At 38.0% G+C, this 70,370-nt stretch overlaps 8 protein-coding genes across 8 annotated transcripts; 6 read left to right on the top strand and 2 right to left on the bottom strand.

Moving 5' to 3' along the window:
• Positions 1-1,789: 1,789 nt before the first annotated feature.
• On the top strand, positions 1,790-4,060 carry LOC141629064 (protein FAR1-RELATED SEQUENCE 5-like). The gene is made up of 4 exons (XM_074442131.1): positions 1,790-1,823; positions 2,208-2,343; positions 2,437-2,692; positions 3,287-4,060. Exons 1-4 carry the CDS (start codon positions 1,790-1,792, stop codon positions 4,058-4,060), a joined length of 1,200 nt encoding a protein of 399 aa, XP_074298232.1.
• A 2-nt stretch (positions 4,061-4,062) lies between these two features.
• On the top strand, positions 4,063-5,365 carry LOC141629062 (protein FAR-RED IMPAIRED RESPONSE 1-like). Its single transcript, XM_074442130.1, has 2 exons — positions 4,063-4,435; positions 4,725-5,365. Exons 1-2 carry the CDS (start codon positions 4,063-4,065, stop codon positions 5,363-5,365), a joined length of 1,014 nt encoding a protein of 337 aa, XP_074298231.1.
• A 21,629-nt stretch (positions 5,366-26,994) lies between these two features.
• Positions 26,995-31,804, top strand: LOC141634169 (E3 ubiquitin-protein ligase WAV3-like). The gene is made up of 2 exons (XM_074446439.1): positions 26,995-27,274; positions 29,777-31,804. The coding sequence occupies exon 2, from the start codon at positions 29,954-29,956 to the stop codon at positions 31,658-31,660; it is 1,707 nt and encodes a 568-aa protein (XP_074302540.1). The 5' UTR covers positions 26,995-27,274; positions 29,777-29,953; the 3' UTR covers positions 31,661-31,804.
• Positions 31,805-36,617: 4,813 nt separating this feature from the next.
• LOC141627056 (cystinosin homolog) lies at positions 36,618-40,816 on the top strand. The gene is made up of 8 exons (XM_074440555.1): positions 36,618-36,928; positions 37,334-37,466; positions 38,308-38,397; positions 38,520-38,644; positions 39,574-39,616; positions 39,989-40,106; positions 40,193-40,242; positions 40,340-40,816. The coding sequence occupies exons 1-8, from the start codon at positions 36,807-36,809 to the stop codon at positions 40,490-40,492; spliced, it is 834 nt and encodes a 277-aa protein (XP_074296656.1). The 5' UTR covers positions 36,618-36,806; the 3' UTR covers positions 40,493-40,816.
• A 1,418-nt stretch (positions 40,817-42,234) lies between these two features.
• LOC141634078 (peptidyl serine alpha-galactosyltransferase-like) lies at positions 42,235-48,642 on the bottom strand. The gene is made up of 8 exons (XM_074446382.1): positions 48,006-48,642; positions 46,899-47,069; positions 46,004-46,247; positions 45,721-45,921; positions 44,969-45,441; positions 44,323-44,487; positions 43,747-43,990; positions 42,235-42,930 (listed from the first exon to the last, which is right to left on the bottom strand). Exons 1-8 carry the CDS (start codon positions 48,320-48,322, stop codon positions 42,343-42,345), a joined length of 2,403 nt encoding a protein of 800 aa, XP_074302483.1. The 5' UTR covers positions 48,323-48,642; the 3' UTR covers positions 42,235-42,342.
• Positions 48,643-50,003: 1,361 nt separating this feature from the next.
• LOC141626477 (uncharacterized) lies at positions 50,004-55,208 on the top strand. Its single transcript, XM_074440264.1, has 6 exons — positions 50,004-50,449; positions 50,546-50,591; positions 52,168-52,245; positions 53,008-53,109; positions 54,512-54,591; positions 54,883-55,208. The coding sequence occupies exons 1-6, from the start codon at positions 50,064-50,066 to the stop codon at positions 54,986-54,988; spliced, it is 798 nt and encodes a 265-aa protein (XP_074296365.1). The 5' UTR covers positions 50,004-50,063; the 3' UTR covers positions 54,989-55,208.
• Positions 55,209-56,236: 1,028 nt separating this feature from the next.
• LOC141633164 (uncharacterized) lies at positions 56,237-58,526 on the top strand. The gene is made up of 7 exons (XM_074445619.1): positions 56,237-56,539; positions 56,639-56,730; positions 57,182-57,259; positions 57,400-57,557; positions 57,660-57,709; positions 57,790-57,864; positions 57,955-58,526. Exons 1-7 carry the CDS (start codon positions 56,379-56,381, stop codon positions 58,346-58,348), a joined length of 1,008 nt encoding a protein of 335 aa, XP_074301720.1. The 5' UTR covers positions 56,237-56,378; the 3' UTR covers positions 58,349-58,526.
• Positions 58,527-58,542: 16 nt separating this feature from the next.
• Positions 58,543-65,099, bottom strand: LOC141633163 (uridine/cytidine kinase UKL1, chloroplastic). Its single transcript, XM_074445618.1, has 14 exons — positions 64,726-65,099; positions 64,539-64,630; positions 63,945-64,014; positions 63,740-63,858; positions 62,938-63,034; positions 62,728-62,807; positions 62,308-62,502; positions 61,487-61,570; positions 61,358-61,418; positions 60,543-60,603; positions 59,473-59,566; positions 59,310-59,382; positions 59,122-59,204; positions 58,543-58,998 (listed from the first exon to the last, which is right to left on the bottom strand). The coding sequence occupies exons 1-14, from the start codon at positions 64,913-64,915 to the stop codon at positions 58,849-58,851; spliced, it is 1,449 nt and encodes a 482-aa protein (XP_074301719.1). The 5' UTR covers positions 64,916-65,099; the 3' UTR covers positions 58,543-58,848.
• Positions 65,100-70,370: the final 5,271 nt, after the last annotated feature.

Here is a 70,370-nt window from a genome sequence, read left to right as displayed (position 1 = left end):
TATAATTGGGTGTGAAAATCATCTATAAGTTAAGACGGTGTTAAATAAGAATGGTGTTAAAAACGTGATCTTATTTAACGAAACGAATATGTTATTGTCAATAATGCACTTTCTGACTATTTTTTTTTATTGTAGCCTTATTTTTCTAATTACTTTACTTTTAGAAATAAAAGTAAAAACGCTAATTGGAAGAAATAGAGCGAACATTTGTTCACAAAAAACAAAATAATATAATTAAAGTAATATGACTTAAATCGAAAAATTGACTCGATTCATTTTATATTTATAGTATTTCAAATTTTAAATATTACGCCTCCTCATACATTAAAGGTCTCATATTTTTTTATGACTATAAAAAAATATGACGCGATTATCGTAAGGGCCTCCACCTAGTATTTGGAACAGGGCCTCCAAATCCAACGGGCCGCCCCTGCATTTCACATGTATATATAAAACAAGACAAATATGTTGCTTACTAGTTGTTCCTATGCATTCTACTTTTTTGTTTTACTCTAACTACTTGACCCGTCCTAAACTTAAGACGGATATACCCATCTTAAATGAGAATTTATGTTTCCTAGAAGGGTTTGATCGGATCTGGTCTTTAATCAATAAAATCGAATTTAGACCATTATTTTTAATAGTTTTAGATTCACATTGAAATAAAATATCACTAATTATGGATAATGGATTAGATTTGTAGGGTTTGTATAAATTTGATACTAAATTTTAAAATTGGTAAATCGAGGTTGTTTTGGGAGCCCTGAAGGGTGATGGCCTGATGGGTGCAAGGTTATTTTAATTTATAAATAGGCAATTCTCCAAAATGGTTTTTTTGGCATTAACAAATGAGAACTCTCTCAACCAGTGATCCGAAAATAACCCGATTCGAGATGATCCAAAGCCCAAAATGAACCGGCCCATGCGTACATGACCTGAATGTAAACCATGCAAACCAATTAACTGAGTTGGGTGAGGGCAAGTAAGTTTAGGTCGTGTCATTTTTAGTTTAGATTATTTACAGGTCTGTTATTATCGAATTATTAAGGAATATTGTGCAACAATAAATATTCGGGTCGTCATATTTGATCGGGTCATTGAAACCAAGAAAACTTTATTAAGTCTACATGTATATTTGATATACACAATATGACGACTCGAGTTAATTCAAGTGACCCAATTACCGTGGTCTACTTTTACATATGAGACTTGGAGTTTGCTTGGAATGGAGATAATTATTACTCCCTCCGTCCTAGTAGATAGTTTACCATTGTTTTATACATGATTATTAAGGTAAGGATAGACAAATCAATACTATACTATATATATATATATATATATATATATATATATATATATATATATATATATATATATATATATATATATATATATATATATAGCCAAGTTCAAATGAGTCCACTCAAATATATGAGTCCCTAAGTCCTTTTTTTGGCCCTTGGATTAGGTGAAACAAAGGGCTGAGATTTGTTACTGCTTTACGTTAAAAAAAAAAAAAAAAGTCAAGTAATAATCATAATGAATACACTTTTTATTCTCCCAACACTGATTACCTCGTATTCATTAGCACAACTGTAATATCCCTTTCACGTTCAACTGTATCCTTCTCTCTAACCCTTTCTTCTTCCTCATATTACTCCCTAAAAAAATATTCTTCATACTGGTTTAATAACATCCTTTCATCCTTTAGTTAGTTCTTTAATATTTCCTTAAATTTTCGACCATATTCATCCTCTATTTTGTTCATCACTTATATTTCTTGGCTGATATGGAGATTGTGGCTTATGAGGCTGTTGAGAACGGTAAGATGAGTACTTGTAATTTAATTGTTCTATAGAGATATTTTAGTACATATCATTGTTTAACGTTGTATAGTTAAACGGCTTATGAGGTTACAGATATTTTTTTTTTAGACGATGGAGGGGAGACGAGTAGTCGTTTGCTTTAGTTTTTGGTTTAGGGTTATTAAAGTTTCAGTTGTTGTACATTAGGGTTTTTTTAGCAGTTTTTTGGTAATAATATGTTTTTACGTTGGTTTAGTTTACTTTGACTAATGTTTTTTTTTTGTACTGAAATTTTTTTTTACCTTTTAAAATTCAAGAAATAAGTTACCTTTTAAAATTTACGTTTAAAGTTTCACAATGTATTTACTCGCTTTTTTTTTATTTGATTATTTTTGTCGTCAGTTATAGATGATGTTCTTGATGAAACAATTCCACCGGTGTCAGAGGAAGACTTTTGTAAGCAGTTGGAGGATGTATTTACACCATACATTGGGATGGAGTTTGGGGATATTGAGGAAGCTATAACATTTTATAAGGTGTACGCACTTGGGGTTGGGTTCGATGTGAGAAAATACACGACTAAAAAGTAGCGTGACGGTACTATAAAATCAAAACTATTGGTTTGTAATAGGGAGGGGTTTACAAAATCAAGTAACGAAAGTCCGGGTAAGGAAGAAGATGGAAGTAAGCAAGAGAGAAGAAATAAGCTTAAGAGGATTGGTTGTAAAGCTCGGATGAGGTTATTTTTGAAGAATGGTGTGCTTTTAGTGGACCGGTTTCATGAAGAACATAATCACGAGCTTGTTGCTGTCAAAGATAGGGAGTTTCAAAAATTATCCAAAAACATTTCCAAGTATCACATGGGACTAATTGTCTCAAATTCAAGGGTTAGTAGCTTAAAGTTTTAAAATTTACGTTTAAAGTTTCACAATGTACTTTTAAAGTTTCAATAGCGAGTGTGTGTTATGGTGTCATAGTTTTTATGTTGTAAGTTGTTGATGTTTTAATTTTTGTATATTACAATTTCGTAGTTCACGCATAAAGTTCCATTACTGAAATATGTAGTTGAATTTCCGGAAATAGATTTAATGTTTCATAAATTGTGAATTAGACTTTCAAAATTGCCTTTAAAAGTTTCAGTGCTCAGTTTGCAGACATGAACTGTGTTGAAGTTGCAAAATTTGTCGTTAAAATTTTAAAGTTAACCTCTAAAGTTTTAGTGCTCAGCTTGGGTGTTAAAAGTCAGGAAAGATAATGTTGTTATTTGTTTTTTCCATGACCTCAGTTAAAGTTTCAGAAAAGAGTGTTGAATTTTTGAATGGAACGGTTAAAGTTTCATTGACAGTTACATTTGTGAGAGTGAATTTTACTTAACAGGGTTAAAGTTTGTACAACTGATAGGTAGAAATTATTAGTAGACGTTTGAATGTTCGAGTGTGAATTTAATTTACTGTTAAGGTTGGTTTGTTAATTCATTGCAGCTGAATATTGGAGCAACAAGGACTTACAGAATGTGTAAGGAGGTTGTTAACGGGTACCAAAATATAGGGGCTAGTTTGAACGACTTCAAAAATTTTCAAAGAGACATAAAGTGTTTTATTCATGAAAGAGACGGACAACTTTTCATTGATCACTTCAAGAACATGGCAGAGACTCGGCCAGACTTCTACTTTGACTATGATGTTGACGTAGATGGTAGCCTACGACGCGCAATTTGGGCGGATGGCATTGCTAGGAGAAACTACTCTGTCTTTGGAGATGCGGTTTCATACGACCCTACTTACTCCACTAACAAGTACAAGATGGTTTTCACTCCCTTCACAGGGATTGACAACCATAAACGATCAATAGCTTTCTGTTGTGCGCTTATAGCAAAGGAAACTACGGAATCGTTTAATTGGGTGTTCGAGAGGTTTTTGATTGCTATGCGGGGAAAGGAACCACAGTACATAATAACAGATCAAGATCCTGGAATAATTGTGTCAGTACCCGAAAAATTCAAGACAGCACGGCACCGGTTCTGCATGTGGCACATTATGAATAAGGTTCCCTGTAAGTATGGTAGCAAAAGGAAAGATTACCAGGTATTTCTAAAAAAGTTAAATGCTATTGTATGGGACGAGGAACTTGAAGCGAGGAGTTCGACAATAGATGGTCAAGCAATAATGGAGGAACACGTACCCGCCGACATTGAATGGTTTACGGATCGCTATGATATAAGGAGGCGAGGGTTATGGCGCACCGTAAGGACTTGAGAATGGGTGGTATTATGAGGACGACACAGCGGTCGGAAAGTGAAAACAGTTTTTTCAAGAGGTTTGAGGCGAGAAATGGTACTCTTGTTGAGTTTTGGATGCGCTTTGAAAGTGCTTTGGACCAACAAAGACACAACCAGAAGAGGCTTGATAACGAAAACCGTCATTCAAACCCAAAGTTATGCAGTAAGTTGGCAATAGAGGCTGATGGTGCGAAGATTTACACACATGATATTTTCGAGGAGTTTCAAGAGGAGTTAAAGAATGCAATTGGTGGATTTAGTTGCAAGGGTTTCTTGGAGTCGAACAACTTAGAGGTTACTACCTTGAAGGATTCATTAGGAGGCCGTAATTTTGATGTTCAGTATAACCCAGGTATGAGTAATTTAGTGCGTAGCAGATTAATTACTTGTTAAGAAGCTTTTTACATAGTTGAAGTATTAGAATTTCATGAAATTGTCTTAAATTTTCAAAGTTTAAATTTCATAAAACTATGTTTAAAGTTTTACATAGTTGAAGTATTAGTACGTTGATTTATTACTTGTTAAGAATTGATTTAGATAGTTGAAGTATTAGAATTTCATGAAATTGTCTTAAAGTTTCAAAGTGTAAGTAATAAAGTTTCTTTTAGTCATGAAAGTTTCAATTTCATTTGCTAACTCAGGGACTTTTGAGGCGAGCTGTTCCTGTAAACTTTTTGAGAGGAAGGGAGTACTCTGCAGGCACATAATTTGGATTTATTCCGGTAATGGGGTAAATGAAATTCCGGAATCTGCGATTGCTAGGAGATGGACAAAGGATGCATTGCGGAGTGGTGACTATAGTACCGGGGAGTGTACAGATGACATGGATATTGTAGACAGTAAGCAACTTCAGATGACAAAATTGTGGTCGGAAATTCACGAAACAATTGGAGTGCTTGTTGATAAGGAAAAGGAAGACGTTGAAGGTCTTACTAATTTAATAAGGGAATTTAGAGAGAAGCTGACACCGGTAGGTGAGAAGTTGAATAAACAACAGGAAATGGAGAAATTACTTGGTTGTAAAGCAAGTAAGGAGATTTCTATACTGCCACCTAAATATTCCAAAAACAAAGGGAGTGGGAAAAGGATTTTGTCTAGTAAGGCGAAGGCCATTGCAATTGCCAGTAAGCCAAAACGCATGTGCAATAATTGCAAGCAAATGGCACACCACGACAAGAGGAACTGTCCTAACCCTTTTGCTGAGCATCCACCGCAATTGTCGGAATCATCTGAAGAAGAGGAGGAGGAAGAGGAAGAAGTAGAAGACTTGTCGGAGGAGTAGGAATTTTTTATATATTAAAATGTATTCGTGAAGTTAATGTCCTAGTTTTTTTGGTAAAACTTTGAAGTTAATCTGTTGTATGCAAGGGAAGTAGATGTTTGTGTAGTGAGGGTCTATGTTCGATTTTTTTTATATTAAAATTCTGAAGTTTATGGTGAAATTTAAGGTAGCCAATTTTTGGATTGAAAAATCTCATGCAATGTTGAAGTTTCACAGTTATTCTTTTACAATTTCCAGGTTCAGGCATGAATTTTTAAAAATATTGCATAAGTGAGTTGAAGTTTCACTTTTGGTGCATAAAGTTTCAAATATGAACAGTTCTCATGAAATTGAAATATTATTGTCTGATTGTTTGAAATTTGTGAGGTGAAATTTCAAAATACTTCTTAAAAGTTTGAAGAGTTAATAGTTGAATTTAAAAATATCTACATAGTTGAAGATTTAACATGAGGCAGTTGAAATTTCAAAGGTGAGGACTAAAGTTTCAGATTGTCGACAATTGAAATGGAATTTAAATATTATTGGATGACGTTTCAAAGTTTGTGAGTTAAAATTTCGAAAAGTGTTGTCAAAGTTTCAGAAGATGTCTTTGGGATTTTATTATTGTATCTTTGATTGAAGTTTCAACTTGAGTAAATTGAAATTTCGAAGTTGATGTTTAAAGTTTCAGAATCTGGAGGAGTCACTTGAAATGTGAATAGCTTAGGTTAAAGTTTCAACAGTTATGAGTTAAAATTTCAGAAAGTGTCCTCAAAGTTTCAAAAAGTTACTTTGGATTTTTTTTTCATACGTTTTGTTGAAGTTTCAACTTCAGTGAGTTGAAATTTCAATGTTGACGGTCAAAGTTTCACAATGTGGAGAATTCACTTGGAAGTGAAATATTTTAGGTTGAAATTACAAAAGTTGTGAATTAAAATTTCAAAATGTGCAGTCAAAGTTTCAGTATTTGAAATTGGAATTTAAATATTTTAAATTTAAATATTGTTGGCTGAAATTTGAAAATTTCTGATTTAAAGTTTTAAAATTTCTGATTTAAAGTGAAATATCTTTGATTGAAGTTTCAACTTGAGTAAATTGAAATTTCGAAGTTGATGTTTAAAGTTCCAGAATCTGGAGGAGTAACTTGAAATGTGAATAGCTTAGGTTAAAGTTTCAACAGATTATGAGTTAAAATTTGAAAAGTGTCCTCAAAGTTTCAAAAAGTGACTTTGGATTTTTTATTTCCATCCGTTTGGTTGAAGTTTCAACCTCAGTGAGTTGAAATTTCAATTTTGACGGTTAAAGTTTCACAATGTGGAGAATTCACTTGGAAGTGAAATATTTTAGGTTGAAATTACAAAAGTTGTGAATTAAAATTTCAAAATGTCTTTGTCAAAGTTTCAGTATTTAAAATTGGAATTTAAATATTATAAATTTGAAAATTTCTGATTTAAAGTTTTAAAATCCTTCGTCAAAGTTTCGGAAGTTTAGTTTGGAATTTTATTATTACATGCTTAGTTGAAGTTTCAACATGACTCGATTGACATTTCAAAGTTGAGGCTTAAAATTTGATGGAAAATTTAATAAAGTTACAAAATTTTTAAACTAACATTTCAAACGATGGCCAAAAAGTTTCAACTGAAAACTTGCAGACTTTTTTCATTGAATGTTGATCCTGCTAGAAAAGTATAGCTAGTACAAATTTAAGTACATTCAAAACAAAGACACATGCTAAAACAAAGAGTAGGCTACATGAAATATTAATAAAACATTGTTATTTTTATTCAAGATCTTTGAAACTTTACGCCTAGCATATACGACTTGCCATAAGCTTTCCTTTTCAGCAATAAATTTCTTCACATTGTCCATGGTTTCTGCTCGAACTTTGTTCATATCGGATAATACAAGGGTCGCGACCGATTGGATACACAGATAGCGCCGGCCAATCTTCTTCGGAAGGTCTTCGTGCTCGAATGGGGCACCCTCGTAACATAACATGTGCATCATTGTAAATAATCCGACTCGACTTCGTTAGGTTTTGGACTCGCCAACTTAATTTGATCGGCGGTGCCTAAACTTTGCGACCTCTTCTCGCTCCCGGATACGCCTCTTGATTCGAGGTAGTCACTCATTGACCGGGATCGCACATAAGTAAGGTAGTCATAAGTTAAGTTACATATTAGTTGCGTCGATATTCATCGTAGATATAGTAAGAAACTTACAATGATTTGAGACACCTTGAAGACTTTGGAATTCTTAAACTGCAGTATAGGCGATGGTCAAGGACATCGATAGTACTTGCAATGAAATTGATACATATGCAAGCAAAATGATCGTCAATATTAATTGGTACGAAGATGAGCTCTGCATTCAAGTTGAAGGTATGACCACGATTAGCGATGTACAAGTCCCAAATATGGAACAACGTATCGTAATACGCACTAGTCTGCGTCTCCTGTGTACCGTCTTCTTGGTTTTCCAACCATCGCATAACCACGTCCTGCGAAATATTTGTTCTTATAACTAACTGGTTACAGAATGTTTCCATTTGAATTATATAAATTTCATCCGCTAAATGTCATATGAATTTAAAAGTAGATGCGTACCGTGTGGCGTATGCCTAGGAAAGCCATTCTTGGTACTTCGTTTGCATCTGACTCTATCTGATTCAAGAACTTGGACCAACATTCAATAACAGTTGAGGACATTTTGCTATCAGGTAGCATTGACATAATCCCATCCCTACAAAGTACGGCATTGACTCCGTAATCTGCCAATTGTTCCCTGCAGCGTGAAATAAATGCGTCGTAAAAGTTGACTGGGATATTAATATTATCTGCTTGGTTGATGCTTAAAGTTTCAGAATGTGGAGTCCTCACTTGAAATGTGAATAGTTTAGATTAAAATTTCAAACGTTGTGAGTTAGAATTTCAGAATCTGTATTCAAAGTTTCAAAAAGTGAATTTGGTTTTTATTTTCAACAGTTTGGTTGAAGTTTCAACTTGAAATAAAAATAATAAACCAATGCAACTTATATGGTGAGTGTGTACTCACATTATAAATATACTTCAATTGGCTATATGAACCAATACAGGTTAGACACCAAACTTACCTCGGGTCCAAATCGTGATGTCGTCGAAGGAAGCGATGTCTACTCGTGCTTCCTTAGTGTGGTCATATCCTTCAATAGCAATTGGTTGCACCTTAGAGTCTTAGATATGACAAGGGTAGTCAAATCAGCAACACCGCAATCGAGAGAGCAACCAAGACCATCACCGCTCCCCCTAGGACGACTTTTAACAGCTGATAACTCAGTTGTCGGAGAATGAGCTAATGGGGTGGTTGGCTGAGGGGTAGTTGGATCAAGTACACTTAAACGGGGACGCTTGGATCCTTCAACTAGTGGTTGACTACTTCTTTTAGGGCCGATAGATTTAGAAGCTGATTTTGTGGACGTAAGTTTAGCTTCTTTGAAGGATTTAGCCGCAGAAATAACCTCTTCCCTCGACTTGTTAATATCACTAAGTACAAGCGTCGCAGCAATTTCAGCCCTGTACAAGTTCATTGCGTCCATGGTGCCTAGCCCGCAGTCAAAGGGTTTGCCATTATAAAGGAGCATGTGAATCATCATATAGGTACCACAGTCATTGGCTGAGTATCCTAGACCTTGCCATGCAAAGTTAATGTTAACAAGTTTAAACTCGGATACTGACTTGCCTTTGTCTAACCCTTTGGAAACCAAATACTTGCCCATTTCGATTGCACTATGTATTTGAAAATGGAAATGAATATAGATAATAAGCAAACATGTGAGCATTATATGTAGAAGGCAGATATATGAAATTCCTCAACGGCTTAAAGTTTAAAAAAAACCAATTAAACTTTCATGAATAACAGTTAAAGTTTCTTTGAATTTGAGTTAAAATTGCAGAGCTCAGGTTTCAGGTTTTGTAGATTAGAAGTTGTGTGAACTAGTTTAAAGTTTCAGAAATTATAGTTAAGATTCAAATTTTGGGGGTCAAGTTTAGTTTCTGTAGATTAGAATTTCTGGGAACAAGTTAAAGTTTCAAATATCATACTTAAAGTTTCAAATTTCACGTTTAAAGTTTCAGTTTCAAGATTGGGTGTTAAAATTATTGGTAATTGTTAAAGTTTCATATTGTTGAATATAACATTTCAAAGTTGGCGGTTAAAGTTTTTGAGTTAAGTTTTGTGAGTGAAGTTTCAAACTAGTGGTTTAAAGTTTGAAAAATGTCGATTAAAATTGGAAGTTTCAGAAAATGCCAGTTAAAATTTTGAAGATGACGTTTGAAGTTTCAGTAAATGTGAGTTAAAAGTGCAAAGTTCAGGTTTTAATTTTTTGTAGACTAGAATGTATGTCAACTGGTTTAAAGTTTCAGAAAATGTAGTTAAAATTTCAAATTCCACGTTTAGAGTTTCACTATTAAGATTATGTTAAAATCCATGTAGACTCTTGAAGTTTCATTTATTGGGGTATATAATTTCAAAGTTCGCAGTTAAAGTTTCTAAACTAAATGTTGATTAAAGTTAGCAAGCAATGGTTAAAGTTTCAGACAATGTGTGTTAAAATTTGGAGTTGGACGTTTAAAGTTTTAATATCGTGTTTTTGCTAAATTTTCAAAAGTTGATGAATGACTTAAAGTTTTAATACTGCTGTAGGAGTAGAATTAAAAGTACAAAGCTTGGGTGGAATGACTTACAGTTATAAATGCAATATTTGAGATAGGTAAAGTATCGAAATCTTCGCTATATGAACGGTTGTCAAGGTATTCAACCTGCTTTGCGGGGAAATTTATACATACACAACTATAGTGAGGCGAACCACCTGATAACCCAGGAATGAAGACCTGAGGAAATTCAACATAAACCTATTAATAAAACTTACAATTAAGAATATTAAAATTATAAATCGAGATAATAATGGGTTTAAAAAGGTTACACATACCAAATCAGAATCTAGCTGAAATTGAGATACACAATCACTGACCCAAATGTCCCATGTTGTGAATATATCTTTAGTTAGGTCTAGCACTTCCCCCTTTTCTTTGGCTTCCCAAATTTGGAGTACAAGACTCTGTCATAAGATAGGGAACAAGTAAAAATTTGACACTTTGTTGTGAAAAGTAACTAACTGTGAAAAATGCGCACATACAGTGTGGCTAAGCCCAAAGAAACAGCGGGAAGTTGGGACTGGGGCAGTTGTATCAGTCATGATCGTGTTGAGTAACATAGACCAGCAATCGATAACATTGTTCGTGATCTCAAGACCGGATTCTAACGACCGAATGTCCTCCCTCGGAATGAAGTACAGTCTTGTGTAGGATACGATTGTTTCCCTACAAAAAATGTGCAACTAGGAAGTCAATACAACAAAAGAAAGGGTATACAGTTCTTATAGGTAAAACAATATCAACTAATATAAAGTTCTTATAGGTGACTTACAATTTACTATAGTTCTCCGATTTATTGAAGATGTAATCCATTACATCCTTCCTCCTGCTAAAAACGGATGTGAATAGTCTGTTGTTGCGGCGTAAAACATCAGACACAAAAACCTGGCTCGGATCGGGTCCACCACAATCAAAAGAGCAACCGAGGTTCTCAGGGACAATGGACATGCAAGAAAGTTTGGTTTTTGAATGAAATAGGAATGGATGGTGAACACCATCAGTTTGAGGGACATATATTGCAGGAGCCTCTTTATTTGCCTCATCCAAACCTTGCACCATATCACCTGAACGCTGTTCAGGTACGTCTGCTGCAACCACATCCCCCGAAGAAAGCAACTCAATCGGAATCTCTTCTTCTCGCACCTCCTGGAGAATGGCATTTACTTCAACAGTAGTATAAACCGGCGCAGAACCAATTAGTTGTGTAATAGACAAATCCGGTACTTTTTGTTGAATTCCTTGGACATCCCCAACAGCTTGTACATCCATCAAATCGATAGCATTATCCTTGTTTTGAATGGGTGTAGAAATTTCTATGTTGTTCAAGTGTTGGTCTGATGAGTTTTCAAGGAACTCACCATCAGCTTCACCTTCCATCGTATCAACCCCTTCCTCTACACTTGCAGAATGGTGTATGTCTTTATCTCCCGAAGTAGTATAATAGTCATTGGTGATCATATGAAGGGGCGATAATTCTTTTTCAGCAGTAACAGACACTTCATCATTTTTGTCAGCAGAAAGTACAACAGCGAGGTCACATAAAACGCCACTAATCTGCTCCATTGATTTAGAAGCCTCATCTTGTCGATTTGGATTGGCCACAGGATCTTGCTTAAACACAGGTGCGTTGTCAAATACATCTTTCATTCGAACGGATATATCAGCTACCTCATCAACATGAAATTGAAGCTCATCAGATTGAAAGAAAGCTTGTGTGGACTGTGAAGGAACAAGCTTGGTTGGATCAATCTCTGGAGTTGTTAGACGCTTAATCTTGAAATCGCATCCGAGTACCATGCATGGAAGACGATTGAGTTACGCCGCATCTGTAGGTAAAGCTCATGTACACTGCTGATGCAATGCAACAATACAATCCAAATGTATTATTAGAATTGCAAAGTTAAGGTTTCAAATTCTGTATACTAGAATTTATGCCAAAGTGGTTTAAAGTTTCAGATAATGTTGTTAAAATTTCAAAGTACACGGTTAAACTTTCAGATAATATTGTTAAAATTTCAAGTACACATTTAAACTTGATGGGAAGTTTGGGTGTTAAAATCAATGAAAATTGTTGAAGTTTCATATTGTGGTTATAACATTTCAAAGTTGATGCTAAAGTTTCTAATGAATGCCCAAAGTTATCTCGACTTTAAACCACCTGGCATAAATGAATGCACATAGTTTTAATGAATGCTCATCAGATTTACTCGGTTCTAATTAAACAGAATGATAGATTGACAATGTTGACTTACATCCACGGCTCTAGCATGCAACTCCTGGTCATCCTCAACACCTGAAGGTAGTTCGATCTGAATGAACTTCTTCTCGTTATCAGGATGAGGTGTGGAAGCCAACAACAACGGACGGGTGGCATTACTTGAGATGAGATTATTATTATAGGTAGGGTCAAGGCAGGCGAGGATAGACAACTGGTGAAAATGTCACCACCCAAAGACCCACCAACCAGCTCACCATCTAATCTAGAATTAATACTACTTTGATCCCAATATTTTATCAGTGGGAGCTCATGAGGTGAACTTTTGCCGCGGAAGACAAACCTCCTGAAATAAGTAATCATAAGAAAAGGAAGACAACCACGTAAGCGTGTCTTATTATTCCTAGACTCGAGACCGGCAAAGTGACAATTCCATCTAGCACATATGAACACCATCATATTGATTAATAAGACTAACATCTTCAACAAATGAGAAAGCTTCCGGTCGACACCGTTTGAGGTAGGGGCTAGGAATTCGACATACTTGAACAATACAAACAGTCTAATAAAGTCGTCCCCCCCGTCCTTGTCTGCCCTCATATCATCCTATAGCTTACCTAAAGGGATGTATTGAGATGCAGTTGTCACATTATATCTTTTCCTCCATCGTTCCTTCAATTGCTTATTTAAAATCTCAGACGACTCCTTCTTACGACCAGTCACTACTAAATCAAGTTCCCTAAGACCTAATGGTAATAGGAAGCAGTCGTGTACATCATGCTTCGACACAACAAACTCTTTAGATTCAGAAGCCCTAAACACATGTGAGCCGTCATTAAAAGCTTCTACAAACAGGTGCACATGATCAAGAGGGTACTTGTCAAGACGTAACTCGAGCAACCCACCAAACCCGACTCTCTTTACCGCTTCTCTTTGTGCATTAGTAAGCTTAGATATCAATTTCACAAGCCTCTTACCTCGACATTTTACGATTGTGGAGGGGGTAGGTTTAACAGCGGCTTCTACGACCTCACAATCACCTTCACCATCCATCTGAATACAAATTAAAAAAAATGGGTTAAAGTTAAATTTCTTTACAAATTGGCTTGGTGTATTGAAGTTAGGCAATTGATGCTGATTGAAATCAAAAAATTCTAAAACTTTAAGCCTCAAATTTAAAATTTCAACACACTCAAGTTGAAACTTCAACTAAACAGATGGTATATTCAATTATGAAACTTTGAAACTTTAAACCTCAATTTTGAAACTTTAATCCTTTAACTTTGAAATTTCAACTCACACACGTTCAAACTTCAACTAAGCAGATAATATTTAAATTCTAATTCAAACCCTTGAAACTTCAACTAACAAATTTAGAAACTTCAAACAATAATAAATCTATTTCAATACTTGATTAATAAATTCACAATAACAAAATCAATAAGGCATGAAAACTACGAATGCAGGTGAAGACAAAGATGGGCATGCGAGTTGAACCAAATGATGAAGAAGACAATAGAACTATGAAGGAGTTATGAAGATGAAACCTTTCAAGTTTTTGGCATGCAAAAATCGACTTTTGAAGATGAAGATGAAGACAAAAACAGAAAAAAACAACTACGATAACAACAACAACAACAACAACAACAACAACAACAACAAAAACAACAACAACAACAACAAAACAAAGACGATAAAATAATAATACAAGGATGAGGATTAATATAGAGTTAATGCAATTAAAAATAGAAGAAATTGAAGAATGATTAAGTATACCTGAAATAGGATGATAATGAATTTGCAGAAGCCGAGTTGATTGGGAGTTCACAGGATTAAACAGACGGAATTTTTTCAAATTAATCAGACGGTTTTTTGAAATGCAGAGGATGAAGAAGTTGAAACGTTGAAGAAAGTAAGAAAAAAAAGAAAGAAAGAAAGAAGAAGAGTAAAAATTAATCAACGGTTTTGGTAAAATTAAAATTTAGTAAAGTGTGAGGTAATGTTTATGGGGAAGAGGGTTATTTTGTTTTTCATCATTACTGCTGTGCATAGAAAATTGAGTTGGGTAATTATTTTGTTTTTCATCTCAACCATTGATTTATTATGATCCAAGGGTGGGAAATAGGACTTAGGGACTCATCTAAGGTAAGTGGACTTAGATGAACCTAATTCTATATATATATATATATATATATATATATATATATATATATATATATATATATATATATATATATATTAGAAATCTTGGAAATTCAATGTAATTAAATAAATCTATACAACTTAATTATACTATATAGTTTTTAAACGATAGCACTATGTGATGGACCCGACCAAGGGACTTCAATGTAAATATTATATAGTTTTGGTTGAAGTATAAATTTAGAGAATAACAAAATATGGTGATTTTCCTTAAAATAAACATGCCCCACTTACGTTATTAATTAGTATCATCATATAATTTTCTATTTACTAAATGAATAGGTGAAACTAGGAATTTTCCCGCTCAAATCACCCTCAACTACAAATTGGGCCTTAATAGTAAATAGGTTTGGTTGTTCTCAAATATTGGGCTTAAATTTTTTTTTATTCTATACAAATATTGGCCTACTTTATAATTCTTATTTCTCAATATTTGTGGAGAAATATATTACACTTAAATACTTTAGACTACCATATATATGTCAGTTTGCAAGATTACTATATATTTTACTCATATAATTATTATCACATTTTAACCATAAATATATTTAAATTATTATATTAAAGAATTTTCTCCATTACAAATATCTTCGATCTCTTATTTGAAAAAATACATCGCCGAAATACTAAATAGTGTGATTTTATAAAATACGAAAATCTCCCTAAAATACAACACCAAATATACAATATTTATTAAAATTAGTAAATGTAATGATATTTTGATTTTTCTATGTAAAATTGTCCTCAAGTTTTCCCTTTTCTATCTTAATAATTAATAGAACAGATCAATATTATAGACCTTAACAGTAAATTTAAAGTGTAATTATTAATAATGCTCATTTCTCTATATATTACAATCTAAAATACCGTGCATTTGCACGGGATCTAAACTAGTTATAATATAATTATACAATTATTTAAAATACACAAATATAATATAAGTAGGTTATATTTTGAAAACTATTAAAAGCTAAAAAAATCAAGCTAGATTTCCAAAAGATATAATATTCTATAATTATTTCGATTTGATTTAATGCATATATTTATATAAATATATAACCCCTTAAAATTGTATGGCTAAATAGTAAAAGTAATTATGTTAATAGTGAAAATAATTGTATTAACATCTCACTACTAACATTGGATATAATAATATGTTAGTAATCACTCATTTGAATAGTCAAAGTAACTATATTAGCGGGGGGGTAGTGAAAGTAATAGAAGCAACAATGAGAGTAGTGAAATTAACAGTATTAATGCAACAGTAGTGAAAGTAACAATAATTACAAATGAGTAGTGGAAGTAATGAAAGAGTAATAACGAATGTAATAAAAGTAACAATACTAACAACAAAAGAAAGTATATATGAACAATTAGCTAACCAATTGATTTAAATAAAATATTAATAGCGAGAGTAGTGAATTTGTCTCATAATTTATTTCATCGTAATTTTAAGATATGTCATAGAAAAATATATTAATGATAAATTATGAGTTATGCAACTTTAAAGTAGTTTTATTTAATTGAAAATAAATTTTAATGCTAAATAGAGGTAGCCTGGGCAAAGCCGGGCACCAATACTAGTGAGTTTATAATTATTAAAACGTTAAAAGCAACTTGAAATTAGGAGGAAATATAAAGGTCCCCACCCACATGATTTGGTTTATTTACTAGAAAGAAAAAGTGTAAATTAATGACTGAAACACTAAAAAAAGAAAAAGTGCAAACTATTGACCATGACAAAGAAAGTACTTTGGTAATAGTGTTTAAATAAACTAAAAAATGGAGGAAAGTGATGGAAATATGGTGGAAGATAGTGTAATAATCCTCTCTCATCTCTATATGGAGGTGTAATTCCTGTTTCACCTCCTCTTCCCATCCTCCAAAATCACCATTAACCGCCAATCTTATCTACTTCTTTTTTTAAGCCTATATTAATTCGATAATAATTACTCCATCCTAAGTTACCCTTAGCGTGATAAAGGGAAAACAAAAAGAAAGATAAAGGATTGTCAAAACTAAAAAAAAAATAATAATAATAATTAACCTCGTTTGAATGCCTGATTAATCATGAGAAATTTAAAATTCCATGAATTATAAAAAAGGGAGGGTGTTTGTTTGCTACTTTTTTGGTAAAATATAAGCATTCAATATTTCTAGGAGTTTTGAATGCCTATATAATGGGCTAAAACTCCCCCATAGGTGGTTACCAACTTTTGTGAAATTTAACTCCTACATCCGCAACCATACGAGTTTTCCTGAATTCGTGTGAATTTGTATATAACAACCCATGATTTGGATTTTCCAGTGTCAATCCACTTTCTTGATGAACCAAACGATTACTATGGACAATGATGGGGCATATTCTGCACCGCTGACCAAGTCAACATATTCAGAAAGGTCAAAGATATCCACAGCAAGTCAACGACTTAGACGACCTAGCCGATGCGGCCCATCGGCTGCCAACTGGTCCCGCATGACAACCTCGCCAAATTTAACACATACCCGCGTACTCATATCCAAGACCCCTCGGCGGTGAGTCAACAGGGCCCGCCGGCCTGCCATAGGTCCCTCGGCCGAGGGGTAGATCAGTCTTTCCACCTGCTAGCCACTTGGCCACTACGTGACAAAAGGTGAAGTCTATAAATATTCCTCAACCTTCATTGAGGAAAGGATCCAATCCAGAAATACACAACTTAACCTAAATACACTATTCATCTGGTATAATCTTCCTTATCTCTCTACAATATATTCCTAGCCAATTAGCATACAACTTATACATCTAAGTTTACTGACTTGGGCGTCGGAGTGGGTACGCTTGGCTCAAAGCCAAGCCCTCGCCTGTTCATTGTTGCAGGAGAGGCCGAGTGGAACGATTAAGGCCAAGGGAAAATCCAACTCAAGACATTATTCAACAAGCCACGGTGGTAACTATACTTGCTCCGGAATTACACCCGAACAATTGGCGCCGTCTCGGGAAAGCGCATACTAAAAGCTAATAAAATCCCTTAAAAACACAAAACAAAAACCCACCCAAAAAGCCAAGAAGATGTCGAAACAACAAGAGGTGTTCGTAACCGACGAGCCCCTCCACCCGGATGATACCTTCAACAATTCCGAGTCATGCGGCCCTCCACCCACGCGAGTAATCCAACCGGAGTTCGGGATGCCAATAACACCGATGCGCTTGCCGCTCGCAACCAAGTCACCCTCATGGGACATGTGGTTGACGTGGCATTATTGAAGCAACTGACCTCATTGGTAGTACATCGGCTCACACCGTCACACCGACAAGAGCGGCGGAACCCGCACAGAGACCAGGGGCCTGAATGTGACTCCAAGAGACTTGAATGGAGCACTAGAAGAAGTTGGCCCTGTCAAAACGCCGGAGGAGCCCAGAATGCAAGTGATGGACATAAGTCCCGACCGCACTCGCGGAGGACAACGTCACCGCAGCAGCCACGAGGCCTGCCCGGAGGAATGAAAGAAGTCCGACTCACCGAGCCGGAGAAGAAGAAGCCCGACTCGCGAGTCGGGAAGAAGCCCTTCTCGCCACGGGGAGAAGAGCCAAACTAGGGACGTGAGGAGCCGATCGCCGTGCGTGCCGTTCGACACGTGGTCGACAGCCCTCGGCGACTACGTCCCTAGAAATCCCGGTGCCAACTAAGCTAAAGTTGCCACCCATATCGTACTCAGGAGAAGGCGACCCATCCGACCACGCGGAGGCTTTCGAGTCCCACATGTCGGTATGGGAACAGCCTGATGAGGTCTGGTGCCGTGTCTTCCCAACGACCTTGCAGGGGATGGCACAAAGCTGGTACAAAGGACTCCCCGACGGATCGATATACGGGTATGGCGACCGAGAGAAAGATTTTTGGCCCGGTATTCCCGCATAAGAGGAGGGCCGTCGAAACATCGACCTCCCGACTATCAAGCGGGAGGGCGGCGAGACTCTCCGAAGCTATGTGAAGAGGTTCGACGCCAAGGTTCAGCAAGTTCGGGACCTGAACAGCGAGCTGGCCGCCTTCGCGCTGATGAAAGGTCTCCCAAGAGGGGACTTAAAAAATGAGCTCATCAAGTGCGGCGGCCAAAGATTAGACTCCGCCAGGAAGATGGCCGACCAAGCCATTAAGGTGGAGGACTACCACAAGACTGGTAGGCCCAGCGAGGCCGAGCACTCGAAAAGAAGAAGCGCCGCCGGGAGGACAACCCGGATGAAAGACGCCGTGACAACAATGGGTCACGGTCCGATGAACGACGCCGTGACAATAATAGGTCACGGTCCGATAAATCTGCCAGAAATGGACTCGGCGGGCGCCGGGTGGAGTTCGGGAACGTACCACCGTAGGCGGTATGATAATAAGACCCCTCTCGTTGTGTCAGCCGCTGAAGTCTTCGCCCGAGCAAAAACGAGGGCCGAAGTGGGAGAGACCCCAAGCCGAAGAGTGACGGTGACACGAGCCAAGATCTTTGTGAGTACCACGCCACACCGGCCATTTAACCAACGATCGCCGACATCCGAAGAATGCCATTGAAGAGCTGATCCGGAAGGGGAGCCTCGGCAAGTACGTCGCCAAAGGCCAAAAGACCGATGCCGCCAGCTTCAGATAGGAAATCCGTCTTCGAACGGATATGAGTGATCCACGTTGTCATCGGGGGTAATGAGAACGGAGGGTCCGCTCATGGGTACAAGCGGCACTTGAACGAACTATACCAGGCCATCAACTTTGTGCCCAGCACAGCGACCCCCGCTTCCAACATCCCCGATATGACTATTGGAAGGAAGGACTACGAGGGAGTCGTCTCTCCTCATAGCGACCCGCTTGTAGTCAATTTGGACATATCCAACCACCTGGTCAAGAGATGCCTGATTGACACGGGTGCCTACACGAACATCATGTTCGGGAGTGCTTCCTCGGCCTCGGCCGAAGGTCAAAGACTTAAGCCCCTCGCACCACCCACCGTCACAAATCCGGGCCGGCCTAGTTCCGCTCGGGTCAATCAGCCGCTGATGATGTTCGGCCGAGGGAATGCGGCCAAAAATCTCCTAGCCGAGTTCGTGGTCATTGACGGCTCGTCCGCCTACAACGCCCTCATAGGCCGAGTCACCCCGAGCGAGGCCGACGCAGATGATGTCCATCCGGCCCGACACGATGTATGTCTCGGACCGGGGGGAAGCGCATAAGCTCGTCTCCAAAGACGAGAATGACGAGGTGGTCAACGTCCAGATAGCTGCCAGAGGATGCAACATGCAATCCCTCAAAGTGGCAAAGAAATCAGAGAAGGGGAAAAGCCCATCCTTACAACAGGAGGGCGACCTCATGGATGCAACTAGCGGCTGACTGGGAAGGTGAGCCCTTGATGAGCCATTAAAACGCTGGGAATCTCGGATGTAATTTTTGTAGCGGCGGAGGTGTCCGAAACAGCTGTGGGCACCCCGACGCATGTTTTCATCTGAATAAAAATTGCCCAAGTCTTTCGTCGAAGAATTCGCTTTCCCCGCGGTCGCTAGAGAACAAACAGACGCCGACTCACACTGTCATATCGACAAGAGCGGCAGTCTCCATCAAGAAGCAGACGCCGACTCACACTTATTATATCGACAAGAGCGGCAGCTCCGTCAAGAAATGTGCACCGTCGCAGATCCTCCAAGTAGTAGACGCCACGGCCGTCACCCAAAGAGGTGCGACGCCGTCGCAGTCACTCCAAGTAGTAGACGCCACGGGAGTCTCCATCAAGAAGCAGGCACCGTCGCAGTCACTCCAAGTAGTAGACGCCACGGCAGTCACCCAAAGAGGTGTGACGCCGTCGCAGTCACTCCAAGTAGTAGACGCCACGGGAGTCTCCATCAAGAAGCAGGCACCGTCGCAGTCACTCCAAGTAGTAGACGCCACGGCAGTCACCCCAGGAGGCGTGGCGCCGTCGCAGTCACTCCAAGTAGTAGACGCCACGGCAGACGTCGGCTCACACTGTCATACCGACAAGAGCGGCAGTCACCATCAAGAAATAGGCGCCGTCGCAGTCACTCCAAGTAGTAGACGCCACGGCAGTCTCCATCAAGAAGCATACGTCGGCTCACACCGTCATACCGACAAGAGCGGCGCCTCCATCAAAAAGCGTACGCCACGGCTCACACGGTCATACCGACAAGAGCGGCATGCACCCTAAGGAAGCAGACACTGCGACGGTTATAACCAGCGCGGTTGATACTCGCTGAAACGATCAAAATGCCTTGGAAGCGTTAACACAATTGAGACACGCACTCTAGACTGCCTCGGCCAAGCCGAGGCGGGAACAAAAGAGATACTCAATTAATAACGGAAGGAGACAACCTGCAAAAGACGGAGACGCTAAAAGGACAAATCGAAGCTCAAATACTAGCGCAAGGAAAAGAAGTGAAGTAAAAACGAACTCTTATTAAATATATTCAACGAATTACAAGAAATTACAAGCATAAGCCAAAAGACAAAAGGTCACAGATATTATCTCCCTATGTCCGTTGTTGCTCGCCATCGCAGCGAAATGGGCATGGCGGCACTTTCTTCGATGGGTAACCCAAAGCTCCCTTAGCGACCTCGGCCTTTCGAAACCTCGGCTTTAGCCTCGGCGGCCTCGGCCGCCTTTGCCCGCTTGGCTTCCTCCTGGGCCTCTTTAGCCTTTTCACCCGAGTCGCCTTCTCGGCGACGCCTCCTTCTCTCGCCGCCCTCACCGCCTCTTTAGCCTTCTCCGCCACGGCCTTCTCCTTGGCTTCGAGCTTGTCATCAAGCGACTTGTCATATCTGTCCCACTAAGGAACCATCAAGAGGGAAGAGCTCCTCAATCACTTCCCTAGCGCTCCTTCGGCTAAATCCGGAATTCAAGACACATGTTAGGGAGCATGACGGTTTGGAGCATCTCAATGTCCTTCTCCTTTTGCCTAATGACGGCATCTCCGATCCGAACCACCTCCGCCCGGGCCTTAAACAGTCCCCGGATTCATTCCTCTCGCTGGAGGTAGAGGTCGGCGTGCCTCCGAACAAGTGTACACTTCCCCGGCTTAGCGGCTTCGCTGCCGCAGCCTCGGCCTTGGCTCTCTCGAAGGACCTCCTTTTCAACGTCCCGCCTAAGTTTTCTTTCGGCCAAGAGCGCCCTCTCGGATCCCCCTAAGCCTCTTTCATTGAGAAGATCCTGCTTTGCCTTCGCGACCACCTTCTTAGTGGCATTAAGCTCAAAAGCGGATTGAGCCAAGGCCTTCTCCCGCTCTACGATACGAGCACCGTAAGACTGTTCCACCTCGCCACTCCTTGATAAGCTCCGTGCCTTCATCTATGAGCCGGGAGAAGGAAACCTTCGGGATGAGGAAACAAGTGGTGACATTTTGATCACCGGCCAGTAGGGCGGGAGAGGGAAACCTTCTGGGATGAAGGGACAGTGGTGACATTCTGATCATCGGCCTGAAGCTGGGAGAGGAAAACCTTCTGGGATGGAGAGTTCACGGTGACGTGTTGATCACCAGCCCGCACGTAACTCCTCCACTTGCCGCCCAACAGAGCGGCGGACGATCGCGCCGATCTACAAAATTTAAAGTAAGCATAAGTATCGACATACGCAGACATGCCGAAGAGCCTGTCACAGGCAGCGCCTAAGGAACCGGCTAAATCTGAAGCCACAGAAAGAACAATACCGTGCTTGGCCTTCTTGGCCGAAGCGCGCGTCTCCTCGTCAGCAGCAGAATCAACGGTCGCGGTAAAGGCCGTCTGCTTTCTTTTACGGACAAGGGGCGACCCCTCCTCCTCGTCGGAGTCATCCCCGTTGGAGATACAAACAATCTCCACCGTCTTCTTCTGAACAGGGGGGATGGAAGGCGGAGCCGATGTCGACGCCACCACCGCCGAGGACTTCGTTTTTCGCGTGTGGCGCGGCACGTTACTAACAACCTTCGCCTGGGTCTCCACCGCACTCAAGCTTTTTAGCCGTTGCTCTATGAGATCAGTCGGCGACCTCCTGCGGTCATTGGGGAGAGCTTTGGGATGTAAGTTAGCAACGGTCTTATCTTTGTTCAGTCCCATTCTCCGGAGGATATCCTCGAGCAGTCCGGTCCAAAATGGTCTGCGAAGGAAACGAAGCAAGAGTTAAGTAGAAGAAATAAATCAAAGTTCAAAGACACAATGAGAACGGTGATGGGCCTCACACCGACCCCACTCACCCCGCGCTAGGGCCGGTATGAGGCCGACATGGCAAAGCGGCTCATCCCGAAGAATGATCTCGCGTTGAGGAATCCATCTTTTCGGCAGCCCACCCTTGTCTACCTCAAAAGCCGCATTGCCGCCTCTCGTCCTCCGAGAGAAGAACCTGCCAAGATCCATTTTGAGTTTCTTCCGGAGACCCATCCGTCATGCTCCGCCTTAGTCTCACACCGCAAGTTAACCTGATCTTTGAAAGGAGCAGGGGCACGGATAGTCGTCCCAAGACCTTAACGTACACCCACCGACCCCCGCCGGCCCTGCAAGAGGAAAGTTTGTCGCCAGAGACATAACCCTTCTCCGTGTGCACATCGTGCCAACGGCGCCGCCGGAGAATGACGGCTGGAGGTAATGAAGTCGGCGAAATAAGTTCACCGTTGGGGCCTCCCCCTTGAAGAGACAAAGCCAGACAAACCCGATTATGGTCCTCATAGCCAACGGGTGCAATTGGGCAACGTCAACGTTCATGGCCTTAAGGATGGCCACAACATACCCATTCAGCGGAAACCGGAGCCCGTACTCCAAATGTCGCATATATACGCCAGTGTGGCCCGGTGGAAGGCAACAGACGGCCTGGCCCTCCTCAGGGATAACAATCTTGTATCCCCTGCCGAAGAAGAAGTGGCCCTCGAAAAATTTCTCACCGGAAGAACTGGCCAACTTATGGGTCCAAACTCGGTCAACGCGTGCTTTACAAAGCGGCCGTGATCCATAACGTACCGCCTCACGGTATTAGGACGAGCCTCCTCGATCATCACCAAAATCGTCCGCGTCATCATCGACATCGAATCATCCTCCCATTCCTCCGTAATCCGAGGATCGACTTCGGGAGAAGGAGACCTAGGGCCCGGCTTACTAGGCCCGGCGTCGGCAGAAGACATGTTTACAATGAACTTACAAAATTAAAAATTGGAAAGTTTGTTTGTTTACCTTGAAGAAAACGCTCGCGAGTAACAACTCGGAAATTAGAAGACAAAGAAACCCTTGGAAGTTTAGAGAGAAGGAAATTTTGGAGAATGAAATTGGTGGCCAATTTTTCGAGCAATTACCCTATTTATAGGAAAAGCCCATGAAGCAGGGCCAATCAGCGAACAGCCCATGAAGCGTCAACCAATCAGCGTGCAGACACGTGTCGAACATGCAACCACGGGATGTCAATCGTTGCAACAGTTGAGTGTCAATCAATGCAACAGTGACCAAGCGTCTTCCACACGCCTATTCATATCTCATTGCCTATTCACCTTCCTCAACAAATTCCCAAGCATCTTTCTCCGCCGCCACATGATCAACCAAGCTAGACAAAACGCCGGCCAGGGCAATCAAAAACTACCGGCACTCTCAAACCCGGTCTCGACCAGCGTCCCTTTCTTTTTCCACATCGGATGCCCAATACACATCCATGTGGAGGGGGGATATGGTACGGCCTAAGAAAGACCAGCAGAGGCAAAAGAAGCCGCCGCAGAAGAAGCCGATGCGAAAAATTTTCTACAAACTACTTGCGCGAGAATATACGCTCGTACGTACATCGAAGCCCATACCACGGCATAGACTACGCCGGGGCAAATTGATGGGGCATATTCTCCGCACCGCCGACCAAGTCAACATATTCGAAAGGTCAAAGATATCCACAAAGAAGTCAACGACTTAGACGACCTAGCCGATGCGGCCCATCGGCTCGCACACTGGTCCCGCATGACAACCTCGCCAAATGAACACATACCCGCGTACTCATATCCAAGACCCCTCGGCGGTGAGTCAACAGGCCCGCCGGCTCTGCCATAGGTCCCTCGGCCGAGGGGTAGATCGATCTTTCCACCTGCTAGCCACTTGGCCACTTGGCCACTACGTGACAAAAGGTGAAGTCTATAAATACTCCTCAACCTTCATTGAGGAAAGGATCCAATCCAGAAATACATAACTTAACCTAAATACACTATTCATCTGGTATAATCTTCCTTATCTCTCTACAATATATTCCTAGCCAATTAGCATACAACTTATACATCTAAGTTTACTGACTTGGGCGTCGGAGTGGGTACGCTTGGCTCAAAGCCAAGCCCTCAGTTCGTTCATTGTTGCAGGAGAGGCCGAGTGGAACGATTAAGGCCAAGGGAAAATCCAACTCAAGACATTATTCAACAAGCCACGGGTGGTAACTATACTTGCTCTGGAATTACACCCGGAACAGACAAGAAAAGAAAAACAGTAGAGGACACGCGTGGAAGATGAGGAGTGAAGGAAGGTAAAAGCCAAATAGCAAAACAAACGAGCGAATAAACATTGAGAGAAGTTCAGCCCCTTGGCCTTAATTACGGAGTTATTTCTTAATTTGTTTAGTTTTTTTTGAGGGTTTTGCTTATCTGTTTTTTGTTTTATTTTAAAAATACGTTTATAAGTAAGTTCGATCATCCATATCATTTTTATGTACGTATCTCCTATCTACTAGGGGTTGTTTGGTTGATCAAGGAACTTAATTTTCCTAGGAAAATGCAATTTATGGGAATTAAGTTCCCTCATCCAATTCAGGTGAATTTCGGAAAAGTGTTTGGTTGCTCATGTAGGAATTAAATTCCACAGAAACTTGCAATGACCAAGGGGGAAGTTCTAATTCCTACATTTTGTAAAATTTATGGCAACCAAACAACCCATGTTTTTCAAAATCATGGGATTTTCCAATGCCTATGTTTTCTAAGTGGCAACCAAACGACCCCAAGGATTCTCAACAAATTTTCCCTCTAAATGCTTTAACTTAAATATGGAAACAAGTTAGATTTTCTTTAATTAAACTAATCCTTCATTTAAAAAATAATCTTTCATCATTAAACTTTAAAATATAATCTTTTAACTAAAATAAATTAAAATTGGTATAAAACTATAAATTATACATAATCATAAATTGTTATTATTAATTTTGTGTCGAAAAAAATTTATATTCTCTTGATTAACTTTATATTAACAATGAGTGAAACATTAAAATTAAGGAAATATTAATCTAAAATCTAGATAAGTAATACTGTAAAAAGTAAAAAATTTGTATATATCGCGCATTCATTGTGCGGGATTTAGACTAGTATTTTAATAATAGTTACAAATGGTTATCTTTCTTACCCAGGTATTTATGTCAAAAATAAATAAATAACTGAAACAAAAAGAGCATTTTTTTCCCTCAAATAATTTGTTAATCCTCGATTAAAATACCCTACACATAAAAAAAAAAAAAAAAAAAAAAAAAAAAAAATGAAGAAATACTCCGTAATTCGCAATTAGAGCGTAAGGAGTTGACCTGGCAAAGCTAACTCACCCTAAATGATCTGACACAATAAAGCTGGCCTAAGGCCCGAAAGTGACTTGAAATTAATACACCCGACTATGACCCGAAATCCGAATTTACCCGACCCGACCCAAACCTTGATCGACCGACCCAATTCGAGGTGAGTCAACCCGAAACGACTCCACTCGAAATTGATCCGATAATAAATGATTTCAAATGACTCCATAATATCCGAAAGTACTACTATTAAGTCATATACTCATATTAATATTGTTATTATATATATCAAAATAAAGGATTTATTGGTTTAAATGATTCATAATAAAAAAAATTAACTTTGTGAACCGCGCGCTTTTGTTAATTAAATTGGAATTGATTAAAGAGTTTTGACTATTGGCCGCCCAAAACTAGCGGTGAGCATCGGTCTACGACCAGACTGAACAAATCGAAGACCGAATATAAAAGTTTTGATCTTGGACCGGACCAAACCCGATATATTAGGTCCGCTTCGGTCTTACACCTAATTGGACCGAAAACCGTGATTTGTCAGTTGCCACTAATAATTATGCACTAATTAAATTAAATTTTTCCAAATCAAACTATCATTTGATTTAAATAAACGTTAATATTGAGTTTGTAATGTTTTTTTGAAGGTAAATTAGTAAAACTATTTCATAAAAATTATAAAAAATAACTTTAAACCTAAAAAAATGTGGACCGAGGACCGAATGTAAAAGAATTCGGCCCGGTTTGAATTCAGACCAAATGGCTCGATCCGGACCTAAAGTTGCCCAGACCTACCCGAAACTGGCCCAACCCAAGCTAGGCCCAACACGAAACAACCTGACACTTTAACATCCGAAATTGATCTATAACCCGACCCGAGCCTAAACAAAATGTGTAGCAACCGACAAGGCAAAAATAACCCAACTTAAATAGATCCCTGAAAAACCCAATCGGGTGACCCGTTTACCACCTCCAATATTAATCTAGTACTCCGTACTAAAGACGGAAGGAGTATAATATGTTGCTCATTTCATTTCACAACTGACATTCACAATTTCACACCCACCTACACTCTCTCTAGTTTCTCTCCTTGCCCTTGTATTGGAAATTGGAAATTGGAGTAAATGAATAGAACTAGCACCATTATCAGAAGAACCCTTCAATGAAGATGAAATTAAAAAGCTTTCAAAGAAGAGTTATGCATTGAAGAATTGGGTTAAGAATTTATTCTTTCATAAAAAATCTGATCTTAAGCTTCTCTTAAGTGTTCTTGCCTGCCCTCTTTTTCCCACTTCTCTCCTTCCTCCTCACTCTCTCCTCCAGGTTTCTTCCTTCTCTTTATTTTATTTTATTATTTAAGTCACAGTAGGGAGTATGTTTTGGGTTTGTTTCAAACTTTCAATGAATTGTTGGGTCTTGGGCTCTTGGGTACGAGATCATACAAGTCGTACTCATATTTATTCTCTCCGTCCCGGTGAAAATGATTGTGACGGAGGTAGTATGTGTATCATCATCCTTGGTATCACTCATTGTTTTGCAAGGAAAAATGAGTATTTTCAAAATATCTTGGGAAATATGCAATGGTTGGAAAAATGAGTTTTATTCTCGATTCTAAAACTAGATTTAATAATGATATTTTAATTCTCGCCTCGTCCCAATCAATTGTTTACTTTTTTTTTTTTTTTTTTTTTAATTCCGTGTGAGTAGTATTTTAATCAAACGTAAACAAATCAAGACAAATGAAGTAGTAATTAATTTGATTAAAATTTATATTCTAAATACATAAAATGTTGTAGAACTGTAGTCCTATTGTCGCGGGAATCGGGATACACGTTAGAAAAACCGATTTATTAATGGAAGAGTTGTAGTGATTGTAGAACTGTAGCTTTATTGTGGCGGGATACACGTTAGAAAAACCGATTTATTAATGATTGAGTTGTAGTGCATGTGGAGTATGAAATAAGGTCTTATAAAATTGGGAACACCTCAATAATTTTGTTAACTTCTAGTGTTTTCCTGTATCTGTACTTATCTTAATAATTGAAATTAACAGTGAGACAGCCTTACTTGAACACGATTTGTTACCTTGGTGAAATTAACCGTGAGACGACCTTACTTGAACACGATCTGTTACCTTGGTGAAATTAACAGTGTGAGCTTTTTCCTGGTGATATAATCAGGCTAGTACACCAATGAACTAGAGTAATTTTAATGTGGTTGTCGATTTTTGATTAGATAATTCGCAATTCTTTAGATTTGGAGTGTTTTGGAGTATGTCAAAATATTAAATGACTCGGTAAATAATTCCGCGAGTCTTTTATTGTGAAGTAAAAACGGTGGTTGGTAAAATTTTCACTACAAGTTGTCGAAAATTCAACATGAACTTTCTATTTAGTCGGGGTTTTACTAGCATGTGATATGCTCTTGATCTAGGAGTTATGTGTGGACTCGGTAAATAATTCCGCCAGTCTTATATTGTAGAGTAAAAACGGTGGTTGGTAAAATTTTCACTACAGGTTGTCGAAAATTCAACATGAACTTTCTATTTAGTCGGGGTTTACTAGCATGTGATATGTTCTTGATCTAGGAGTTATGTGTGGACATTTTTACGCCTTCTTTTGTTTCGGTGTTTTTGTCAAATTCGTTATTCCGAACATGTAGTTCAGATTTCAGAACATGATCGACTGTTTCGTCTTTGAGATCAAATCTGAAATGTCTTGTTGCAAGTGGATTATTTGTCAAACTTTATTGACATTTTCTATTTTAAAGATGTGATGGAGCTGGTACAGGTCCTTTTCTAATAATTCCATATTGTCTAAAAAGCTTTTCTTAACGAGGGCATTGTATATGCAATAATGTTTTTAGTACTTGGCATGAGTTTCGGGTAGGTGTTAGCTTTATTTGCTTGGTCATCTATTGAGATATTTCCCTCTAACTACTACATCAAAAAGATTGAAAACGAACGGGATTAGAGAATCGATGATTATGTGTGCGAGCTTACTTCACTTCTTTTTTTACTTTGTCGACTTTTGTTTGATCTCAACCATTACACAAATAGGATTATACATCCAGTTATACCATAAGCATTGTAGAACCAAGGTATAAGAATCCGAGCTTATATGTATTTTTTCTGAGCTAATTCAAAGTTCATGTTTTTAATGTGTAAATGGATGAGTTCAATACTTTTTAATAAATCTCATATTATTTAACATAAAGCTGGAATACTTTATCACAAACCTAGATTCTACACCTTACAACATACTCGTTGTATAATCCATGAATTGCAACCATTGGACAGAATGGAAAAACCGTTGGACAATCTTATCTTGTTTATTAACTTGAATGATGTGATTTATGAGATGATGCGGACTAGTATGAATTTGTCAATTTCCAGTTAATTGTTTATGAAACCTTGAGTTGACAAATTGCTCTCTCACAAAGGTGTGATGAATTTTCTCCCTTTGAAATCTCACTACATACTTATCATCTCGTTATCTCGAGCAAATCATTGACAGGTCCATATTTGGCTAATCAATATCTAGAAAAGAATACATATAGTTTCATATCTGCGTTCTTTGTTACTATTGAATTTTGAATATCCGACTGACTCTTACTCAAGTTCGAAGTGAGATTATTCTATGATTGGGGAAATAATGTTGATTAATTAGCATATTCAATTAATGGTCCAATATATAGTGCATTGCATCCAGAAGTTCTGTCAGAGACGAAGTGTGACGCTTAGATATTTCTTTGCAGTAAAACTTCGTTTGAGTATATGTAGCAATTATTGTACGCCTGTCTGAGATTTTGATTGTTATATTGCAGCAAGTTTGCTCGATATGCTTGACTACCGTGAAGCCTGGAGATGGTCATGCTATATTTACTGCTGAGTGCTCGCATTCATTTCATTTCCAGTGCATCACTTCAAATGTGAATCATGGTAACCATGTATGCCCTGTTTGCCGAGCGAGTTGGAAGGAAATTCCTCTGAAAAGCCCAAATATGGATTCTGTACCTGGAAAGTCGAGAATTGGCCCAAGTGGTTGGCCGGCCCATAGCAGTAATATGATGACTGTACTTCGCAGACTGCCGTCCTCTCCCCGAAATTCAAGCCGACATGTAACGCCCCTATTTCAGGAAACTGAGCCTGCTATCTTTGACGATGACGAGGCTGTTGGTCAAACTGAAATTTCATCAAAAGCTGCTTTAGGTCAAACAGACAATAACCCCGCGAGAATGATTGATATCAGAAGCTATCCAGAATTCTCCTCAGTTTCAAAGTCCACGTCATGCAACGACTTTACTGTTTTGATTAATCTTAAAGCAGCAATGTCCAGTTCAGCACCTCGTGCTCCTATTGACCTTGTCACGGTTCTTGACATTAGTGGCAGTATGGCGGGTACCAAACTTGCACTTCTTAAACGAGCAATGGGGTTTGTTATACAGAATATGACCTCCAATGACCGGCTTTCGGTTATTGCTTTCTCTTCCACAGCACGGCGTCTCTTCCCTCTCAGTCGAATGTCGGAATCTGGGAGACAAAAGGCATTATTGGCTGTCAACTCCTTGGTTGCAAATGGCGGGACCAATATTGCTGAAGGTCTTCGGAAAGGAGCGAAACTGATGGAAGAGCGTAGAGAAAAGAACCCAGTCGCGAGTATTATTTTATTGTCAGATGGGCAGGATACATACACTGTACATGGCTCTGGTGTGTTGAAAACTCAACCAAACTACCAATTACTTCTCCCTCTATCAATTCAGGGGAGTAGTGGGTCAGGTTTCAGAGTCCCCGTTCACACATTCGGGTTTGGCTCAGATCATGACGCGTCCCTCATGCACTCGATTTCCGAGATTTCCGGGGGTACATTCTCCTTTATCGAGACTGAGGCTACCATCCAAGATGCATTTGCTCAATGCATAGGTGGCCTTCTTAGTGTCGTCGCCCAAGAACTACTATTGGAGATCGAATGTGCTCATTCTGGTGTTCTGCTTCAGTCGGTTAAAGCTGGCAGTTACTCGAGCCATATTACAGACGATAGGCGTTCAGGAAAGGTCGACGTTGGGGATTTGTATGCCGATGAAGAGAGAAATTTCCTTTTCGTTTTAAATCTTTCACCAGAATCTTCAGGCAACGAAACAACCGTGCTAAAAGTTAAATGTTTGGTGAAAGATCCCTTTACCAAGGAATCATTGACCTTAAAAGGAGAGGAAGTCACCATTCAAAGACCTGTAAGACTAACCGGGGAAGAGGCGCGGTCCATCGATGTTGACCGACAGCAGAATCGGCTCCAAGCCTCTGAGGCAATGTCTCAGGCAAGAGCCGAAGCCGAGCAAGGAAACCTAAGTGATGCTATATCTATTCTTGAGAATTGTCGAAACACGTTGTCTGAGACTGTATCAGCCAAACAGAAAGACCGTCTTTGTATTTCTCTGGATATGGAATTAAAAGAAATGCAAGAGAGAATGAAGAGCAGACATGTTTACGAGGCATCAGGAAGGGCATATGTGTTATCGGGTCTAAGCTCACATTCTTGGCAGCGAGCTACCACACGAGGCGGGTCCGCTGATAGTTCGAGCCAAATTCAGGCCTACCAAACACCCTCGATGATCGACATGCTCACACGGTCTCAAACCACAGTTGTGAGTAGTCCCGATGTTCGAAGGCTCCTTCGGCCTAATTTACCCTTTAGCCCTCCAAAGCCAAGGTAATTTATACTCTCGTACATGTTAATGTTGCAAAAATATTTTTAAGTTGCAAGGGATGCAAGCCTTTTTTTGTTTCTGTACATATCTGTAATTGTGAAGATCATGGTGTTAAGTGGTAACTGGTAACTGTTAAATATTGTTCCGATTCATGATTGTGTTACCGGTTGTCTTGCCCTTAACTCGGCCACCACTGTATACCATCTCAAAAAATAATCGTACTCTGTCGTGATTTCAAAGCCTGTACAGAACGGCTGTGGTTTCGGTGTGATGCTGAGGATCACACAGTTCGAGCACCCATCGAATTGCACATTGTTCACTGTTTTTACTCGTGTTACCCAACGTTTCGCTACTGGTATAAAATATTGTTACCGTAATCTCAATCGTTGTGATGTGAATTTTGTATGGTTCTCGTATTACACAAATTATTTGAGTTCTTTTGAAAATCGTCACTTTTCTAAAGCTGTCATGATTCGAGGTCATGGAGGGATTATCGAGTTGACTTTTTTGAAAAATACAAAGTAATGGCCTTTTTTTTTTTGACAACAAATAACCCGAACGCATTCCTGGAAAATCCCGTAGCACGGATAATTTTTCATCAAAAACCCGAGTGTATATTTGATTTATCTTCGTGCCAAAGACAAACGTAAAGAATTGATGAAAACAGAAATAGGTCTATAACAAATGTTCCCGTTTCAATTTTAAAAGACGGACCCGATTCTTTATGATTTAATTTTAGCTCATTTTAGTTCAGCCAAACTCCATTTAGTTCAGTTTAGGTCCAACTTAGCTTCATTCAATTTAGCTTATCTCCATTAAGTTCAATTCAATTCAATTCAACTTATTTTAGCCGAAAAGACCACGGCCTTAAACCGAAGTCCTTCCATTATTTTAAAAACAACTCTTTTGACCTTAACGATGCCTTTTAATCTTTTGTGCAAAGTGATGAGTGCCTTTATAACGCACACATGCACATGAAGTTCCCTTTTTTTCAACACAAATTCTCATTGAAGACATGACATATCCGTCATGCTCGCGACATTGATACCACTTTACCTCACAACGTACACCACTTTTTTCTCTCGCAACACTATTCATGTGGTCCCCTTTCTCCACTAACCCATTTTGTTACCATTTTATCTCACAAAATATCCGCCACAAATGGTAACCCGTCACAAGGGAGACCAATTGTTTTTTCAAAGGAGAGTTGAATTTGGGTGAGCATAAGATACCCTTTGTATTGTATCATAATATTCGCTTTCATAATTTTATAGTTTGATTTTTAGGAAAAAGGCTGAATAAAGTTGTTTTTAGTCAGAGCCACTTTCCAATGATGCCAGAGTATAAAGCTTTCCCACTTTCATCACGTTATATCCTCTTTTCCTCTGTTTGTTTTTTCAAGGGGTATATTCGTAATATCCAGTATTTTTTTGACAAATTGATTATGCATGTTTTTGTAGCAAATAAATATGATAAAATTTAAGCGAATTTAAATATTTACACACTATGGATAGAAGATATTAAGTTAAAGTGTAAGAATATATATTTATTCGTAAGTTTATAGTATTAGAAGCTAAAACTCTCTGTGAGTATCTTACATAAATAATGTCGATTAAAATTACGTAAAACATTTAACGGAGAATATACGAATTTTAATATTTATAAAATTTAGATTAATAAATACTATATTATTACAAAACGACCTATACGAAATGCTATTAATTACGGAGTAGAGATTTGTTGTACTGCGATTATGTTTCATAGGTAGACTATGATATAATAATAAGATCATATAAATCAGATGTAATTAAGACCCAACTTGTGCATAATAATGACAATTAATAGAGACCTAATTTCCTCCTAATAAAGTTGAGCTATAAAATTCGATTGTAATAACCTTCAAAATCTTGATAACTCGATCATGCCTCAAATGGCGGCCGATATTAAACCATAGTTTAAAAGAAATTGAGTTCCATCATTATTCATAATCCGTAAAGATTATTCATGTTGGCCATATATGTTAAATTGATAAAAAGAGATTATTCTTTGTAGTGGTATATGCTGTGCCGTTCAAATGATGGAGGATCATAACGGGGTATGGAAATTGGAAAGCAGCATCATTTGCCAAACATTATTAGCTTCCTTTATTACATCATACATGATACATAAGCCCAACAAAACCCACTTCGTCTTTTGAAAAGTTGAGACTAGTACGTCTTGCTTAAATTAAGACGGGTATTATCCGTCTGAAACTTAAGACGGGTCAAATATTACCACATGTTGGTAATAGAGCTGATCATCTCCGGGCTGGCCCGTCCGGCCCGCTATTTAAGCGGGCTTGGTCACAGAATTTTTTAAATTAATGGTTAATGGACATGGAAAACTCGGCCCACTAAATTAATGGGTGAGTATGGACTAAATAAAATTGTTCGTGGACAACCCGTTGGGCCCGCTAATAGCTTATAATGTATTTTTACTTCCTTAAAATGATTCACCAAACTAAATAATTAACTAAGGTCCATGTAATAATCCAACACCCGATTAAATTAAGAAAGAAAAATAACACTCAAATTATTGTATCATCAATTTGGCCAATTTATTATGCCTGAAAACAACTAATGTCAATATGAGGACGTAATATGTAGCACAAAGACGTAGTATATTGTTCGATTTTTGGTACGTTAATACATCATTTTTAGTCCGTGTCTTCTTTATTTTAAAGCGCGGCGGCCCATGGGCAAGCCCACTAACTTATATCGGATGGGTATGGACAACTTCAATAAGCATGTTATAGTGGACATGGACAAGAAAAATAGGCCCGCCGGACACTTTTAATTTAGGTTGGCCCGGCCCGTGTCCAGCCCAAGTCCGCAAATGATCAGCTCTAGTTGGTAATAAAGATAAAAATTTTGGTATTTTTTAGGCAACAAGTAGGGAGATTTGATACGTATTTAACCCGTTTTAAGCTTAAAACTTATAATGGCCGTCTTAAATGAGAATTTGTAATCCGAGACTACAGCCAATTAGCTAGCCATCATCATCATTCATTAAGCATAAGTTGAGAGTTTTTTTTTTTTCGGTGACGAGAGGTTTAATCCCCCCGGGCCCAGGCATTTTAGCGTCACCACCTGGACCATGTAAACCACCCCAATTGGGACCGCCGAGATAACCGCATGCATTGCTCATCCGTGGGTTCGAACACGAGACCTCGCAATTCTTGTCTTTGCAAGCTTTGAGATTACCCAAGTCTACCACTAGACTGCAAGCACTTGATTACGTAGTTGAGAGTTAAGTCAAATTGTTATGACAAGATATGAGTTGATATATGGCGTAATTTGCTCTAAAGTCGGGGCTAATATGGAGTAATTTTTTCACAAGCTTTATAAGACCGTTGTATAGTTTGTACGTGGCTTCATTAACTAAAATGTCTCTTGTATGGAGTCTAATTTCTGACTTTGGTCAGAGTTCAATTTTTAGTGTGTTAAAATATAGCTCTGTTAAGTGTTAAATACTACCTCCGTCCCGGTCATTTGTTATCTATTTTCATTTTGGGGTGTATTAGTGAATTGTTATCTATTTCTATTTTTGGTAAGTTTTAAATGTAAAAGATAGTGTGCAAGTGGATGAAATAATAATATTATATTACTTTGTTAGACACCAACTTGCATTTCCTTGGTCTTTATGCGGAATACAATAGATAACAAATGATCGAGACAGAAGGAATATAATCTAACATAACTGCAAACCCTTAAAGAAGTCAGTGATCTTTTTTTTTTTTTTGGTACGCAAGAAGTCAGTGATCTTAGATTGGATAAAATCTGCAGGCTACACCTAAACTTTTTTGTACTAACATGGTTGAGGCCTGAGGCTCTGAGGGTGTCTAACCGTAGAATGTCAGAAAAGCCCAAGACTATAATGTGACCTCTCTAATAAAATTTAACGCGACACCAAAAACCCACTTACACTTGGGAGTTAAGAGTTGTGTATGTATTCCTATTGCATGGCATCATGAACTCATGATTCAGGATTAAGGCATTAATGTCCTTATTATAAAAAAAAAATTGATCGGTGAAAGTTATTTTAGTGGAGTTTTTTTTGGGTAAATTATCACTTGGTTTTACAATAATACGTATGTAAAACGGTTTTATATCAGAATTATTGTGCCTGTCTGGCCACCTGCTAATCTATGCTAGCTCAACCTAGAGCAGGTACGTGGCGGTGGCGATACCCACTCTGTGGTTGTACTAATAACATCCCTAGAATAGGTATTAATAATCATTAGTTACATGACTTAATAATAATAGAAGTCACTTTTAAATTACTATTGCCTCCCAGATCGGTAAATACTCATGATGTCTTCCATGTATCTCCGTTGAGGAGTACAGACATATCGTATCGATCAATTTCTCTTAATCCAAGCGAATGTTGCGGATGTTGGGAACTAATGACCAATTCATACTTTGTTGGACATAATAGACAAGACCTTAAGGAGAATTTGAGTAAACAAACTTGCACTTAAGTTATATGCGACTATGCGTCATCGCATGAGTCATCTTATCCAAGTAACGCGGATTACATACTAACCAACATACCCTCTGCCCTCTGGTCTGTTACATTCAACACTACTGTTCACCGACAAGGTCAATGAGGGCACGCTAGCCGTCAGGTGGTGACGTGGTTGACATCCTCGCGAGTTCAGATCAGAGTTCAGTTTAATTCAATTCAGACAATGCAGTCTAAAAGAACAGGGTCTTACTGAAAGAAAATAAAGCCCACAAATTCACTTGTCGTAGAAAATAAATTATTGTATTTACACAAACCGAGTTGTGATCTAGATAAAATGCGATTTGTATTTGTACTCACAAAATAGGAAGAAATACAATTAAAATTAAAATGGAACAAATTACGGGTATCCGTCCAAGTTCTTCATGCCATAAAACTACAAGACGCGCCTTCAAAAGTTGTCTCTCGCTTCAACGCTACGTAACCACTTCCCATACGCTCATCTCAAACCAATATTCGAATAATGACGTCCAACTATCGAATCTGAATCTCAATTCTCAATTAAACTTCGTAAATCAAAAAAAAAAAAAAACACAGAAATTAAAGTAGTTTCATTCTTAGGAATTAAAATTGAAGAGAATTAAGAAAAATGGGAAAAGAATGGAATTCAATTCCAATGGAGATTACATATGAAGTATTTGGATGGATTGCTTTCTTTTCTTGGTCTATCAGTTTTTATCCTCAAATCATCTTGAATTTCCAACGCAAAAGGTTCGAAATTGAAATCCCTTCTTTCAAGTTTATTTTTAGTAATTTTACATTTTAGCAGTGGCGGAACTAAGGGACTGATTAGTGACTAGCACGTCATTAAACAAAAATGAAATTATTTTTCCGTCACGCTTATTTGTTTACCTACTGGTCTCCATTAACAATAAACACGAATGATTAAACGATCGCCTTGTCTGTTCTCTTAGTCTTTGTGTTAAAAGTAAAGGTAAACAAATAACCGACTGGTGACTGCACCTTAATTCTTAGGAATCGTCTCATTTTTTTTGTACTTTTAGACTATTATTGAAATTGCTGTATTTCTATTTAGAATATGATGGGTTTCGTTGCGATTTTTGATTTTTGATTTTTGATTTTGAGATTGATTGTGTTTGATTTTGTGATGTGCAGTGTGGTGGGATTGAATTTTGATTTTGTGGTGATGAATTTGACAAAACATAGCACATATTTGATATATAATGCAACTTTGTACTTTAGTTCTGCTGTTCAGAAGCAGTACCGTGATAAGTACGGCCTTAATGAGGTGCTACTTTCCCCTTTCTCTTATGTTAATCCTTGTGATAAGTGGTTTGTTTCGCTAGAGGTAGCGTTTGGTAACTCGGAATTCATGCATGCAGCCAAATTACTAGTTTAACATTTCCATCTAGAAAACGGATGCTGCTAGACTGCTCATCAAACCGTCTCAGTTTGCGCTTCTTTTTAAACATTAGCCCTGAAATTAAGCTGTTTTGGGGCTTCAAAGCATAAACCAAGAATTACTGTGCTCCTGAAACCATCAATATTGCCGAGTTCTTCAGGCCCGCTTTGACAATTACTGAATTTTATCGTCAGGGATAACAGTGCACTTGAAATAATTTTTTTCACCCTTCTTCAAAAGAAAGAGAGATCAATCCGGGCCACCTGTTCTTGACCTCGCTTTTAGAAGCTTCGTAAACACTGGCGGAGCCAGGATTTATAGTTAGGGGGGAGGGGGGACTCAGCGGTGGCGAATAAGTTATGACTTTACGGAAACTTGAAAAAATTTCAGAGTTTTTAACTAAAACTTGAGAATTTTTCCTTGGGGCCAGCGGGGGCTAGCGCCCCTGCTAGCCCCCCTAAATCCGCCACTGTTCGTAAATGTGGTGAATCCAATTGAATTGTGGAAGTAAACAACGACCAAGTTAAATTTGATCAAGCACTGTGTTTCTGCTGAAATAGTTTCCTTTCTTCTCTTTAATATTTCTGGTGGTAGATGATTGACAGTATCTATATAATATATATCCTCTTGATCTGATACATACGAGGAGTCTTAAAACGCCTCTTTAGCCTCCGGTCTATCCTTTGACTCGTGGGATTCTGTTGTTTTCTGGTGATGACAATTGCAGATGATACCTGTCGCTGCTAATGATGTTGCCTTTTCAGTTCATGCTGTATTAATGACTGTGGTCACATTGTTCCAAATCTTTATTTATGAAGTAAGTAGCTTCGTTTTTTATATTGCTCCTCACTCCCAGTTTTGTGTTAGACTATTAGGGTAGCTATCGGCGTTTTCTTCAGCTGATTTTAGTTTTAATTTACTTGGTGTATCTCTCTGAAGCGTGGAAGCCAGAAGATCTCAAGGGTTTCTTTCGGAATTGTTTTTGTTGCATGGTGTGCTGCAGCAGTTTGTATTTTTATTGCTTTACCAAGCCACTCTTGGCTTTGGCTCATCTCTGTTTTCAAGTAAGATTTTCTCGTCTTGCAGATATTTTTAGAATTTTGTTTCGCTTGAACTCTTGATGGGTAAGCTCAAGCCAAGAGTTAATTGTTTGCACCTGGTAGATAACTGAAACTAAAAATTACTCGAGCAAGAGTCACTTTATCATGTACAAAGCTTAGAAAAACTGTTTACGACGATCAATAGATTTTCTGCTTGGATAATTCATAATTTTGTCTGATATCAACTTTATACCCAATTTTATTATATTTTGTCTCTAGGTTATGATGAAGTAAAAAGTAGAACGACTCACTAAATTAGAAATGTGCTTCTTTTTCTCGTGAAACAAAAAAAATTCGAAGCATTTGGAAACAGCCTCCTTGTGTTGTTGACACAAGGTTTAGGCTGTAATATTGAGGAAGTGTAAACTTTTTTCAGTGAGTTTAGCAAAAGTATCCATAAGCAATTTTACGGAAGTATTATATGCATCAGCCTTGCATCGAGGTCATGTTTTAGAGGTGATCAAGGCACACTGAGCACAGTAGCCCCATGTGATCCCATTAACCTCTGTAGACGCCACCTATTTTCCAATGGGTCGCCTAAAGTAATCTGAGTCTTACTTCGAGCATACAAGTTGCTCAAATTAAAATTCAAGGAAGCGGAAATGCTTAATCAAATCCCTGACATCTGCCACAGCACCGGGCAAGCTAAAGATATCTAAATGCTTCAAAACAGAAACTGCCTGAAAAAATATGTTCACCGAAAGTAGACAGTCCCTATAGGAATTCGCTAGTGTATGCGTATTTGTGTCTGGACACCTAAGTAGACAGTCCCTATAAACTGCTTCCCTGCTTTTGTGCAATTGTGCAGCCTCAGTTTCTGTGTTGTCTTTGCGAGGAATTCTTTTTTAACATTTAACCATGTTTATTTTTATTTTTTTTGGTTAATCTTGCAGCACTATTCAAGTCTTGATGACTGTCGTCAAATATATTCCCCAGGTACGAATTGGCTTCATTTTATGAACCCTTTGTGTACTGATTGCTTTAGACAAACACAATACTTCTACAACTGAACAAAATTATGCTATTTATATAAGATGTCATCTTACAGTCGCTGACTTCAGTGGCGGATCTATGGGGTACTTTTAGATACATATGTGTATACTGTCACTCCCGTTCTTTATTCTGGTGAGAACGATAGATTTGGTATGAAGGTATTAATATAACGGAAGGATGCCTTCATGGAATTAGGCGAAGTGGATGCCGTGTTCTTTGCTGATTTGTCACCAGGAAATCATATTCATTCAGTTCTACAGTGTTTTTTCTTTCCGTCCCCTTCATAATGAATTAAGGCATATTTTCATGATATAGGCATTCATGAACTTCTACCGCAAAAGCACTGAAGGGTTTAGCATAGGAAACATTTTACTGGACTTTCTTGGAGGAGTGACAAATTACGGACAAATGGCTGTGCAGTCTATTGATCAAGGTGCGTTACCTTTCTCGCCTTGGAAAAATGTTCTTGGATACTCCTGGATTTGCAACAATGTGCTCATGTATCGATATTTTTTGTAGGTTCTTGGGTTAACTTCTATGGAAACATCGGAAAAACCTTATTATCTCTTGTATGAAATTTTCCAATTTCTTTCCCTCAATTTCAATTTATTAACATTCGCCTGTTGAATTTGCTTGACGGGTTTATTATTTTATATTTCGATGCAGGTTTCCATATTTTTTGATCTTCTATTTATGATACAACATTATGTCTTATACCGTGGCAAGAAGCCTTCTTTTCTTCCTTCAAAGCTCGACGAGACAAGCAAAGAGTCGTTATTACAAACCTCTAATCAAACACCAGGAGACCACCTTGCCTAATAGTCGTAAGCAAGTAGACTGCAACTATCCGATCTTCTTGATCTTGTATATAGCATACTTATTCCTTTTAAGTCATTTCTATACTTTTGTTCGAACTTTCTCACATAATTTGAAGAAACGTATAGAATGATGAGATAAAAGGGAGTACAAATTTGTGAATATCATATAGTTCGCTCTTTGGTCTACTACTACGTAGCTTACAGTTGGAATTTACAAGTTATTTTCCATCCGTTGTAACTAGTAATGTTGTTGCGTTACATTGTAATTCTCGAATGTTATCCTACCGGTGGCTATATTGTTGTATACTTATGTTGCCAATTGCCATATATCGACTTTTGAGGTTATATTCTTGAAGTACAAAGACTATCATTGGGTTTTTGTTTTGATATAAAAAATCGCCGGGGAAAAAAAACATGCTTTGGATATTCATAAAGATATTACACAGGCTCGAATTTTACTAGCCGAACATACTACATTTAACTTGGTGACGGGTGAGTTTAAGTAAAACTGTGGTGCGTAAGGATTGTGATGGCTAGAGAGTAAGGACTTTCGCGAGATAAGCTGGATAGATATTTGGTTAAATCAAAATTTAGGGCAATAATATAGAAATTGAAATTAATTTGTATTCGGCTCTGGTTACACTTTTTATATGCGTCATTGCATGCGTCATCTTATCCAAATAACATGGAATACAGAGTAGCCAACATTCTATCTAGATCTATCACATAAGGTTAGACTTGACTCATTGTAGGGTGTGTGGCCGTACATGGGCCGGGTGAGATGAAAACTATGTTAATACTTTTTTTTTCGCCCATAAATTACTAATTTCGCATCATAGCCCGTGCAAAAGACCAAAATACCCTCCCACCACCCCTTCTCCTACCCTGTACTCATTGTTGAACACTATTTCCATTCCTTACCTTCATCCTAGAACACTCCTCATCTCAACCCAACATTGAACCGCCGTGACTTGGATTTTACCACTGTTAGAGGACCGTGAAATTAACAACTGTTATCACAAATACGAACGAGAATTTGATAATAGGCTTGAAATACTAGGATTTAACCCTGGTTGCACTGAGAATGCGTCATTGCATGCGTCATACCTTATCCAGGTAACACGAATTACAAAGAGCCAACACATTATTTGTATCTGTTACACAAGGTCGGGTTTCACCTTGTACGACCGTACTGGGTCCAGGGCACCACAGGCGGATTTAGGGGGCCGGGTCAGCACGTGCCACAGCACGCTGCTGGAAATTCAGTTTTGAGTTTTGAGTACTCCATATTAGACTTGGTTATAGGTAGCAAACAAATGCAGTTTGTCATAGTGGTTAATCTCTTTGCGTTCATTTAGAGGTATTGGGTGTAGGTTCGACTCCCTACAAGCCACTTATATTTTAGAAAAAATGTAAGGTAGAAAATAAGTTTTCCCAAAGTACACCATTGAGCAGAAATATTTGAATCTTATTTAGTTAATTATTAAGAATTTTAAAATATGAGTCATATGCGTCAGTGCATGCTGTCATCTTATTCGGGTAACTAATGTCACCATTTTTAATAATAATGAATATTCAATAATTTGTGGCAGAAGCTATTTCGTCTTGGGGATTATCATTTGCGTTATCAAGCTGGGGGGTTGGTCACTGGTTCACTGCATACAAAATCCCTTGGTTACTAAAAATTGGGTAAGGAATAGAAAAGGAAGAGGGCATTTTCGTCAACTCACTTCTTTTTTTACCGGAAAAGAGCCGCTTCCTTCCTTCGTATCTAAACCGTATTAGTTGCTTCATGTCCAAATTAGCTACAACAAAGTGTACAAAAATGACATTCAAAGTTTCTCAGACATTTCAGTATATCTCAGGGTTCGAATCAAACAATTTCGAGTATGACGGCCTTCGCTTGCTCTTATGATGCTTACCCTTCGACCTCCGTTTCTTACCACCACAAAATACTACTTTCACCAATATAAAAAAGCCGAGAAAAGAGACTACCCATAGTATAACCACCCATGTCCTGAAAGACCCGAATGACTCTGTGGTGTCATTCTCAATCATATTCCGAATTTTTCTATGAACCGTTTCCTTGTTAACAGCCGTCTCATCTGGAGTTTTCTGCTGACCTGGGTCTAGGCAGTTTCTGCTCTTATGATGCAGATAAAGAGCTTCATTCAATGTTCTAACGCATTCTATGCTGAGCATATCCCGATGAAACGAGATATCATCGGTTTTAACAAGAGTCGATGGGTCAGGAGGGTCAGGGAACTTAGCCCAACATTTGTTGACCAAGTCAACATCCCTCCATTTAGCCTTGTCAAAACTCCAATTTCCAACCCTGAATTCTAAACCATAGTGAAGTACTCGGTACTTTACGCCAGGTTCAGGTGCGCTTCCTGGGTACGTCATTATTGAGCCATCTATCCGATGCCGTAAATTTATCTGCATAAGAAGATGCACATAATGACTAAGATATTATTATACGTAATTACTCTTTCACATACATTTTTCTTTATTAATTTTCCAAATCATATACCCTTCATCTCCGGTCTTTCTTTTTTTTATCCTAAAACAGTAGTAAAACCTAATCAATTTCTCCCTTAATGACAGAGTGAATAGTCACCACAGCTGAAGCAATAACAGTTAGTCTCAACTCTCAAGTTTCAAAATCAGAAAAAACGTTTATAATTTCGATAAAAGCTACCACAACACCCAGCATCATCAATCTATCAGTTGCCTGGTCCAGTATGATAGATGGACCATCTCAACCAAAACCTTAAGGTGATGGTTGATGCCCTATTACGCCCCCTCACTCGAGTGCCCTTTGGGCTCGAAGAGTGGTTAGTGCACAGGCCCCCTCATACCATGTAACGAATTTCCACTTCGTGAGTTATTGGAGGCTGCAAGGATTTGAACCCGTGAACTCTAGCTCTGATACCATGATAGATGGACCATCTCAACCAAAACCTTAAGGTGATGGTTGAGGCCCTATTAATACACGACTTTAAACTTAGAGAGTAAGGCAACCATATAATGCTTCAGAGGAATATAGTAATGCTGATACCCTGAGACATTTATCATTTTGGTACGAAGGCAATAAAGAGACTTAAAGACCCAACTCTAGCAGAAAGACAGTTCATTCCAACAAGAGACATCATTAAAACAGTAAAAAATTGACTGAACATAGCATTCATATACTCCATGACCCGTGACCTGAAATACTGACATATATCACGCTTGATATGAGACAAAGCGTACCTCAGCTGCCCCAAAAGAGTATCCATACATCTCACTGATCCATCCTGACTGATAGATGTCTCCAGTAATATTTGTGGCATAATGTTCTTTATCAGCTCGCACCTCCTCGCTTTTAAGCAGCCAATACATAGCAAATTTTCGGAGATCATCTATGTGCATGATTATTACACCTCCAACCTTGTCACAAGCTTCAGGATTGCGGGTATGAAGTTTTGCGAGTATATTGTCACAGCCAATTAGGTAACTGCGACCCGACAAAGAGAAAATATCATACAGGTTAAACACTATTAAGAGCTCATTGAATACGTAAGATAATACCAAAGTACAAATCGAAGACTTGTACATCTAATCCATCTATGATATGGAAGAAGCATGCATCTAGGTTGAGGATATATGTTTCTAGAATTCTAGATAAGAGAAACTGTATCAAACGAGTATAAAGTGTCGTTATCGTGGCACAACAACAACACGCTAGCCTCCTGCATTTTTTCCCTCTTTATTTTTGGGCAAAAGCTAATTATATAATGCTCAAAAAATGATAAATACCAAAAGTGAAGGGTGATCCTATTACGTCACCTATATGGAGCTGCGACTGGTCGACCACGAGCAGCTTTGAATTCCCATGGTGTGATTGAGCCCCTCATAATCATATCAGCATCCAAAATAATAATGTATTCGGCATCTATATCAGCATGATGAATCCAATGGAGTACTCCAGCTGGTTTATTGATTGCAGGGTACCTGGAGGTACATTCATATCAGAACTTGATTGCCCCTATGCAGTTGATGAGTTAAATATGGACTGCTTTGGAACTTGACCCGTTAAGGAGTTTCCTCATCAAACGGAAAATTAACTTTATTCTCCAGCCAAAATATTTAAAGTACGCTAGGGCTTTGTTGGGAAAATATCATTGACCATGATATTTTATATGATCCTGGACTCCTGGCACCTCATCGTGACCGTGCTCTTAATAGTACTATAAGTTTCAAAGGTACCAAGAGCGCATTGACTACAATCAGATTGTGACGACCGACTTTGGATCAAGATTGCAACCGATATTTAATGCCATGGCATTAACTACAAAAAATTATATCAAGCCGAAAATAACACGAGACTGAGGTCATCAAACATAGCATTGAGGGCAAGATGACATAAACAACACATGACATCATTATGACTTCCACAGAAGAAAAGACAATATAGAAAGTGAAAATAGATTACCGGTCACCCGTCAATGGATGGATACTCATAGAAGGAACATAATGAGTGGGAGCCAAATCATGGCCGTCGTATAACTTCAACTCTTCATCAGTACAGCTAAGGAGCCTAGTTATGTTTCCAGGCTGGCCACTCAGACGAAAACTGTGCATAAGACCTATTGTCTGCCAGTCAAAATATGGGGTACATTCAGCAGAAAAAACCGTGTGGATTTTTGGAAAAGGTTTCTCCGAATCAGAAACAGTCTCCATCTCCCTACCATTCCTATCTAACCATCTGATTTTACCAGGACTTTTTGGCCGGGTCAGTTCGGCAAATGTCCTGCTCTTCAGGAAACTCAAATATCTATTCCATTTTATCTTAGGGCATCCTCCAGCTGAGTGGTGAATCAGTAATCCCTCGTTAAGCATATTAATACATTCGATGCTCAGCATTAGGCCCCGCCTTTTGCTTGGATCACTCTCCATTGCTTTCACCTGTATTGATGGGCGACAAAAGATCCTTATAACCCATTAACCAAAAAAACCATTCGGGATAGGCTAACATGAATCATAGTTTGAAATTGTAAAATTGTGGAAAACATGATAAATAATACATCTAAGATTCTAAGAAAGTCGTACAAAATGAGAAAGAAATCCTTTTAACAAAATTGATAAATAAAGTAGAAAATACTCAGTTTGATAAAAATAATCTTCATGATCACAGACAGCTACGAGAGAAACTAGTTGAGTTACTTTTTGAGAGGAGTTCAGTACCTCTCTAGGATATGGAGGTTCTGGAAAGAGTCGTCCGCAGTCATAAACAATTCCATTTTCATGGTGATAAAGTTTGGAGAAAGACCAGTTCCCGACATTGAATGGCAATCCATAATGCATGAGAATTGGCTCAACGCCATCTCTTGGAATATAGCCAGGGTATATCATTAAGTCATCAGTAATTTTATGACGAAGTCCAACCTAAGAAAAGCAAATAAGACCATTAGGTAAATCCCAACCATCTAAGTAAAGGTCAAGCTATAAGCCTATAAGTTTTGCTTACTTCTGCCGCAGCAAATGAGTATCCATACATTTCACTAATCCATCCTGTTCCATAAATATCACCAGTTATATTAGTGGCCCAATGTGCCCTATCTTCTCGCACTTCTTCACTTTTTGATAACCAAAAAGGGGCCATTGCTCTGAGATCATCTATATGGAAAACCAGTAAGCCTCCCACTTTGTCACATAACCCTGGATTCTTGGTATGCAAATCAGCAAGGATATTGTCACATCCAATTAAATACCTGGAGACACATTTTAGATAGCAAAAGATATACATAAGCTGCTGCAAAATAGCCGTTGGAGTTGAGCGTATTCTTAGGTTTTAACTGGGAGCTTTCATGCCTCATAAAGTTAATAACTCTTAATGCAATGGCCAAGAAATAATTATAATCACATATTTTTAGCAATAATTATTCTGGTTGAACCAGGGACTTTTGAGTTATACTCAATCTCTCCCCATTACCTAAGTAAGATTAAAAGAAGACACAGTGCTGTATCTACTACAAAAAAAAAAAAACTAAATCACTCAAACGCTTTCTTAAGCATGTTTCCGCAGTGGAAAAGTTTAAACTATCTGCAGAGTCAGGAAGAGGGAGCGTATGACAATAGATAAAGGGATGATCATTTCAAATAGTTTATGTTGCTTCTGAAGGAAGGACATTTGATTTCGAACATTCATTTAGCTAAAACAAAGTGTAGACTCATTCTTGTACATCTTGTCATCTTATATACTCTCGTCGAATTTCCAGCTACTGACATTATCTTCCAGGTTTAATTATTCCAATAGCCAAAGATTTCAACTATCATTTCCTCCCATAACAAGCAATTTCAAGAATGAATGAACGATTACGAATAGAAGAAGCTTATAGACAAGAAAGATTGATCATTCATACCCATAATATTGAGCAACAGGTCTGCCTTTCTCTGCACCTAATTCCCAAGGGAGAATTGGACCTCGAATGACCATATCAGCATCTAAAATTACAACCCAATCAACATTCTTGGCATCCTCGCTATGCTTGAGCCAGTGTAACACCCCGACTGGTTTGTTAATAGCCGGATACCTGTTGTCAGTTGTAACATATAGAAAATTACGCCTTGGCAGGATTGTAACATTTGCAAATAATTTGTAGAACAGAAGTGATAGAACATCCAGCATCATCAACCACATCTCGAAACAACAGTAAGCACATTCTGTTCAGTATCATACACAACCTCAAATCCCTTTATTAGTTCTCCACTTTCGACCATGACTTACACACTCATAACTAACATTTCAAAACACCACAATGGCCTACTGTGCCTCTAGTAAATGTGAACTAAACTAATTTATACAGTAGTTCACATCTTCATTTCGCTCAAACCACGAAATATAGTACTCCTAATTAACAACTTCCAAACAAATCACAAATCTCCTACTACTTCACAGGAATGTTAAACTCTAGGGCACCTAAGAAAATCATTTAATTGACAACCAAGAAGTTATCACTTGATATCTCATTACAATCCGTAATTTTTCCTTCACATGCACCATTCCATGGCATTCAATTGCGTACTACTCCCTTTGTCCCAATCGTCTGTTTTAATTTTTTATTCTTCGTGAAAGATAATTTAATCAAAGGTAAACAAGTAATTGAGATGGAGGGTGTAACATGTAAATTTAAAGAATTTATTCTTAAATGCACTACTAGCACATCGAGGTATAAGTTACACATTGAGAACAAATTAATACACAAAACATCACCTACAAAAATGTAAACTTTACAAAACCATAAAGAAGACAATCACTGAAATTAATCACCTTTCAAATGATCAAACTATTATTAACACACACACAATGTAAACCATAATACCGAACATGTCTTAGCCTAGTGATTAAGACGGAGCTATCCTGGACAATACGTCCCAAATGTACTGCCCTTGTGGCTCATTTGACACGAAAAAAACAACGTTAAGAATAATTAACACCATAATTAAACAATCAACCTAAACAAGATTACCAGTCACCAGTTCTGGGATGCCTACTCATAGAAGGCACATCCATGGTAGGAGCCAAGTCAAACCCTTTATACCCTATTCTCTCTTCATCAGTACAGCTCAGTAACCGGGTTATCGGACCCGGGTGACCCGATTTCCTATAACTATGCATGAGCCCAACAGTCTGCCAATCAAAGTAGTTATTACATTCTGTTGAAAACAGTGTGTGGATCCTCCTTGTACCCACCTCAGTCAATCCTGAACCCGAACCCGACTCAATTATTAAAAAAACTACTAAAATCAGCCAAATTACCCTTGAAATGACTACCATTTTGTGCATTATACATGGAAATGTGAATTGGATTTCATGGGTTTTTAGTTTAATGAAACATGCAGGTGGGTTGATGGTAGTTTATGGAAGAGAAGTTGGTGGGAGTATTAATCAAGCTGACAAGGTTCAACAATACTTTTCTCGAATAAAACGGATATGTCCGTCTTAAATAACAACTTGTGTAGTAATGATTAATGAAGTGTGTGCAATGAATATAGATTTCTGAAGCTGAAAATTAGATTTTGTTACTGTAATTGGAAAAAGGAAAGAATGATGGATTGATGTGGGGTTTTTGTTTAGATCGGTCTTTGTTAATTTGTTTGTATGTTGACTTTTTGCTAAAGGAAGATTGGGTAAAATAGAGTGAGTGATCATGTGTTGATGTTCTCAATCTAGTGGCAACGTCTTCAAGACTTTTGCTCATTCTTTCAAGTTTCTGGAAAATAGTTAAACAAAGTCGATATAAGTTCGAATAAAAATCGGGTCGTATTTGGGATTTGAGCTCGGGTTTAAGCTCCACGTGTAAACTAAGGCTTATTCGGTAATTATAGACTTATCCAAAATAAAATTGAAAATTGTGTAACTATGCATCAAAATACCGACAAGGAAATGAGTAAACTATTGATCGAACACCAATTCTTCTATAAAGCGGTCTTAGATTCTGAGTAGTGTTTATGTGAGACCTCTAACCTGTGAGGTTAGTTACCAATTTATATTTATTTTTCATTTATTTTTTGTTAGTTTTTAGATAGTTAATTACCACAAATAGGATTATACATTCAGTTGTACCATAAGCATTGTACAACCAAGGTATAAAAAGAATTCGAGCTTATATGTATTCTTTCTGAGCTAATTTAAAGTTCATGTTTTTAATGTGTAAATGGATGAGTTCAATACTTTCTAATAAAGCTCATATTTTTTAACATAAAGCTCGGATACTTAATCACAAAGCTAAGATTCTACACCATACAACATATACAACTGGTTGGATAGTCCATGAATTGGTTAATTACATGTCTTACACATTTTTAAAGTGAGACAGTCTGAGAGGCCTACTCATACTCGTATTTTTTAGATTTTTTTTTTTTTTTTTTTTGGTGACGAGGGCACCCGCAGCCGCTACCTTCGGTGCGCACTGGGTAAATCCTCGGGTGTACGTGATAGCCTGCAAACCACGTATACCAGGTAAGCCACCCGAGGGTGACAGACTCGAAGTCTATTAGGCATAGACTCAGGCTAAGAATGCTCCACAAGATTTTGCTCTTGGGGAAGCTTGAACCTGGGTCTCCTGGGAATTTCACCCAAGTTTTAACCATGTAGTTGTTAATATTTTCAAAGCAGATACATATCGTGGAGTGTGTATGATGTTAGGATTTTTAGGCAATTATAGTTTTGGAAAGTTTATCGCTATGTATGGGGGTAGACCTTATAAAACTAGCTCGACTCGAATGACCCTACTAGAATAACCCGACATATACCCAACCCGACACGTGAACCAAGGACTCAAGCTTGACGTGTGACCCGAATTGAGTTAACTAATATGGACCCAACCCGAATGCTTAATATCGCACACCAATAACAGATTCGAAAATGTGACAAACCAACCCAAATAGCCGACGAATCCAAAATAACCCGGCAAAACTATCCCTACTTGAACCCGACCCGAACGAGGCCAACATAAAAGAACACAACCTGAACCAAATTCAAAACTCCCCCAACACTACTCACCCAAACACACCCAATTCCGGCAATGGACGACCCAAAAACACCGCAACAACCACCACCACAACAACAACCACCGCAACAACAACCACAACAACAACTACCACCACAACAACTTCATGTATTCCGACAATTTCAACAACAACAAAAGGCAGCAGTAATGGCGCGTTTTCCCTCCAACATCGACGCTCATTTACTCCCTCTCGGCTCCAATCGCCCTCACCTTATCCCCCCTAACCCTAACCCTAGCCCTACTTTCACCACGACGCCGCCACCGCCACCGCCACCGCCGCATCTTCTAAAACTGAAGGTAAACTCTTCGCCGCAGCCGCCGTCGTCGCATCCGATTCATCCGCCACTCGATGTTTGGCGCCTTCAATCTAACCTCAAGCGTCCTTTCGATGTTCCTCTTAGGTGTGTGTGTTTAGTTTTGTGTTTCGTATTCGGCTTCTTCGGTTTTCGGTAATGAATAAGATTGTTAATGTGAGTTTTCTTGTTTCGTTTTTGCAGTGATAAAGTTGCTGATGATGCTGTTTTCACTGTAAGAGACAGGAAGGTAATGCTGAGTTTTGACTGATGAGAATGCGATTAATAGTAATTATTGTGTTTTTAGTTGCGGAACCAGGATTTGAAGTTAGCGGAAGTGAAATATCACTGGGGGAGGGGGGATAGTAATGCAATGGAGCGAATTAGAAACAAAAGTTGAAAAATTGATGATAAAATTTCAAAATTTTCATTGTACAATAGGGTGACTGCCCCTGGTAGCCTTCGTCTACTTCCATCCTGTGTGTTTTGCTGCTTTATTTAGGTTTAGCTTGTGCGAGCGAGCCTATTTGATTTCAGTGGTCAAAGTTGACTTTAGTTAAACATGAAAATCAAGCGAGGACGATAAATTTAGGGTAGAGGTAGTAGTGTAGCACATCATTGTGAAGATGTGGCATTGAGTTTTCTATGTGAGTTTTATTTAACTGCTGCCCAATTTTACCGTTTTCTCAAGCATGCAGCGGTGGCAATAGAAAATGAGTTTAGTGAGTGATCATTGTAGAAGATGTAGGTAGTCTCTCTGACATGTAGTGATCAGCACCAGGGTTTGTTATACATGTTGAAGATAAGCATGTTGGCAGTGTGAGGAGAAAGGAAAAGCTTTCCATCCGATATAAGAGTCTTTCACTTTGATTTCCCTCGTGGGGCCCTTCTTTATTTTGGATATGGTTAGTTGGTTATCTTGAATGGATGCTGGCCCTCTCGCCCCTCTGTTCATGAGTTTGCTAGGCTGATGATTTTTATTTTTAGCATGTAGAGACTTGAAAGGATACATGTACACAAATGATTTTTGAGGTGTGATGGTATCATTATAGTTACATAGTCTCGTATCTAGTTGGCACATGTATCTATCTATGAACATACATGCTCCATTGAAATAGTATATATTTCTCAGAGGGGTCCCTTTATCAACAAATTGACGCCTGGTTACCATATTCACTCAAACCCAACTCCTAGTTATTCTCGTTGGTTGGAGCGTATTCTAACACGGCGCTTACTTAAAATCCATATAACAGACTCCATAAGAGTATCACATATTGGATTTGGCATATTCTTAATGGTTTAGGCAACCTTGAATTGGTGACAATAGGTCTATAGATGCATAGATGTCCTCAATAATGTGACAAACAGAATATCAGGTTCATATTAATGGCATGCAGGATAGAGGTGTCCCGTCTATTTGATGCAATGCGTTTTGTTGAGAGAGCATCTCCCCAATTTGCATTTTGTATCTATTATGTGTGTATATGACTGCTGTCTACATCAACAACAACAACAACATCAGAGCCTTAATCCCAAAATGATTTGGGGTCGGCTGACATGAATCATCCTTTCGAACCGTCCATGGGTGAACGCACGCCTCAAAATACTTCGTATCTCATAATGTATAAACATATTCCCGTCTCACTACATCAGATATTTGGCTGACCTTTCTTTTCATTTATGGCAATATATGCGTCATCCAGATTTCTCGTCTCACTGGTGTAGTGTCCTTTCTTATTTATTTAAGCTAACTTGCAACACAGTTGTCTTTTCTCATTTACTTCTATTTTCAGTTTTGCTTATCTTGATTTCTTTGCTGTTTGTAGGTCAGGATATCAGATAGGAATGCCCTTTATGCCCTTTGTCGATCTTGGTTGAAGAATGGTTATCGTGAAGAAAGTCAGGTTAGAGCCCTTGGTTATTCGTACTATCCTTATTGTAAGACAACAGAGTTCCCACACTATATTATCCATAAGCAATATTATAGTGCATTATGAGTTGGAGACTACTGTTATAGCCTATAACGCTAGTCGCTACTTCACCGATATTTCTTTGTCTTAACATATACCACCTGCTATTTTGTGGGAAAATACTTGGGGGAAACAATTGTACATGCATTGGCGTATTTATTGGTAAAATATGAAGGAGTAAAAGGAAATCAACTCAATTTCTACATGTATGAAGAAGGGGAGCTGTAACCCATATGTTAAAAGGTTTTTGAATTCGGGAAGCAGTGACTGTGATCCGTTAAATTACTTCTGTGACCGACTCCGCATTAAGACTACGTCAGTGATGGATCTGAAGTCTGGAACTGGGCTACTTCACCCAGGAGAGAAGACTGTGTCACATATTCAATCTTGCTGCCCTTTTTTTATTGGGTGATCTTTGAAGCTAAGAGACACAACCTAACTGATATAAATCTGGAGTAGCAGCACTGCCCATCTTCTTCGTTGTCTGGTACCTATTCCATTGAAGGTTCCTAGGCTGAGAAGCAGATGGATGCTCATGGCTTCTAATAAGAAAATCTAGCAGGACTTGCACAGTTGTTAACAAGTTTAATGTTGTGTGTCTTTGTTTGTTTGTCATATTGATGCATTTTTCTATGATACACTCCTCTCAGTTACTTTTTTATGCTATTTATTCTTTTCGATTTCTTTCACTTCCAGCCGCATTATGGTGACGCTTCAAGGTCTCTTCCTAAACCACTGCATTTGCCTGAATCTTCCTCACCAGAGAGAAAAGAGATAGATGATGAAACAGATGGCGAGGTTGGTTATTGTTTATTTGTTTTTACTTTTTAGTCTGTATGCTACTTGAGTTTATGTCAACTGCACAACCTCACCCCATAGTTCTCAAGATACACTCAGTTCAATATACTGAAACTCTGTCATTGTCGGGCTGCTGACGTCACCTAGTTGTCCACTTGTCCTTACTCATTAGCAAACTTATCCCAACAAATCGTTTGCTCAAACTCCATTGTCCAAGGGGAAATGATTTGTTTTGGCGTTGAGGTCATGTAAAGTTTTGGCCTTGATCTCACATTGCTTGGCACGGCTTAATCCCTGTTGTTATGCCATGTATATCATGGTAAGTTGGTAACCTTTAATGTCTTTCCAAAGTGGCCACAAGGCCCACAATATGGATTTCTATAATTCTATGCCATCTATTTCATAGATGTTTTGTAGCTGACCGGGAAAAAAATTGCAAGTAAATGAGCCAGAAGATTCCACAGTGCAACTTAATATCTGAACATGTAGTCCCAATACCCGCAACAACAACAAAAAAATCAATTTCTAGAGCTCAATGTTCTTGTGAGTTTCTTACTTTCTTTTAAGTGAAATCTCCAAGAACTTCATTCTGGAAACTTGTAGTAAATATAGGAACGGGAAAGAAATGGAGAAAAGGATAAACCTTCCCATAAATCCTCCATAAAATCAAACCATATTAATCACCCTGATGGCTGATAGGCCTGATTATACTCTTTCATAAAGGCTTCCTTGAACCAATTTTCTTGGACTAGAGTAGGTCTGAACTCTGAAGTATCTGAACCCTACAAGTTTATTACGGAGTATATTATTGTAATCCATTTCCAATAATACCATACCTTCTCCAGATCACCTGATGTTACATAAGACTGGGGATCATTCAGGGAGTGTCTCTTGTTCAAGAGAGAAACGCCATAGCGATTTTCAACCAAGAAATAAAATCCCTTTTGTGTGTTTTTTTCTTTGGTTTTTGGACGGGTACTTTCTTTTAAAATCGCACCAAATTTCACCAAGGCAAACAATTTCCATATTTTTTAGTTTCTTTTAGTCTGCACTTCCCAATGCCCATTTACTCCTACCTTTTACGTTCTGACATGTTGGCCCAATGCAAAAAAAAAATACAGCCAGAAAAAGCTACTGTGCCAAATACTGTGCCATGAGTTCTTGACGGGTGCGTCTTACGCCCTGTTTCCTCTGGCCCTCGTTGATTTCTTGTGACTCATGTTTTCTTAAACAAGGGTGGGTAAGTGGGCCAATGATGGGTTGGTGTTTAGAACTATGTTCATCGTTTAGAATATACGAATCTATGCTTCAGATTCACTGATTCAGTATCTCTCCTTCAATTTAGTTAATTGTTCGTTTGTGATGTTTGATATGAATAATTTGCTCATTGGCTTGGTTGCAGGACGAGAGTGCATTAGGGACTTTATGTGCAGAAGAACTACTACAAAGGCATGTTAATCGAGCTAAGAGAGTTAGAGAAAGGCGAGTTCTAATAATTTGTGATTTATCATTTAATTTCAACAAAAACCATAAAAAAGAAACATGGAAAGTTGGTAATTAACTACTTTGGAAAAAACCCGAAAATTTTAACTAAAAAATTTAAAGTTTACATCGTTCCAACGGAGTCGAGCACCCTCTCCTTAGTTCTCCTTAGTTCCTCCACTGTTCTTTTCTATGAAGTGATGTTGTCATATTTCTCTAGCTTTTGTGAATTCGGCTCGCATATATTGAAGTAATGATTTTTTTTAAAGTGCTATTATGATTAATCTGCAGATTGAGGGCAGAACGGTTGCGACGTATCGAGAGGTATAAAAGCAGGCTTAAACTGCTTCTTCCTTCACCATTAGAGCAATGCCGGGAAGACGCAGGCCCTCCATGACGGAAGTACATTGATAATTGGGCAAAGGCATGGAATTTTTGGTGGCATTCAGTGCAGTTTATTGATGATTTTGTATAAACTCGATACGAATTTTCAAGTCTCCCTGTATTATAAGAACAGAAGATTTAATTGGTACCTGTCACCTTTGCATGGAATTGTATGAACACAATTGGAGAAATGAAAACAGCACGAGCTTTATGCTCCTGCTAGGTTTGTGTCACTGGTGTGCTGTTACGGACTAAATTACGAGTTACTTCCTCTGTCTCCGTCAATAGAAATACTTCGTATGAGTTACTTGCATTAAAATCTTGAATGGACGGAGTAATTATGTAAAAGAGTCATTGGAGTGGAGAAGTGCTACCAAATACTTTGTGTAGGTCGTTGGAATTGACACAGTAAGAATGTTTACTTGTTAAATAGTCGCCTTTAACAAATCGTAAATTCATTAAATTTAAAAGTGAATAGTTACAATTAATCACGTTTACGATTAGATTAGTTACAATTCAAGAATGCTAATATTGTTTGAAACAACAAGACTATGGGAAATAATATCATCCGGTAAGACTGTTATACGGTGTATAACGACCTTATAATAACTTATACATCTCATTTAATGATAGCAATAAATAAAGTGTAACAATACCATTGTAATCACTTTCAAGATTAGATTGGTCACAACTTCAATGTAAAACGAGAAGAATTATGTGAAAGAATACTATCATGTAAGGCTGTTATAGTTATACAGTGTACAACGATCTTATAATAGCTTATGCACCTCATTTAATGATAGCAATAAATAAGGTGTAACAAGACCATTGTAATCACCTTCAAGCTTAGATTGATCACGACTTCTATATTCCAATATTCTAAAATGAGAAGAATATGTGGGAAACGATACTATCATGTAAGACTGTTATACAGTGTACAACGACCTTATAATAGCTTATGCACCTTATTTAATGATAACAATAAATCAGATGGAACCAGACCATTGCAATACAATCTAATCCTACTTGTGACATTATTAAAGTGCAATGCAAACAAGAATTTACACTTTAGTTTTTTTTACAAAAACTTAAAAAAAAAAAAAAAAAAACATTTTTTCAATTTTCAATCACTTAATTAAAATTCGACCGTTGGGCGTTGGACAACTTACCAAGATAAACCAAAAATTCGACCGTTGCACATATCAGTCAGTCTTGCTCTAAACGATTCAACATTTCAAATTTCTTTAGTTCCTCTACTTCTCTCCCCAAAAACTCAAGAACTGCTCACAAATCTAACAAAAATTCCCCAAAAAAGCAATAACCAATCAACGAAATCTCCGAAACCAACCCGAAAAAAACACCCAAAAATCAAGAAAACAAAGACAAAAAAATAGCAGATCAGAATGATCAGTCCAGGGTTTAAATCAGTAGCAGCAATGGCTGGTTGGGATGAAGAAGCCCTTTTGCTTGCTAGTCTCATTGTTGAAGATACACCGGAACGAGACGCCAAGAACAAGAAACGGTCCGATTTGCAGTTCAAGTCTCCTCCTTCAAGTTCAAGAAGGTAAAATCAATCAATCAATTGATTAATTCATTAATTGCCCTTTTATTCATTTGTTTTAATTCCTTCGTGTTTTGTGTGATGTTGTTGATGGGTAATCAGGAAGCGGAGGGCACGTCGTAGAAGCCCAGTTTCGATGTCGATTGCAGTTCTCAACCTCGATGAAGATGAATCTACTGATACCACTGATAAAGGTGATTTTTTTAATTAGATTTTTTTTTCTTGGTTAATAGAATAGTGTTTTAAATAGTCGGTCCCCAAAATTCCCGTCTCCTTACTGTAGATTCTGGTTCCGCCACTGCGTTATTAATGATGAAGGAATATGTTTAATTTAAAGCATTTTAGCAACAACATTAGAAACTTAATCCCAATGGGATCGGCTGACATGAATCATCCTTTAGAACCGTCTACGCACACCTCAAAATGCGAAAAAAATAGAAAAGAAAAAGTGAAAAACAAAAGGGGAGTGAAATATAATACAAAAGCCAGGTAGCAACTAAATTTTAACGATTCGAGAAAATTATATTGTTGTGATGTTCCTTTGATTGTGGCCTTAGAAATAATTTATTTGCATTTCTATGAGCTAAATAAATAAATTTAATTTGTAATAAAGTTTTAAAATGTGGATAATTAATTTTTCGACAGGGAATGAAAAGAGGGAAGAATGCTCTAGGAATGAATTGCCTCGGAAAATTGAAGGAGGTGGAGAAAAAGCTGAAGACGGTATGAAACAAACCATTGATTGTGCCTCGACCATCATCGTAGAATTTTAGTTTGAGACAGTCTTTCACAATGGCAGTTCTAGAAATTTCCAATTTTTGAGTGTTCACTAAATTTGTATCTGGTTGTGCTTCTGTTGGCAGGGAAAGAAGAAAAGAAGGCGGAATGCTCAAAAAGCGATTTGCAGGAGAAGGTTAAAACAGATAAAGGAAAATCAGGAGAGGGTAGTTCTGCTGCTGCTAGCTCGAGTTCTACGACACTTCCATGTGTTGATCGTCTTAGAGAAGAACTTTCATGTGCTGTAAGAACCTTTTTTCAACTAAGTTAACTATCTAGTTGTCCCAAACCCGAAAAAAACAGAAATTTTTTTAACTGAACTTGAAATCGGGTTTTCAATGTTCAGATTTGCTTGGACATCTGTTTTGAACCTAGCACCACTCCTTGTGGGCACAGGTAATTTATCTGGTTGATTGTTTCGATTTTGCTATTTTACCTCAAAACCGAATTCAGCTAACCTGTTTTTGCGGTTGCAGTTTTTGCAAGAAATGCTTGAAAAATGCAGCTGATAAGTGTGGCAAAAGATGTCCAAAATGCAGGCAGCTTATCAGGTAAACCCTACTGACGATAAAATCGCTCCTGTACAGATTAATAATACTATTACTACTAAGGCATATTTCTAAGGAGACGTTTGATTTCAGTAACGGAAGATCATGCACTATAAACACGGTCCTTTGGAATACCATCCAACTTCTATTTCCTGTAGAAGTCGAGGCAAGGAAAGCCACTGAAATGCTTAACAGTCGAGAGACTGAACGTCAAAACCCTGAAGCGACCAAACAACCAGAGAGTAGTTCACGGGCCACAAGAAGATTAAGGGCATTGGGCACTAGTAATTTCAGCGGAAGAGAAGACGGACCGAGAAATAGAGGAGGGGGAGTTGTTGCAACACAAGATGAAGATGCAGCATTGGCATTGAGGTTGCAAAGGGAAGAGTTCATGGATATATACAGAGGGTCAAGCTTAGCCAGAGATAACTTGAGAGCAATGGCACAAAGGGCTGTTAATCTTCGCGTTAGAAACCGAGCTGTGTAGTTTGGTATTATTCGATGTTTCTCTCATTTGTACCGTATTAATTGTCCAAACAATATCGACTTTAATCAGTGTTTTCTCATGACATTAAATCCGGATTACATTAACATAGCCGTATAGTTTGTTGTATTAATCTATGTTTTCTCGTTTTGCCAATTAATCGATGTTTCTCTAAATAGAATGGACGACATTGTTCATCAACGTCAACAACAAACACGATAAATCCAGAATGAAGGCAGTAATTTACATTGATCACAAATACTGACATAGAAAAGGGGAAAAAACTTAACCCCATAAATTATCGGAATGTGGAAATGAGGGTATAAAGGCTAATGTAAAACTCGGCCTTTTTTTATGCAAACCATACCCCCTTCGCTCGACACATTTTCATGAGCAGTAAAAAACAGTGGTGAAACATTCAGCTCATTGCTTATTAATTTACTATTCAATCACACCAAAGTTCCCAAGTTCCTAGTAGAATCACAACACATCACCCAGGTTCTTCAATCATCATCAGTGCCAAAATAGCGATCACCAAACTCTCCCAAACCCGGTATGACTCGGAACTCTTCGTTCAATGCGACATCAATCTCAGACGTGACAATCTTCAAAGATGGAAACCGTTGGCACACACAATGGACACCTTCTGGTGCCTGAAAAACAAAGATGAAATTGATATGCATAAGAATACCCATCCATCATCCGCTCATCCTGTAAAATATACTCCGTAGTAGACATATACGGAGGATTATTTAATGAACTGGAGATGAACTTACTGAGATTAGGTTCAGGAAAATAATGTGGGCTTCCGGGACTCCTTTCTGGATAAGCAATTCAATTGCCTGGCAAGCAGAGTTACCTTCGACAAAAAAAAATTGGTCCATTGATGCAATTTGATCCAAGAGTGTCATTTATCTTACGAGTAACATTTTAGAAAGATGGCTGCAGTAAAATATAAAACTACCTGTCGCAAGAACCGGATCCAGAAGCAAAACATGTCGTTCTGCAATATCCGTGGGAAGTTTTTCATATATAAGCTGTATTAATGAATGTTAAGTCAGTTGTAAGAATCACGAAAGAAATGACACAGAAACGTGTTCTAAAATCAGCTCACAAAGTATAAAAACCTGTTTCCCATTGTCTCCATCCCGATGGATGAGAATCTTTCCAATCTTTATTCCTTTGCAACACGCACGGAGAGCATTTTCCATGCTTTCCCCACTGGACTTGCAAAAAATTGAATACATGGACACATTAACTGTATGTAGAGAGGAAACAGCTAGACGACATAGAAGGATAAACTCCACAAAAGATCACGAACATTTAATGTTAAAAGCTATTTAATTCAGACGTCAAGTACTAGTGACAACCAACAAGATAGTGATATATCAAATGGTATGGTCGAAACTATATGTACAATTTATTGAGATTACAAATGACACGACATTTTACAAACCACACCCATCTCTATTCAAAGCTTAGAAGTAAATACTAAAATCCAAAAGTTTGACCAAAACATTAAGTTGGTGTTTCTAGATTTTAAAATAACTGTGTGGACACATAATTCGACAAGTTTTCTTTAGGTTCAAAATTATCACTTCTATGGATATTACTCTACTGGAAAGATGGTGGACGCATCTAATGTCGTCCACAATTTTTGAACGCCTAACTGTGTGGACACATAATTCGACAAGTTTTCTTTAGGTTCAAAATTATCACTTCTATGGATATTACTCTACTGGAAAGATGGTGGACGCATCTAATGTCGTCCACAATTTTTGAACGCCTTCTAATGTATTTAGGCATCATTTTTAGCTCCAATTAGTTATCAAAATCAGCAATAACACTATGTATAGGGTGCTACATAGAGGATTTTCAACATACCGCGCCTATATTTCCCAAAACTTGTCCGATACGACCGATATTTGTCAATACGACCAACAAATGGCCATACTAAACTGGTACAACTTATATGGCCGATACAAAAATAGGCCTGATAAACTGGTACATTGAACGCGCCATAGTGTAATAAGTATATGCTATCGAGATTCACAATCAGTAGAGCAATCACTGCCCATACGGCGATCTCATACCATGGCGTATATATGAAATGAAGACGGTAATAATTATTCCGTACATGAGATCAGTTGCATGATATCTGCGCATGTGCATGCCAAATATCTGCTAGTGATCTTACCTTCTAATAATGGATACACCGCACAATTTTTTGCAAAAATCAACCCCTGTATATACTGATCCTGCAGGATGACACACAGCAAACACGTAAGAGAAATTAACCAGGATGTTTTCAGTGCTATTCACCCAGCCTTATCTATCATTTGCGGACTAATATTCCACAGAAAGTGATAATGCAAAATAGCACTGGGCAGACAATTTACGCGAGGAAAAAACGCATAAATATACAAGTTTACCACATTATCATAGTAGATTGCGTAAGCCTCGTTTCAGATGTTAATGGTGGTAAAGCTAGGTTATCACAAAAGGATGTTTGTTATGGAAACCCCATTCAAAAAGTTGTACCCCTACAACAGTCTAAAGAGGTTGTAAGGTATAAAGAGTTAATATAACTAATTGAGAAATCGTACATCTTCCTTTATTAGGACATCAACAATTGTAGGAGCTCCTTATCAACTGCTACCATTGCCACATCATCAATTCAATTACCAACTATCTACAAAATTGCACTACTTTTCCATTCCAAAACCCAAAACAACACATTTCAGAAAAAAGCTACAATATAAAGAGTGGTCATCAATGGTTGATTTTTTTTCCCCAGGAAGCTCCTTATAAAGGACCATTTGGTGTTCTAAACCATCCACTGCCGATGCCCTTAAGACTTATTTTGTGCTAACTCAATGGAGCATATTGCAGCATCATAGAAGGTTTCAGCGCTAGCAACATAACCTCATACATATCGCAAACATGGATGAGATCAAACATAAACTAATAAAATTAAATGCATACGCAGTACATTTGGATAGACGGAAGTACCTGTTGGAGTCACTACTTGCTTTTCAGTAAATGGCAAATGGCCAAGACCATGTTCTACAACCTGGAAAGAAAATGATTCACTACAAATTCAAGGAAAAATAGTTTTTAGAAAAAAAAAAAGTAGCTTACCAAACGAATAAGACGATCCGAATAAAAAACGAAATCATGCTTCGATATTTCCCGGTCTCGAATCAGTGTATGCATGCCCCTAATCTGTGACATGTTATATTACAAGCAGTACGAAGGAAATCTTTTTAACTACCACATGAATTAAAAACAAACAAATGTCCACTCATCTCCCTGTAGGCTGTAGCATCATCAACGACACAGTTTTGATTAAATTACAAGCACAATGAACATGAGCAATGAAAGAGCAGGATAATCGAAGGAGAAGTGGAGAACGAAGAAAGTGATGACTAGAGATATGTGAATGGAAGAAAAGGCATATTTTCCAAAGTCGTGATTACTAAATAATCCCAGCTATAGTAAGAAATGAACACAGACGGAAGTAACTAAGGGACCCTGGTCCTAAATAAAGCAACTTATTTGAATCATACATCGAAACACCTCACAAGTATTTCGCTTGTATATAATGAAGGATTGAAGGAGCACACCCAACAATTTTCGGGTACACTAGTACTTGACATAAGCCTGTCTGCAATCTTACAAAATCCCTATAGCTTTATTAAAGTTCTAAACATGAGAGAAAACAAGACCCTTCCCTCAAGTTTTTTCAATGAGGAGAATAAAAGAAAAAAAATTAAGAGAAAAAAATCACAAAAGGGAACTTTTTTTTTGATGAATTTTTGTTAAACTAAAAAAGAAAGAAGAGAAAAAACTGGGCGTTGACGTCTAGGTACTTGACTACTTGCTGTCAACATACCAAATAAACCAATACTGAAATTGTAGTTCATGAGGATACAAAGTAAAGTGACAAAGTATCAGCATACCTGGAATGTTGACTGAATGACATACACATTAGGATATATTTGGCAAAGATCATGTTGACCCAGCTTTGTGCGTATATGTTGAACAATCAGATCAATAGCAACATGATTATCACCTCCTCTAGGTATGATCACATCAGCATACTTCTTTGACGGATGAACAAAGTCATCAAAAGCAGGCTTGACAAACTTTGCATACTGCACAAATTTATCTTACGTCAATCCCAGCAGAAATACATTTGGTCGATGCTTTGCATTATTACCACATATATCTACCATACTCATAGAGGTATTCAAATGCCACCACAAAATCAAAGTAAAAAATCCACCAAAGGATAATTCAACTGATATAGCCAGAAATTACTAGATTACTAGTAAAAATTCGAGACATTAACAGAAATAGGATGTGTGAAGAGGCCTAACCTGCTCAAGAACAGAGTTCAGGTCTCTACCCCTTTCTAAAGTGTCACGGGTGATTCTACGTGCAAGCCTCACATCAGCATCTAAGAGCAAATGCAGTTAACAGGATGTAGCAACCGTTATGAGTGTTCAATATTAAGGGAACTGAAAATGCTAGGCATAGGAGACAATTAAGCTTAAACTAAGAAAGAAAAAAATAACATAACTACATACCTGTATCCACAAATATCTTCATATTCATCAAGTCGCGGACACGTGAATCATGGAAGACAAGAATCCCTTCCAAGATTATGACATCAGATGCATTGACCTAAAAGTATATATACACAGATATTAGTTAATTAAAAGCAGGAATAGGACTTGAGGACTTCAACACTGTGGATGACTTAAAGAAAGACATCATGGTGTTAAGTTGAGTTATTGTACACCATGGGGATAATGTTCATGAAGCATTATAGCGTACAATGACATAATGGTGCAAAAGAACGTCTAATACGGACCTGTTGTCTTGGAGATATCGGCTCTATTAGTCTAATACGGTTTGTCTCAAATATAAATCAGCTTAGGACATACCATGTATGTCAAATATCAACTAAGTACTGGCCACATATGTAAATATCAGCCATAACGTCCAAACATCAGCCATTTATGAAAGGTCCTTACATAGCAAAAAGAACTTGCGAGTTGCGACGGTAAGTTCAAAAAGAAAAACCTACATTTAGTACCATGCAAAACTCTGAAATATCAAACAAAATAACTAGATAAAATTAAAAGCTGATATATACTACTATCTTGAACATTCAAGTTCAATCTACTATTTGAAGTAATCAACGTTACTTGGACTCTTGCATATAATATTGGCAATCAGTTAGAGTCCTTAGAGACTCCAAAATAGACGCACACAATGAAATAAAGCTAGTATCTAAACAAAACCCTTAACGACTCACAAGTATACGAGTCCTCTCGTGAAAAGATTACATTTTCTAAGATCTAACAAACGCCTTCATCAACATACCTGTCTAAATGTATCTGTTCGCCTTTGATGTGTCTTAAAATCATAAATGGGAACTTGAACAGATTGTCCCGCACGCAACTTCTCAGCACACTCAAGCAATTGCTCAGTGTCAAAAGCATCTACAATAAACCACTCCCAGTCATTCACACCACAAAAACCCATAAAGTGCTATAGACTGATACAAGGGAAGCTACATTCTACATACCAGGATGATCAAAATTATACTCGGTAGCACGTTCTAATTCCTCAGCAGTCAATCCACGGTAAAACGAGTCCTACCAAAAAATATCATACAACAATCAACAGAAAAAAAAATGTAAAAAATATTATACAACCTAAAAAACCCATCAACTGGTACTATTAGCAGTCTAAAGTGTGTTTTTATGAGGAATGATAACGCCAAAGGTTAAATTGCTTGTGCCACTCGCTTTGTGAGAGTATTAATTAGTCCGTCGGTATATTTTCAGTGACGTTGCCATTTTCCTTCCTCTTCCTACTCTTATTTGACACTAGTAAAAATATCAGTCAAGCGTATCTGCCAATAGTCGTGTCCAATACACGATACAATGTCTAAAGTGAAGTGTCGAAGCAACATAAATTAGCACAATGACATTGCATGATACACATTTCGAAAAATAACAACATCAAGCAATTCAAATACAACAAAATTTAACAAATTTCTGGTAATTTCAGCTATAAACTTATTCAATTTAACAAATAGTTAATCAAATTAGTAAAATTTGAACAGTAATTATACTCTAAAAAACAGATACTTTAAAAAAAGATTAATTTTTTTTACCTGATTAACAAGCACAACACGATGATCATGAAGCTGTTGAATAATCATATCACAAACAGTGGTCTTTCCCGACGCCGTACCTCCAGAAACACCTATAAAACCAATCAATCAACTTAATTAACCTAATTAATTGATCAATAATCACAAATTAAGGAAATAATTAGGGCAATTAGGGTTTAGTGCGGACCGATAACGAAGGGGTGTTTAGGGAATTTAGGATCAGGAGGAGTGAAAGAAGAGGAAAAGGGAGTGGAAGTAGCACGAGGCGAAGACGACGTCGTTGGGGAAGAAAGATGACCGTCAATACGGAGACCGGAAAAATGTGGGCCCGATGCTTTTTCCATTACATAATCAATTGACGTCGTTGATTCCGGCATTTTTTTATTTTTTATTAAAATTGGTGATAATAATTGGTTAATTGATTGATGGTGTTTGAGGGAGGGTTTATGGAACTATAGAAGAGTGCGCCGGGATTGTAGAGATATGGTGGTGGTACTCTGGTAGTGATGGTGTTTTTGTTTGTTTGTTTGTTAATGTTAATGTTGTGTTTTGGTGTTTTGTGGAGTCAACATGGGAGAGATCCTTTTATGCTCTGTTGCGAATCACATGATATATGCTCTGGGCTTGGTCGGGTCGGGTCGGGTCGGGTTGGATCGAGACAAATTAGGCCACCTCGAGGCAGGCTAGGCTCCACAAAGTGCGGGCTGGCTCGACCCGCTACACGGGCTCCCTTCTCAATTGGCTCGCTATCTCGACCCGCCCAGCCCAATCCAACCCGTTGTTTAGGTCTAGGCTCCACTGGCTAATCCCGAACCGGATTTGATGAGGTAGACTGATGACTCGGCCTACGCTAAGCTAACTGAGACTTGGCCTTTACTCAACCCATCAAACCTATTTTTTTAGGGACTTAGGCGGGTCGGGGCCAAGCTTTTGGGACCTAGAGGGTCCCTAGAGTGAAGGGTTAAGCAAGTCAGGTTGCAAAAACGAGGACCTGGTCGTGCGGTTAGTCAGGTTTTGGGTAAACCCATCCTACACTTAACTATGTATCTACTGTATTAGTTTGTCTCTCTGAAGACGAGCACATCCAAAGGTTAAAACGAGTCAAATAATAACACATTTAATTTGAATAGATGAGACATTTTTTTTACTAATCCCTAAAGCATTCTATTTTGCTTCATCTATCTTATTTGTCTCATTTTAAGTTTAAGACAGATATGTATAATGTTTATGTGAAAGATCGTTGGTATCAATTAGTCTTTCTTAGGATGACTATAAATTCGTCTTAAACTTAAAACATGTCAAATTAACTCAAATTGTACTCCATATAGAAAGATAGAGCAACTTTTTTTACTAGTTCATAAACATTTTATTTTTGTCTTATTTATCTATTTGACCCGCTTTAATTTGAAGACGGATATGTCCGTTTTAACTTGAAGACGTAATCAAATAAATGACATTTTTCCGTCAAATAAATCTCCAAAGTCAACTTTTTTTTGACGGAATTCGTGAGTTGGTACTGGTCACAAGTTTGTGACGGTCACAAACAAGACCTTCTCTCACCATCTCGTTCACTGATATAGAGGGGTAGTACGTAGCGATAGTTTGGTGCCGCACATTGTTACTCAAATTAGTCATTTACCTTCTCTTTAAAGTTAAGCATTCACCAGCAAACTGATGTACCTTACAAGGCTGTCATTGTTCGAGCAATATTAATAGCTTCACTAACTGCATAAGTTCTTAAGAGAATTCAAGCCATTATCAATTATCATTACCACAACTATACCCTCAAAAATCCTTACAAATTAAATACTAGGGGGCATCAGCATAGCGAGCATGGAGATTACGAAAGCAACGACGTTTTCAATAATTGTTGTTCTTGTAGTTTTGATCATAGAATTAGCATCTGCTACGCAACATGAGGTAGGAGGAAGCGCGGGTTGGGACGAGTCCACTGATTATGATACTTGGGCTAAAGCGCAAACATTCAAAGTTGGTGATACACTTGGTATTCTACCCTCCCTTCTAAACCTTCACATTAATTTTATAGCATTTGCTTGATGTGTATTTATCTTTGTGTCAGTGGACTAGGTGGAAATGGAAATCCTTGGGGGGTAGGGTATCAAACTAGGTGGAAATGGGGTGAATTTATTATGGAAATGTGGGAAAGGAAAACAAAAAATAATGTCAAACAAACATCAACAAAGGGAATAATAAACGCTCCCTTAATTAATACTTCGTATTATCTACATTAAATTAAATTGAGTTTTAATTAGAGTAGGCACGTAAATAAAGTTTTACTAGGTGTAGCTAATGACTTTTTCATTTTAAGTTTCCTAGTATAGGCACGTAACTAGTTGGAAAGCCCGTGCAATGCACGAGGCTCCCAATAGGATTATATGTAAAAATATATTCTTAAGTTAAAAAAATCCAACTATGTTGAATTATTGATGAAAAAATTCGTGGTTAGTGTACTTGATCACCGATGAATTATTAGTGTTTTTAGCATTAAAGTTTTGTCATTTAATAGTATAACATCAAGTGACATTAGTATGTTAGTTATTTCATTGTACAGACACAACCGATTTTTAATTAAAACAAAATGATATCGATCTTACGTAAAACAACTGGTGTCAATATTATATATATATTTGGTGTCTTGAGAGAAAATATTAAATCTCTTACAATAACATAGTTTGACCATGACAATCTACAATTAAAACTATTTGCTCCTCTTGAACTTTTCGCAAAATCAAATTCAAACTGAATTACAACAGAATTAGTAGTCTCTAAACAACAATAAAAAAAAATTTCTAATAAAAAAGATTAACATATACTACATACCTGAATATACAAGTATTGCTAACACGCTTAATATAATGATTTGTGAAAAACGTATATAGAACACAAAATTTCCAATAAAAAAGAGAAATTTATGATAATGACATGCAGCTTTAACGTTATAATACGTATACGGAGTATACAGCAACAACAACAACAACAACAACAACAACAACAACAACAACAACAACAACAACAACAACAACAACAACAACAACAACAACAACAACAACAACATGACCAGTGGAGGCTCAATAGAACCCTTGCCGAAAGTTTTATTGTCCGAATTTTTGTCATTCACTTCCTGCTTAATTCTCTGGGATATAGCTTCTTTAGTCCAAGTTGAGAGCGTTGGAAACTGCCGGGTAACAAGGCGTGCTTTGAAGACACATCGGTCTAGATAAATAAAAATCAAGACCATAATAGGTCCACCAAACCAATTTTCTTTCAGCTTTTTGGTCTTCCACTCCTCCGTTTGCCAAGACTCAACTTGGTCAGCCAATTTACGTTTGATAAAATTGCACCAGTTGAATTCGGAGATCAACTCAGTGTTTACCAAACTTTTAAGAAGTCTCAAACTTGCCCTATTGCCTACAACACCGCCTAAAAGAGCATTGAAGATATAAATGATGAAAGTGCGTTTGAAATCATCTCCACCATCTCTTTATGTAGAGAGCTTTTCCATAATGTGTTTGAGCTCAATGGAACTATCTTTGTATTGACTTCTAAACTCCTCCAAAAGAGACACATAAGAAGGGCACTTATCTCCAATTTTTGCTTCTTCGACAATGTTTGGACCCATTGACAATCCCATGCACAGATGGATATCTTCCTCTAAAACAAGGAGTTTCCCATCACACAACGATCCTGTACAGGGGTCATAATTTGAAACTAGCCAGTACGCCAAGTGACCCGGAACAACATTTGTTTTAAGATGCAATAGAGAACCAAATCCCATTTCTTGTATAGCTTCAATCTGCTTATCTGATGGTGGATTCTCCTTATTGTTTAGAAAGTGGTAAAGCCCATCAGGAGACATCCGAGTCCTCAACACAGGCAGTCTGTCTTTGTAAATTCTTGTCTTTTTGTAGGTGGCTCGGAGAGTGGTTCAAAGGTAGCTTCGTGAGGTGCTTGATGAGAATCGGTGTTCAACAGGTCGCTTCATTTTAGCTTGCTTCCTATTATGCACCAAGTAAGGCAAAATAACATCAGAACTAAAATCCGAAATGTAAACATTTTAAGTAAGTTTGACAACAGAGAAGGTGATTTCATGCACTTATTAACAAGTATAACAATATTATCTTCCAGTTTCACAAAACAGAGCCTGAGATTCACACAATTAGGTCCTAGATTCACGAAATGCAAATGAGATGTAGCTACTGAAAACTTAACCAACAATACATTTAAAAACTGCCAATATAGAAGGATAAGATAATGAAAACAGATAAGGTGATTTCATGCACTTATTAACAAGTATAACAATATTATCTTCCAGTTTCACAAAACAGGGTCTGAGATTCACACAATTAGGTCCTAGATTCACACAACTAGATCCTAGATTCACGAAATGCAAATGAGATGTAGCTAACAAAAACTGGCAAAAACCCTAAACCCTCACTAACAAAAACATTTAAAAACTGGCAAAGAACATGCATCCAAAGAACGATAAATTAATCACAAAACCATATGCAAGAGAATCGAAATATACTAAAAAAAACCCTAAACCCTCACTAACAAAAACTGGCAAAAACCCTAAACCCTCAATAACAAAAACCTGCATAATAAAAACAATAATTTGACGAATTAAAGAAGTTGATTGAAAATTATGGTGAAAAATACGAAACAAAAGGAGGATGAATCGAAACTTGAGAAAGTAGATAGAAAAATACCTAATTTGCGGATGATAGCGATAGTAGAAACGGCAATGCTAATGGCAGACGAAAAGCTCAATGATAATGGCCGATAATGGCGAAGACGGATGTGAAATTGGAGAAGTTAGTGAATATGGAAGTTGAAGAGAGAGCAGTTAGTGAATATGGAAGTTGAAGAGAAATTTGAAATTGCGAAATTGCGAAATTAAGACCATGTGGATCTTTACTTAAGAATACATGAAACTGGAGCATGAAATTGTGAAACTGGAGCATGAAATTATGAAACTAAGTCTTGAATAGTTGATCTTCACTTAAGATGTTTCTTTTACTCAATGTTGTGAATCCTGGAACTTATCTTGTGAAACTGGAACATAAAATTATGAAACGTAGACCTGAATCCAGCATTAAGTATTTTTGTGATTTTGATCAAAATTTAGTCTTTAGTCGATGTCATCGTTTCCCAATTTAGCCTGAATCCAACATCGTTCCCCAATGAAATAAAGCCTTTAGTTGATGACATTAAACATGTAATTGTACATAATACAGAAAAAGATGCGAATCAAATGAGAAGGCGGCTTGCATTAAACATGTTTGTCTCTCAATAAAAGACCGTCATACGAAGTACACCCGTCTCATCTTATAGTCAAATCCAAGTTTCACAATTTCTTGTAGCATTACATTCTCGACTACTAAATACATTCTCGACTACTCAAATACAAGACTACAGACTAATCAATTCATGGTACCATTACAAACAAACAAGGTCATATGGCCGAATTTCACCATTTTGAATACTGAGTACATCAACACAAGATAGATATAGCGAGCTGCTTGAAGCAAGGATGTCCGCGGTGAACACATATCCATCAGAGAAAGATCATTTGCTTGCAAAAATACTGTCATGTCATCAATGAAACACCTATACCATCAAAAACAAGTAACAATTAAGAGATGTTCACCAAAGTTATGACCAAATGGACTTTGCATTAATTTTAAGTTAAGCAAGTGTACCGTTTTTGTATTTTTATCCCATTTAAGAAGTTCCAATATTATCTTCTTTCGATAGTCAGGCAATTTCTGCAAAAGAGATTTTCATACAGTATAGTATATATTTAATATGTAG

This window comes from Silene latifolia, chromosome Y, assembly GCF_048544455.1.
Source record: "Silene latifolia isolate original U9 population chromosome Y, ASM4854445v1, whole genome shotgun sequence".
NCBI classification, from domain to species: domain Eukaryota; kingdom Viridiplantae; phylum Streptophyta; class Magnoliopsida; order Caryophyllales; family Caryophyllaceae; genus Silene; species Silene latifolia.
Note: the sequence above shows the minus strand (reverse complement) of the source record. Positions and strands in the feature narration are given on the sequence as shown.

Bases quoted from the DNA above. Each gene is read 5' to 3' on its own strand.
- LOC141626477 (XM_074440264.1), top strand. From the start codon at position 50,064: ATGGACGACCCAAAAACACCGCAACAACCACCACCACAACAACAACCA. The intron at 50,592-52,167 runs GTAATGCTGAGT...TGCTGTTTGTAG, and splicing joins TCACTGTAAGAGACAGGAAG to GTCAGGATATCAGATAGGAA. The intron at 53,110-54,511 runs GTTGGTTATTGT...GCTTGGTTGCAG, and splicing joins ATGATGAAACAGATGGCGAG to GACGAGAGTGCATTAGGGAC.
- LOC141627056 (XM_074440555.1), top strand. From the start codon at position 36,807: ATGGGAAAAGAATGGAATTCAATTCCAATGGAGATTACATATGAAGTA. The intron at 39,617-39,988 runs GTACGAATTGGC...TTCATGATATAG, and splicing joins TCGTCAAATATATTCCCCAG to GCATTCATGAACTTCTACCG. The intron at 40,107-40,192 runs GTGCGTTACCTT...TATTTTTTGTAG, and splicing joins TGTGCAGTCTATTGATCAAG to GTTCTTGGGTTAACTTCTAT.
- LOC141634169 (XM_074446439.1), top strand. From the start codon at position 29,954: ATGGATTCTGTACCTGGAAAGTCGAGAATTGGCCCAAGTGGTTGGCCG.
- LOC141634078 (XM_074446382.1), bottom strand. From the start codon at position 48,322: ATGCACAAAATGGTAGTCATTTCAAGGGTAATTTGGCTGATTTTAGTA. The intron at 46,248-46,898 runs GTATGAATGATC...ATGTGTCTCCAG, and splicing joins CCTGTTGCTCAATATTATGG to GTATTTAATTGGATGTGACA. The intron at 42,931-43,746 runs GTACGCTTTGTC...CTTCTTATGCAG, and splicing joins ACTCTTTTGGGGCAGCTGAG to ATAAATTTACGGCATCGGAT.
- LOC141633163 (XM_074445618.1), bottom strand. From the start codon at position 64,915: ATGCCGGAATCAACGACGTCAATTGATTATGTAATGGAAAAAGCATCG. The intron at 59,383-59,472 runs GTTTTTATACTT...TCATTAATACAG, and splicing joins ATGGAGACAATGGGAAACAG to CTTATATATGAAAAACTTCC. The intron at 59,205-59,309 runs GTAGTTTTATAT...TTTTTGTCGAAG, and splicing joins GGATCCGGTTCTTGCGACAG to GTAACTCTGCTTGCCAGGCA.
- LOC141629062 (XM_074442130.1), top strand. From the start codon at position 4,063: ATGGGTGGTATTATGAGGACGACACAGCGGTCGGAAAGTGAAAACAGT. The intron at 4,436-4,724 runs GTATGAGTAATT...TTGCTAACTCAG, and splicing joins TGATGTTCAGTATAACCCAG to GGACTTTTGAGGCGAGCTGT.
- LOC141633164 (XM_074445619.1), top strand. From the start codon at position 56,379: ATGATCAGTCCAGGGTTTAAATCAGTAGCAGCAATGGCTGGTTGGGAT. The intron at 57,260-57,399 runs GTATGAAACAAA...TTCTGTTGGCAG, and splicing joins TGGAGAAAAAGCTGAAGACG to GGAAAGAAGAAAAGAAGGCG. The intron at 57,710-57,789 runs GTAATTTATCTG...TTGCGGTTGCAG, and splicing joins ACCACTCCTTGTGGGCACAG to TTTTTGCAAGAAATGCTTGA.
- LOC141629064 (XM_074442131.1), top strand. From the start codon at position 1,790: ATGGAGATTGTGGCTTATGAGGCTGTTGAGAACG. The intron at 1,824-2,207 runs GTAAGATGAGTA...TTTTGTCGTCAG, and splicing joins TTATGAGGCTGTTGAGAACG to TTATAGATGATGTTCTTGAT. The intron at 2,344-2,436 runs GTACGCACTTGG...GGTTTGTAATAG, and splicing joins GCTATAACATTTTATAAGGT to GGAGGGGTTTACAAAATCAA.